Source organism: Xenia sp. Carnegie-2017, unplaced genomic scaffold (genome assembly GCF_021976095.1).
Source record: "Xenia sp. Carnegie-2017 unplaced genomic scaffold, XeniaSp_v1 HiC_scaffold_20, whole genome shotgun sequence".
NCBI classification, from domain to species: domain Eukaryota; kingdom Metazoa; phylum Cnidaria; class Anthozoa; order Malacalcyonacea; family Xeniidae; genus Xenia; species Xenia sp. Carnegie-2017.
Genome location: NW_025813483.1, coordinates 282758 through 354846, shown reverse-complemented (window position 1 = coordinate 354846; position 72089 = coordinate 282758). Strand labels below are relative to the sequence as shown.

The 72089-nt window shown below is 34.5% G+C and overlaps 3 protein-coding genes, 1 long non-coding RNA gene and 1 pseudogene across 4 annotated transcripts in view; 2 read left to right on the top strand and 3 right to left on the bottom strand.

Moving 5' to 3' along the window:
* The window catches only part of LOC124443187, a 15426-nt pseudogene extending 4664 nt beyond the window's left edge, over window positions 1-10762 (top strand).
* Window positions 10763-30543: 19781 nt separating this feature from the next.
* LOC124443186 (WD repeat-containing protein 3-like) lies at window positions 30544-37598 on the top strand. The gene is made up of 15 exons (XM_046993723.1): window positions 30544-30818; window positions 30910-30986; window positions 31571-31633; window positions 32416-32485; window positions 32590-32639; window positions 34126-34194; window positions 34267-34345; window positions 34493-34684; window positions 35106-35174; window positions 35812-35909; window positions 35994-36024; window positions 36345-36421; window positions 36775-36814; window positions 37052-37164; window positions 37505-37598. Exons 1-15 carry the CDS (start codon window positions 30642-30644, stop codon window positions 37596-37598), a joined length of 1299 nt encoding a protein of 432 aa, XP_046849679.1. The 5' UTR covers window positions 30544-30641.
* Window positions 37599-42611: 5013 nt separating this feature from the next.
* Window positions 42612-46899, bottom strand: LOC124443185 (craniofacial development protein 2-like). Its single transcript, XM_046993721.1, has 2 exons — window positions 46860-46899; window positions 42612-43921 (listed from the first exon to the last, which is right to left on the bottom strand). The coding sequence occupies exons 1-2, from the start codon at window positions 46897-46899 to the stop codon at window positions 42612-42614; spliced, it is 1350 nt and encodes a 449-aa protein (XP_046849677.1).
* Window positions 46900-55518: 8619 nt separating this feature from the next.
* LOC124442315 lies at window positions 55519-56718 on the bottom strand. The gene is made up of 2 exons (XR_006947211.1): window positions 56638-56718; window positions 55519-56175 (listed from the first exon to the last, which is right to left on the bottom strand). It is a non-coding gene; the product is annotated as an uncharacterized LOC124442315 (long non-coding RNA).
* An 11915-nt stretch (window positions 56719-68633) lies between these two features.
* LOC124441898 overlaps window positions 68634-72089 on the bottom strand; it is a 3676-nt gene continuing 220 nt past the window's right edge. Inside the window, exon 1 of the mRNA XM_046992373.1 lies at window positions 68634-72089. This exon is cut by the window's right edge and continues 220 nt beyond it. Coding sequence (XP_046848329.1) covers window positions 68811-72089 — 3279 coding nt within the window. The 3' untranslated portion in view covers window positions 68634-68810.

Genomic DNA, 72089 nt, shown 5'->3' with positions numbered 1-72089 from the left:
GTACATACGTACTTGGTTCATTCACTTGTCTTGCTTTCCCGCCATTATAAAATACAAATAATTTTTTTATTCTTGTTAGGTCATTTGACTTTGCATTGAATTCAAATAATGATCTAAAGGTATCTCATTATTTTTGTCCGCGATTTTATTTTATATTTGAGAAGTATGGATGTGTTAAATTGATGTTTCTGTATAATTCCAAGTGTTGTTGAATAGTCATTTTGAACGATGAGAAAGTCTTTCGTCATTTTTATCATCTTATTTGATTGTACATGTAAAGAATGCGTAGTATAGTGGATACTATGGAATTGGTTGCATCCACTTGAAATAAGAAGTATTTTAAATTTCTACAGATTTCATTATTACTACACAACAACAGCGTAGAGTTTCATGTCTTCAGTGAAGAAAAGAAAGATTCAACTAATATACTTTCCATAAAGACACCTGGTCATCGTAGTGATGTAAGGTATGTGGCTACGTAGATCTCAATAAATCTGGAATATGAAGACAATAAGTTAAAGTCTTAAATCTTATGTGCCTTTTGAAGCGTCATACTGTAACAGCTCACTTCATCTGATTGACCCCTTAGACCAAATGTATTTTTTTTACATAGCGATTCAATGGTTAGAAATAATTGCATTTCAGAAAATGATTAATTTTGTTGTGTTGTTGTTATTTTCGCTTAATCCGCATTTTGTAGTATTTTTCACTTCAGCATGAAATCTTGAATAAAATGGATGACGCATTTTTTATTTTATGAACTTCACCCTTGATTTAGTTGATTTTTAGCTAGCTTTGTTACTTTAGGACTTTGTCATTCAATTCTGACGATTCCTGCATCCTCTCTGGTGCAGCTGAAAGTGTTAAATTGTGGAACAGGTACAATAAACAGATTTTTAAAGTTGTGTATGTGTATTTGCTTGTAATTTCTTTAACTAGAACGTACAATGATTCATATTTTTTAAAGTTTTATCAAGTTGTACCAACAGGATAATCATTTTTCCTGTTAGGAATAACGTTGGAGTAATTTCGAATAGGGGTGGGGGAATGAAAAAAATCAAAGTTTACTAAAAAAAACATTATGCAAGAAATTAAAATAGCATCACGGAGGATGTAATATTACCGTAACAGACTTACGTACTCTACGCTATCATTGTTTGTGGGTCGAAAGAGTGACTGTGTCTATGTCAACCTGTGATGATATTTCTAACAAATTTGTAGATCGACTCAGAAATGCATCAGAACAATGTCTTCTGGTTATTGTCTAATTTCGTTTTTTGTCCCTGGTGACAGACACATTGTTGTTGGTACTAAGGTATTCAGGATTAGTGAATGTGACTTGATAAAGTAGTAAGCTATTGTAGGGTCATGTGACAGACACTTTGTTGTTATTACTAAGGTATACAACATTAGTGAATATGACTTTATAAAGTTGTGAGTTAATGTAAGGTCATGTGACAGAAACGTGGTTGTTGGTACTAAGGTATTCAGCATTAGTGAATATGACTTTTAAAGTAGTGAGACAATGTAAGGTCATGTGACAGACACGTTGTTGTTGGTACTAAGGTATTCAGCATTAGTGAATATGACTTTATAAAGTAGTGAGACAATGTAAGGTCATGTGACAGACACGTTGTTGGTACTATGGTATTCAGGATTAATGAATGAGACTTTATAAAGTAGTGAGACAATGTAAGGTCATGTGACAGACACGTTGTTATTGGTACTAAGGTATTCAGGATTGATGAATGTGACTTTATAAAGTAGTGAGCCAATGTAAGGTCATGTGACAGACACGTTGTTGGTACTAAGGTATTCAGCATTAGTGAATATGACTTTATAAAGTAGTGAGACAATGTAAGGTCATGTGACAGACACGTTGTTGGTACTAAGGTATACAACAATAGTGAAGATGACTTTATAAAGTAGTGAGACAATGTAAGGTCATGTGACAGACACGTTGTTGGTACTAAGGTATTCAGCATTAGTGAATATGACTTTATAAAGTAGTGAGACAATGTAAGGTCATGTGACAGACACGTTGTTGGTACTAAGGTATACAACAATAGTGAAGATGACTTTATAAAGTAGGGAGCCAATGTAAGGTCATGTGACAGACACGTTGTTGGTACTAAGGTATTCAGCATTAGTGAATATGACTTTATAAAGTAGTGAGACAATGTAAGATCATGTGACAGACACGTTGTTGTTGGTACTAAGGTATACAACAATAGTGAAGATGACTTTATAAAGTAGTGAGACAATGTAAGATGTTGACCCTCTAAATTTCCTTTACAGGCTGGCAAACTCCAAATATTTGACGTTTTGTCTGGTTCATTGCTTGAAAATGTGGACGCACACGATGGTGCTATTTGGTCGTTGTGTTTAGCTCCCGATAATGTAAGGAACTTTACTTCATTTTAAAAACATATTTTTGGTGTGGTCGTTGGAAAGTAACATTTTTTACAAAATTTGTGGACTGCCATAGCCTTCTTTTGTGCTTTCTTTCGATTATTTCTCTAACAGAAATAGCAGAGATCTTTTTGTTGGCAAACTTAAGTTATTCTGCTGCTTGTCATTTTGTAACTCCTTGAAGAGACAAGTGACGTATGCTTCCTTCTCTCCCCACGTCCTCATATATTCTTTCAGTGAATTGTTCAGAGGGAGCTCAAGACTGCGCACATCTAGAAATGATGATTTTATCAATTTCTAGACGCTATTCGCCTCAGGAAGTGGTGACAAGAATGTAAAATTTTGGGAATTTGATTTGATTACGGATGAGAACTATTCAACGACCAGGTATTAAATAATTTGCATGTAAAGCAACGTTTGCATTCAACGTGATTTTTCTCACTTTTTATCATTGTAAGACGAAAAATGTCCATTGTCTGTCGGAGAAAAAACAACTTAATGTACTAATTCTGTTGAAGCTTGTGTTGTAAAGTTTTTTCTCTTGTTTTTCTTGTGCATTTTATGATGTTTGTAAAGAAAAGTGGTTAAATGTGACCATCCACTTTTTGTTTGTTCAATCTTTGTTGAAGCTTGTGTTCTAAAGTTTTTTCTCTTGTTTTTCTTGTGCATTTCATGATGTTTGTAAAGAAATGTGGTTAAATGTGACCATCCGTTTTTTGTTTGTTCAATCCTCAGTTTAACATTTTCTAATTGTATGATTCAATATTGTCTAATTGGATTTTGTATTTCATTGTACAATTGAGTGATTCATGTTGTATTATTTTGTTTAGTCAAAGATTAAGTATTTGTCATGCACGAACATTAAAGATGAATGATGACGTAATGTGTATAAAGTTCAGGTTAGTTGTTGATATATTCGTCTGGGGGGGGAGGGTATACGTACTTATGATCTTTCATTTAATCACGAGCCTACCTTCGTTGCAGTCCAAATCAAAAGTTTATTGCCGTGGCTTTGCTTGATTTTACAATGAAAATTTTCTTCACTGATACATTGAAGGTAAGTTGTTAAATATTTTTATACGTAGTTGATGATATTGGATAGCAGTTGATGATATTGGATAGCCGTTGATGGTATTGGATAGCAGTTGATGATATTGGATAGCAGTTGATGATATTGGATAGCAGTTGATGATATTGGATAGCAGTTGATGATATTGCATAGCCGTTGATGGTATTGGATAGCAGTTGATGATATTGGATAGCAGTTGATGATATTGGATAGCAGTTGATGATATTGGATAGCAGCTGATGATATTGGATAGCAGTTGATGATATTGGATAGCAGTTGATGATATTGGATAGCAGCTGATGGTATTGGATAGCAGTTGATGGTATTGGATAGCAGTTAATAGTGTTTGATAGCAGTTGATGTTGGATAGCAGTAGTTAGAATATTTTCATTTGTTGCTGTAGATCACTCTAAAGATGACTCCTTGTACGAAATTCTCCCATTTGTTTTTCTATGAATCACGATAAAAATGCACTTTGAGTTAGAACTGTTTCCTTTTCCTACAAAAAAATTCATTAAAAAAATCCACTCTTGTAAAAAGAAGGCGATATTTTTGACTTTAAGCTAGTTACGTAACATTGGATTAATCTATGCTTTCCATAAACGTTATAATTTGATTTACAGAAGTTTTAAAAATTGAACTGAATAAACATTTTCCTGTCCATTTATCCTAATTACTTTTGTATTCATTTTTAAATGTGGTTACTTTTCCCACGTCGTTATTTAGTTCTTCCTATCCCTCTATGGTCATAAATTACCTGTTGTTACCATGGATATATCAACGGTACGTTTTATTCATATGACGTGTGTTTCGAAGTATCAACGTTTGACTGTCGTTTTTGATAGTAGTGGATTGTGTTTGTGAGAAGAATCCTTAGCTTACGTCACATCCGTTTTAGCTGTCGCTTAAATTATACTGTTTTTTTCAAGCTTACAGGAACGGCTTTCAACTCTGTTTTGATATCATGTTTTATAATATGTTTTTTATTTTTGGTCGAAAGAACTTTACCACATAAAATAGAAGAAAAATACGTATACACAAAAGATACATTACCAAGCTGTAAATAAGTCATTTCGCAATAGCTTTTCGAATTAGATATTTTTGAAATTAAATTTTAAAGTGAATCAATTTTAAATAATGCAATAATAATTTATGCTACAGTTCAAAAGAATGTAAATTTTGCTGGGTAAGCTTTTCTTCAATGTTGCTTTAAACCCAAACGAGGAATTTTCAGTTTGTGACGTAAACTAAGGAATTATAAAATCAGAGATGTTTATGAGAATGTAATGAAAATTGATTTGAAACTTTGAAAAAGACGTACATAATGTCAACTACGTATGACCGTGTAAATTTTTACCAATCCTCTGTTGTGAAAGTGTAGAGCGTGTAGCGGTCCATCTCTTGACCACTTTGTATTAGTGAACGCTTTTCAATGGCGTCTTTATTTATTTTTGAAACTTTTCTCTGTCTTTGGATTCGTATTTTTGTCATCCTTGATTCATTTTTTACAGGATAACGTTCTCCTCGTTTCTGGTGGCGTTGACAAGAACATTAAGATTTGGGGTTTGGATTTTGGTGATTGTCGAAAATCAATATTCGCCCATGATGACAGGTACGTACAATGTAATTTTAAATGACAGGTACACAATTTTATGATAGTAATATATGATAGCCTAAAACAGTTGATTATATCCCTACTATACACTCGTATCCTATGTACATCTTCATTTTACCCTGTAAACCCTCTTACCCTGGTTACATCATTGTTTCGTCATCACCATACCTTGTACGTCTATAACATACTAGTAAACCATGTCCTCAATTGTTTTATACGTAAATTTCCTGCTTATTTTTTACCCGCATGTTATCAACATTACACCTAGCAATACCTACATGTACTTTCATTTTATACCTTATATTTTCATGTTATCAACATTACACCTAGCAATACCTACATGTATATTCGCTATTTATATTATAACGGCTTTCATCTTCTTTTAGTGTCATGGCCGTGCAGTTCGTGCCAAAAACTCATTATTTCTTCAGTGCAAGTAAAGATAAAACGATAAAATATTGGGACGCTGACAGATTTCTTCATGTTACGACCTTAGAAGGTCATCATTCAGAAATATGGAGTCTTGCAATCAGCCATGACGGCGAGTGTGTTGTAAGTGTCAAGTATGGAAGGTTTTAGATAATGTCGGGTTTGTTGTAAGTGTCAAGTATGGAAGGTTTTAGATAATGTCGAGTTTGTTGTAAGTTTCAAGTATGGAAGGTTTTAGATAATGTCGAGTTTGTTGTAAGTTTCAAGTATGGAAGGTTTTAGATAATGTCGAGTTTGTTGTAAGTGTCAAGTATGGAAGGTTTTAGATAATGTCGAGTTTGTTGTAAGTTTCAAGTATGGAAGGTTTTAGATAATGTCGAGTTTGTTGTAAGTGTCAAGTATGGAAGGTTTTAGATAATGTCGAGTTTGTTGTAAGTTTCAAGTATGGAAGGTTTTAGATAATGTCGAGTTTGTTGTAAGTGTCAAGTATGGAAGGTTTTAGATAATGTCGAGTTTGTTGTAAGTGTCAAGTATGGAAGGTTTTAGATAATGTCGAGTTTGTTGTAAGTGTCAAGTATGGAAGGTTTTAGATAATGTCGAGTTTGTTGTAAGTGTCAAGTATGGAAGGTTTTAGATAATATCGAGTTTGTTGTAAGTGTCAAGTATGGAAGGTTTTAGATAATGTCGAGTTTGTTGTAAGTGTCAAGTATGGAAGGTTTTAGATAATGGCGAGTTTGTTGTAAGTGTCAAGTATGGAAGGTTTTAGATAATGTCGAGTTTGTTGTAAGTATCAAGTATGGAAGGTTTTAGATAATGGCGAGTTTGTTGTAAGTGTCAAGTATGGAAGATTTTAGATAATGTCGAGTTTGTTGTAAGTGTCAAACACTTAATCTTAACACTCCAGTTCCACAAGCATTGTATTTTATCTTATAGATCAGTGGGTCACATGATAAATCGTTAAGACTCTGGGAACGAACGGACAAACCGTTGTTTGTCGAAGAGGAGAGAGAAATGGTACTATACATAGATCTGTTGCTGGAGCTGCAAAAATATGCATATAGTACCTGAACTTTCATTGTTTATTTTAAGTTTTCTATTTAGGAGAGGGAAGCAGCTTACGAAGAAAGCGCCGTAACAGGAGTTGAAACAATTGTAAGATTCTTTTTACTATGTAACATGAGATATGTGTTCCATCTTGAGCCCAACTACTCTGTATTTGTTGTATACTTTCACTATGGAAAATATCTTGTGGAAGTTGCATTTATTGCACTAAATAAATTCATTTATTTAAACCATGATGTTGTTTAGATTCCAGGTGAACAAGACACAGAAGCTGTTAAAGCTGGCAAGAAAACTATCGAGACGATCAAAGGAGTTAGTTTTGTTGTTGTATTAGCATTGCAAGTTAATTTTATTTGTTTTGTGCCCAGTCCCCCCTGCAGTACCTGAAAGATACCTCAAAATCATACATATATATCGAAAACTGTAGTACACCAAAGACATGTGAAGACTGTGCATATCTGAAGCCATGTGTTTAAGCTGACATTGAGACGGAGTACTTGGAGGATATTATAGTAGAATATAGATACTTGGACGATAATACAGTATGATTGGGATGCTTGGAGGATATTATAGTAGAATATAGATGCTTGGAGGATATTACAGTATGCTTGGGATACTTGGAGGATATTACAGTATAATATATGATATACGCCTGGAGTTTACTATGTTGATGTTTGTTCTTTTCATTAGGCTGAAAGAATCATGGAGGCCGTTGAATTGTATAAGGAAGAAAGACAGAAAGAACTTGAACAAAAAGCGAGTCAAGTGACAAAAGACAAAACGGTTGGTTTGTTATTTCTTGCTCTGCACATCTACAAAATGTTTATGTTATACGTATAGACAATCTTAAATCTTAAATGCAAGGTTTGTTATTTCTTGCTCTGCACACCTACAAAATGTTTATGTTCTATGTATAGACAATCTTAAATCTTAAATGAAAGGTTTGTTATTTCTTTCCCTACACATCTACAAAATGTTTATGTTATACGTATAGACAATCTTAAATCTTAAATGAAAGGTTTGTTATTTCTTGCTCTGCACATCTACAAAATGTTTATATTATACGTATAGACAATCTTAAATCTTAAATGAAAGTTTTGTTATTTCTTGCTCTGTACATCTACAAAATGTTTATGTTATACGTATAGATAATCTTAAATCTTAAATGAACAATCTTAAATAACCATGACCGGCAACATCACAAAACTTTTCTAGACGAAACACCCTAATTGGGGCAACGCCCTACACTGTTATTAAACTCTACATGTGAAACCACCGCCAATATTTTCTTACTCTCTAATTTGGAACACGCCCTGCATCGTTGTTTAACTCTACCAATGAAACCACCAGTAATATTTTCTTACTCTCTAAATGGGGCAACGCCCTACACTGTTATTTAACCTTGCCTGTGAAACCACCGCCAATATTTTCATACTGTTTAATTGGGACCACGCCCTGCATCGTTATTTAGACCTACCCATGTAACCACCAATAATATTTTCTTACTCTCTAATTGGGAAAATGCCCTACACTGTTATTAAACTCTACCAATAAAACCACCATTATTTTCATACTGTCTAATTGGGACCACGCTCTGCACTGACCTACCCATGAAACTACTACCAATATTTCCTCACTCTCTAATTGGAACCACGCTCTTCACCCTTCACTATTGTTTGATTTATACAGAAAATCCCAATTTCGTTTATTACACAAGTTCTTTTTGTTCTCACATACATTTTCTTTTCTTTGAACAGCTTCCAAAGCGCGTCATTCATCCGATTCTTGCTGCCTTTGGTAATGTCAGTGTAAGTTTACTATATTTTCAATGTTTCCATTTAAGAACAGCATGAAGGCCACGTGATACAAGGTGAAAGTCACGTGCATGTTGAACATGATTAATGTAAATATTAATGTAATGGTAAGATTGCAAGATTTACATACGTACGTACGTAGATAAGGGGAAAATGGATGAAATGGCTTTACATTTATAATAACTCTAGAAAAAATGAGAGTTAAATGTTAAATACACAGGATTTGTAATAATGAAATAAAATATTTTGAGCACGAAGATGGAGGCCATAAATATTGTTGTTCTACGATTGAATGCCTGTCTATGTCAACCTCCTTTTCCCGGACCATATACTAACGACGTTTGTAAAATATTTTTCTTTTCACAGCCTGTACAGTATGTACTTCTAGTGGTGAAAAAGTAAAGTCAAGGTAAGGTTGAAGTATTAAAAGAGCAGCAAATTATCCCGTGAAGAAACGTTGTTTGTACTAGAAGTTAATTTAGAGCATTTTAAAGATAAAGTATGGCAAAGTGTCTCGTTGAAGTTACTAAAGGAATTAATTCTTAAGTGTTATTAGAATACAGTAGAGGTATCTAATGAAGCAAGTGTTTTTCTACAAAACACTTAAATTATTTACTTTCAGTGAACTTGAAGAATCATTGCTTGTGTTACCGTTTGACTATGTTATTGATGTACTGAAACTTCTTCTTGAGTGGATTAAGGTAAAGTGAAATGTATTTTGACTCCTGTGTCCTTACTTCACATGGTACAGGTTTCGTTTTCAAATTTTGCTCATCCCAGATGTACTTGATTGTTTAGAATGGTTGGGAAACAGAGTTAAGTTGTCGATGTCTGTTCTTTCTGCTGCGGTAAGATTAAGACGTAATTTTGTTTTTGGTTTCGATCGATATTTTTTTCAATACGTCTGTCTTTAAATCATTCCCTAAGAATATCATCACGTTCCTTCAGTATTGCTGAACATTTGATACAATTGGTGAGATACCTATGTACAGTGCTGGATATTTTTCATTTTTTTCGTATTTTGTTACGATAGAATACATCACAACAAGATCATATCCACTCCTGAACTACTGCCAGTAATAGACTCTATCAGATCACATTGTCGTAGCCGAGTTCGCGAAATGAAGGTAGGAAGTTGTACGTTCAATAAACCGCAAATATCGCCAAATTTCTCTCGTAATTTTATCCTGCGCTATATGACCGATAATTTATTCGTGTTAAATTTTGTCAACACTTTAATGACTGTAAGCTTAACACGAAAAAGTCATCAATTTTGATTGGTTAAGAGCAACTAAGGCTTTCTTTCACATTACAGTGCCAATGTTAATACAGAGTTTGGCTTTGTATTAAAAAGGTTCATAGAATATTCTTTTGTGTATTAACAACAGAAAAAAGTATGTATTTAGAAACAAAAATATCGTTTGAACTAAACCTTTACAAATCATCTGAACTGAACAAATGACTTTTCAAATCATTTAAACTAAAGAAATATTTTTTCAAATCATCTGAAGTGAACAATAAATTTTCAAATCATTTGAACTGAACAAATGACTTTTCAAATCATTTGAACTGAACAAATGACTTTACAAATCATCTGAACTTTCATAAATGACTTTACTAATCATTTGAACTGAACAAATGACTTTTCAAATCGTATGAACTAAACAAATGGCTCTACAAATCAAATGAATTGAACAAAGTTTCTTGAATTTTTACATCGACGACGATAAAACTATGGCACACTGTAATGATTGCTTTATCTTTAGGATACTGTTGGATTCAATTTGGCGGGACTACAGTTTATTCAAAGACAGCTTGAAAATCGTGACGTCACATTCTTTGGCGAAACACGCGAGAGACTGGGACAAATACGAAAAAGAAGAAGACGATTTTGAGGAAATTTCGATGAAGGTTGTTTTGCAGTTTAATACTCTGACAACTAAAACGACTGTCTCCCAAAGTACACAATGGCTGAGGTTTGATGACATTTGTGAACTTCCAGATTTGGTCAGAAGGGATAAAAATATTGATTCAAGTCAAATTTGTTGATTACGAATCTTTGTCGTGGGAATTTGAGATTGACGTTGAAGGAAGCGATTGTGTTTTTGTGGAGTTGTCTTTTACGGTTGCTGAGACTGGGACGAGAGGATTAAAATGGGATCATAGTGTCGGTCTAAGGAAACTGGGAAGGTTGAAATGGAACTGGGAGCGAAGTGATTATAATGGACCGGGAAATATAAGACTGAAATTCAACAAAAACCACAAGTGAATGGGTTATAATGTATCCTAATGGATATAAGAGAATAGAGGTGTAAATTTAATGTCTAATGTTGTAGATTAAATGTCTTTGACTTTCGTTGACGTGATGAAGAAATATTAAGTTGAGGAGAGAAGTCTATTTTTTATCGTATTCATCTGTTAGCAAATAGTGGAGTGTGCATCGGAAAATTATAAAAAACATGATCAATGGAAAATGATCTACTGTTGATTGCTGTACATAACTATCCTCAAAGATCCCTAACCCAAATTGTATCCTTAGAGGTACAAGTAAAGTCTCCATGTGCCCCTTTGAAATATGATGCAACAATAAAATGTAACTTTTGCAATCAGCCGACTTTTAAAATTCACATGATTCAGCATTAGTTGATCCTGGAGAAAGCTTAAACGCTACAAAAAGGAATTTCATACTTTGTATTTTTATAATTAATTATTGGGCTAGCCAGACATTGACAGTCAAACGAGACTTTCACTTATATGACGTTGAAATGCGTTTTTTGCGCAACAGATTCTAGCTTGCAGTTACATAAATAATTTACTGCAAAGTGATCTAAAAAAAGTCAAATTTAAATTAAGAATGATATCACCACATTCACCATCAACACGTTAAGTCAATACCTGCATCGAAAGAGAAAATAGAATTGAAATCGGTTTTACATTTAGTCGGATATTTCCCAGTTATAAAAAAGAAGAGTGTCACAAAAATTAAGGGAGTAATTGCAACTATAAACAGGAAGAAATAATGAATCGATTAACAATTATCAAGCAATTCGCCATCTACAATACTTATAAACAAAAAATGTATTTTATGAGTTACCAAAATGAATACAGAAAAAACTGCATCTTTATATGGCAAAGTAGTCTTCTGGTCATTTCAGCGTTCAACAAAAGGGATGTAAAATTGTCATGGTTCCACTAAGATATGGATTTACTCTCATGAAAATGACCCAACAAACATTCCACTCATTTTAAGGAGCTTTACAACTTCAGACTAGATAGATTGCAAACGTACTAATCTCATATACACTGTAAAAAGTGACAGAACATTGTATTTTATTAAATATTCATTATAATCCATTAGACGGTCGAAAAAGCCTATAAATCTGTAGGAACCTATTTACTTAGTATAAGGGACACTGAGTGGGAACCTAGCACTTGAGGGAAATTATTAAATATGAAAGCGCTGGCTGAAAAAATAGAATATAGTTAGAGATTTAGTTTAGTGACCTTATTCAACTGGGTACTAATTACAATTGTTGACGCACCTAGAAACTGACCAATCAAAACAAAACACTTCAACTCAACTTTTGCCATAGATCAAAATTAACACATGTACAGTTTGAGAAGTTGTGATTTAAATCAGTTTCTCAGCTCGTACACTATGGTTATTCGGCAAAATTTGAATATCTCGTTGAAATCAAGTTCGGGTATGTCTTTTGAAGTTTCTTTTAACAGAGAACTTTATCTTTGATCGTAGTGTTAAATGTTTACGGTATTTTGATCTTTATTCATGCAAAATATAAAGTCCAAATTTGTCTTTCCTTAAAGTTTCCTTTTTGGTAACTAATATTTGTTGTTCTAAGCTTGATTTTAGACTTGAACTTATTTCTTTACAACAACAAATGATCATCAAACGCCTTCGAGATACATTGAACAAACCATGGTGGTTTATATTCAAAACGATAGTGGACACGTATAACTTAGTCATTCTTCACAATGAAGATGGATTTAGCTTTTCTAATAGTTCCCGTGAGGCTAAGCTACATACAATAACGAACAATTTGTGCTATGCAGCTGAAGATTCTGTAATTTTGGTTGAAATTTTACTTCCTTTGATATGCTTGAACACTGAATAAACTTCATAGTAAGTACCTTTTTTCTTCCTTAACATTTTTGTCAGAATTTTTGCGAAAAGTATACATTGTACACTGCATATATTAACTGTGATTGTGCTATTCCTTTTATAAACCCTCTGAACAATAATTAAGAATTGACAATATATTCACTGACAAATTTTAAAGTTCGCGAACGTTTTTGTCATGACAAACTTCGAAAGCAAACACGAAATACTTCACAAGCACAAATGTGTCCCTTAAGCTCGATAAAGAATCAACGTTTTATTTTTAAAAAAAACATTTTGGGCATCTATGTGATTTTACATGCTGGGCATCTGATCAATGTTGCAATTGGCAAAGATACGTCATTCTTCGATAAATTGGTTTTCGAAAGGGTTTCGTCCTCTGTCGTTAAAATTGACAAGGGATTCGCCGAAAACTGTGAGTGTAAATTTGTATTTACGTAGTATAGCCTGCTAACAGGCATTATTTTTAATACATTTTGGGCAAAAAAGCCACTACAAATCCTGGTGTGCAGTATCTTCCACTGTAAGGCTATTTTTTAATGCATAGAAATTTATAAATACACTTTTCTGTAAAATTTGCACATGCATTTTTAAAAATGGTCTTGTTGAAGAGGTTATAAAAATTTTCTTTCAACTAGGACAACTAATTTGTTTTTTTGGTTTGACATGCATGATTCATTTTTGTACTTTAGTAAGTGTAAACTTTGTATAAACGTGGTTATTGGTCAACTGCGTCTGTTCTATCAGGTTTACCTTTAAAAACATCTGTGTGAATATACTGCTTTAAGGAGCGCGTATTGTCGTAGCCGGTAATTGCCTCACAGAGAAATAGACAGGATCATGATAGCTTAGAATCGGAAATGTAAGTGAAGTTTGGCCAAACGAAGGCCTTCTACTTGGGGTTAATGGGTACAGATGGTACCTTAGCGTAGAGGATGCAAATTGCATCTGTTAGAAGACATTAGAGGACTGGATCAAACGAGCAAGACCTTTTGAAAACCAACAAAGATTGGGGTTATTGTGGAAAACTATCTCTCCCTAAAACGGTAAAAGCATGCAGTCGTTGTAGTTGGCCAATTTCATGAACAGCTTTCTACAGTGACTATTAAGGCACTCCAGCATGGATCCCCAATAATGTATGAGTAGTTCAACCCACAACGGTTGGAGGTCACCCGTGGTTGCTACATACACTAGGTTAGGTTAAGTTAATGGCATGATGGGTTACCTCCTTCATGGGGCATTTCTTTTCAGGCGGAATTCCGGTGTCATGCGCAGGTAGAAACTTTAGAAAGGTTATACATGCGCTGTAGTTGCTGCGAGTAGTTACATGCTACTCTCAAATAACGAGTGTAGGGTTAGTACCTTTAAAAATTTAAAGGAGGACTCCACTAATACAGAAATGACTTTGGAAGGAAATTTCAATCTAAATTTCAGTCGTTTATACGTCGACAAATTGAAGCTTTAGAATAGTATCAAGTTTGTTAAGACATTTCCAGTTTAAATGTAAAAAGGGTTATGTTGCTTTCTTTTAAAGATAACTTCATTCCTGCGGAATTTTAATGCTGCAAGCCACAGCGCAAGTGAGCATAAAAATGAACGATTAGTACAAGTCTAAGTATGCGGAATATCTTCATAAAAACATACAAGCTAAGAAACTTATAGTTTGAATGAAAGTGCATTGTTTTGTTCTTTTTAAATGGTTATTATGAAGATAAACCGCAGACGATATCGCGTAATTTACTCAATAGTTACACAAAGGTTTCTATGTTCACCAGTCGTGATTCTATGAAAGTCATTTATGTGTTATTGTCAAAGTAAAACATAACATATTAATGCCAGCGGTATTTTGGTTGTTTGATTTTGTAACCAAATCCAACGTGGGCTTCTTCAAGTGGTTTCTGTCGAAATAGCATTTTCATTTGAATTGTATTTATTTGAAATACATAAAAAATTTGCTGCTAAAAACATTTTTGTTTCTATAAAGCATTGAATGAAACGCACTGAATGAAACGGTGCAAAATAGGGACGTTTAGGTGGCGTTAGGTGCAACTCATTTTAATGTGGATTAGATGAGCAAATCACACGTTTTAAGAAATTCCCTCCAGTCAAACAATTTTCTCGTTCAAAGTAGAAAATTGTCCGGTTCGGTGATCGATTTAATTAGGCCCGGCTCAAACGTCGCATTTTACATGCGCCGAATCAAATGCGAGAATTATGTGCATGTAAAATGCGACGTTTGAATCAATTAAATTCGACGGATTTTAATTTAATGCGACTTTAGTCGCATATTCGACTGAGTTAGTCGAATATTCGACGGAAATTCGATGTTGATTCAAACGTCGCATTTTACATGAGCCGAATTTAATGCATAATTTATTTTAAGATATTTCTAAGCAAAAATAAATTATTTCCATGCTAAATGCCATGCACAAAGTTGTAAAAACATGGCGGCGGCGAGTGATGGTAATGGCCCTTGTATTTCGTGCACAAGTTTAACAAAATACACTTGTTTAAAGTGCAAAAAATTTATATGTACAAGGAAAGTTTCCTCGAGATACATGAAATGTTTTTTTGAATCAGAATAAATACTCCAAACTTACTTCCACCAGCCGGAATTTCTATCTTGTCTTCGACATGATCGATAAGGAGGGCTACGTATGAAGGCTTTTTTTTGACCAATTAACGGTAGAAAAACATGGGAAATTTGCAGAAGCTGCCGTCTCGTTTCTAATAGTTTATTTGCTGTAACATGCATCAATATTTGTCTTTTCCTATTAACACGAATCATATTTGAAATGCATAAACTCAACATTTTTCTGTTCGCCATTTTAGGAAATTAGTACAAGAAAATGAATAAACTATGAAAAAGTGGAAGCATAACTATAATAAATGCGACTATTAAATTCGACGTCTGAATCAAACTACGCATAAAACTATTTTAATCGACTAAAACTCAGATTTGATTCGGCGCGTGTAAAATGCGACGTTTGAACCGGGCCTTACGTGTAGTTAAACTGAAATATGTCAGCTTCGGTTCGTTATTTGTACGTTTAAAATGACGAATGATTACAATATCTAAAATACCTTTGAAAATACTAACAAAGTGTTAGGCTTGGAAGGGTATATGAAAATTTCGCGTTTTTTTTGCTTTTGGCTTTTTGTTTTTGGTTTCTTGGCTCGTTGAAAAAGGAAGTAAAGTTTATTGTTTATACGGGTCCCCTGGCGTGCGGAACTTCGGCTAAAATCCCTACGGGTCCCGGTTTTTTCCTGTTCAGTATTCTCCAAGTCCTTACGACTTCGCTCTTGGTTTATACCGTTCAAGTTTTTCCGCTGGAATTTTTTATTTCGGTTAGGTCTTCAAAAAGAAAACAGTGACCTTAGTGTGGAACTAAATTGGTGCTTCATGTGTGTTATATATAAAATCATCCGAACTTAAAATTCAATAAGAGGGAGTAAAAAAACACTTAATAAAGTTTACTATCATTTCGTCGGTCACAGAGCTATATAGTCATTTCTATTCGGTCATTTACAGTAGTTAAGAAGACTTAAAACATTGATGCAATGTATATATTTAACATTTGAAAAGCATAATTTTCATAAAATTTTAGGGGCTAAAATTACAGCTTTTTTAACTATTGTTAGTTAAGACATCAAATCGCACGCTTTTGTAAGGAGCAATATAGTGGTTGCACTAATATTTATTACGTAAAATTTTTCACTAAAAATTCTTTTAAATAAGCGCATCAGAACTGAATTTTACTAGAAAATCGATTATAACGCTCTGTCCTTCGTTTTATTTCCCATTATGATGAAGCATCTAAATAAATCAAATGCTAAATCATTAAGAATATTGCAAATGTGTTTAAAACTCTCTGAATTATTTATACAACTAAGAAAAGTGGTATGAACATCTTTAAAGAAGGGTACAATTTGGTCTTTGGGTCCGATTCCCAATGCACTGGTTTTATAATAAAACTTAGTAAACACTCCATATTTGGAGATCAAATGTTTCAATGGATACAATCTTAATTCTTTACCATTTTGTGAACGAGGAAATCATCTTGATATTTGAAACTGTGTATTTTTATAAGATAATTCATGGTTTTATATAACTTTAAAATAATTATGCTCCCTGCAGTGTTTAATTCATTGATAAATGCATATATATGGTCCTTTTGGAATTTTCATTTCCATAACGTTAGTTTGCTGTTTAGTTACGTCTAATAATAAAAGGTGCATCATTTCTTCTTTTAATTCATGACATTCAAAATGCATGGTTTTAGGAATTTCTTTCTTTTTTAATTTTTCGAAATTTTTTTCGACGACCGCGTTTTTTGTAACTATGAAGAAGTGAAAATATTATTTTCTCTCCATATGATGATAGATATATTATACTGTATATAAACTTTATTAAAATTTGGTGCTCCAAAAACATGCACAATTGATTTTCAAAACAATCCTTTAGTGTTAAAGTACTTAGAATTACGACTTGTCCCAAAATGCTATCTTCATTTCCCTCAAGTGCTAGGTTCCCATTCAGTGTCCTTTATAGTAAGTAAATAGGTTCCTACAGAATTATAAGTTTTTTCGACCGTCTCAGGGATTATAATGCAAACTTATTAAAATACAAATTTCTGTCAGCATATGACTTAGTAGTATTTCTTAAATCTATGTACGAGCTATATTCCAATGTAAGCTTGTTGACAGTCAAATATTCCCATTAGATCTTCCCTTCTAATTAAAGGTTTACAATGATGCAATCGCTAATCCTTCAATGATAACGAAGAATACTTCATCAATACTGAATTTATAATGTAATTATATTAATTGCCTACTTTTAAGAGTATTAGTGATGAAATGTCCTAAAAACCAAGGGAGGCTTATGAGCATATCCGTAAGCGCAATCATAAGTCTTCGTAATTTAAAAAAATAACATTTCAAGAAAGTTATCGTTATGTAATATAATAATGTACTTAATATCTTCGCTTCAAATTGCAAGAACTAAACGTATGACTGTACAAACTTTATGAACTTAACAAAGTTTATTGAATTTTTACATCGACACCGATAAAACTATTGCACACATGTGATGATTGCTTTATCTTTAGGATACTGTTGGATTCAATTTGGCGGGAGTACAGTTTGTTCAAAGACAGCTTGAAAATCGTGACGTCACATTCTTTTGCGAAACACGCGAGACAAAGAGGCAAAAACGAAAAAAGAAGGCAATTTTTGTACTCTCCTGTTATACTGTAAACCAAACCCAGATTGTTGTACGTTGTCGCAATATTAACATTGTCAGGCCAAAATTCTTTCGTTTGAATTTCCATCGATTGTATGCAAAAGTGTATGGCTTTTTTGTAGTCTCCTATTTTACTGTAAACCAAACCCAGATTGTTGTACGATGTTGCGATATTAACATGATCAGGTCCAAATGCTTTCGTTTTAATTTCCATCGCTCGTTCGTAAAAATTTTTGCTTTCTCGTACTCTCCCATCTATTGGTAAACCAAACCAAGATTGCAGTACGTTGTCGCATTATTAACATGGTCAGGTCCAAAGGCTTTCGTTTGAATTTCCCTTCCTAGTTCGTAAAAATCTTTTGCCTTCTCGTACTCTCCTGTATTTTTGTAAACCAAACCCAGATTGCAGTACGTTGTCATAATATTAACATGGTCAGGACCAAATGCTTTCGTTTCAATTTCCATCGCTCGTTCGTAAAAATCTTTTGCTTTTTCGTACTCTCCCATATCATTGTAAACCGAACCAAGATTGCAGTAAGTTGTCGTAATATTAACATGGTCAGGTCTAAATGTTTTGTTTCTATTTCCATCGCTTGTTAGTAAAAAACGTTTGCTTTTTCGTACTCTCCCATATGTTTGTAATCCAAACCCAGATTGCAGTAAGTTGTCGTAATATTAACACGGTCAGGTCTAAATGTTTTTGTTTTTATTTCCATCGCTCGTTCGTAAAAGTCTTTTGCTTTCTCGTACTCTCCCATATTTTTGTAAACCAAACCCAGATGCAGTACGTTGTCGTAATATTAACATGGTCAGCTCCAAATGCTATTTTTTCAATCTCCATCGCTCGTTCGTAAAAATCTTTTGCTTTTTCGTAGTCTCCCATATCATCGTAAAACGAACCCAGATGGCAGTACATTGTTGCAATGTTAACATGGTCAGGTCCAAATGCTATTGTTTTAATTTCCATCGCTCGTTCGTAAAAGTCTTTTGCTCTGTCGTACTCTCCCATATTTTTGTAAACCGAACCCAGATTGCAGTACGTTGTCGCAATATTAACATGGTCACGTCCAAATGCTTTTGCTTCAATTTCCATTGCTCGTTCGTAAAAGTCTTTTGCTTTCTCGTACTCTCCCGTATTTTCGTAAATTGAACCCAGATTGCTGTACGTTGTCGCAATATTAACATGGTCAGCTCCAAATGCTATTTTTTCAATCTCCATCGCTCGTTCGTAAAATCTTTTGCTTTTGGTACTCTCCCATATTTTTGTAAACCGAACCCAGATTGCAGTACGTTGTCGCAATATTATCATGGTTAGGTCCAAATGCTTTCGTTTTAATTTCCATTGCTCGTTCGTAAAAATCTTTTGCTTTTTCGTAGTCTCCCATATCATCGTAAAACGAACCCAGGTGGCAGTACATTGTTGCAATATTAACATGGTCAGATCCAAATGCTATTGTTCTAATTTCCATCGCTCGTTCGTAAAAATCTTTTGCTTTCTCGTACTCTCCCATATTTTTGTAAACCGAACCCAGATTGCAGTACGTTGTCGCAATATTAACATGGTCACGTCCAAATGCTTTTGCTTCAATTTCCATTGCTCGTTCGTAAAAGTCTTTTGCTTTCTCGTACTCTCCCGTATTTTCGTAAATTGAACCCAGATTGCTGTACGTTGTCGCAATATTAACATGGTCAGCTCCAAATGCTATTTTTTCAATCTCCATCGCTCGTTCGTAAAAATCTTTTGCTTTTTGGTACTCTCCCATATTTTTGTAAACCGAACCCAGATGGCAGTACGTTGTCGCAATATTATCATGGTTAGGTCCAAATGCTATTGTTTTAATTTCCATCGCTCGTTCGTAAAAGTCTTTTGCTCTGTACTCTCCATATTTTGTAAACCAGACCCAGATTGCAGTACGTTGTCGCAATATTAACATGGTCACGTCAAATGCTTTTGCTTCAATTTCCATTGCTCGTTCGTAAAAGTCTTTTGCTTTCTCGTACTCTCCCGTATTTTCGTAAATGAACAGATTGCTGTACGTTGTCGCAATATTAACATGGTCAGCTCCAAATGCTATTTTTTCAATCTCCATCGCTCGTTCGTAAAAATCTTTTGCTTTTTGGTACTCTCCCATAATTTTGTAAACCGAACCCAGATTGCAGTACGTTGTCGCAATATTATCATGGTTAGGTCCAAATGCTTTCGTTTTAATTTCCATTGCTCGTTCGTAAAAATCTTTTGCTTTTTCGTAGTCTCCCATATCATCGTAAAACGAACCCAGGTGGCAGTACATTGTTGCAATATTAACATGGTCAGATCCAAATGCTATTGTTCTAATTTCCATCGCTCGTTCGTAAAATCTTTTGCTTTCTCGTACTCTCCCATATTTTGTAAACCGAACCCAGATTGCAGTACGTTGTCGCAATATTAACATGGTCACGTCCAAATGCTTTTTATTCAATTTCCATTGCTCGTTCGTAAAAGTCTTTTGCTTTCTCGTACTCTCCCGTATTTTCGTAAATTGAACCCAGATTGCTGTACGTTGTCGCAATATTAACATGGTCAGCTCCAAATGCTATTTTTTCAATCTCCATCGCTCGTTCGTAAAAATCTTTTGCTTTTTGGTACTCTCCCATATTTTTGTAAACCGAACCCAGATTGCAGTACGTTGTCGCAATATTATCATGGTTAGGTCCAAATGCTTTCGTTTTAATTTCCATTGCTCGTTCGTAAAAATCTTTTGCCTTCTCGTACTCTCCCATATTTTTGTAAACCGAACCCAGATTGCAGTACGTTGTCGCAATATTAACATGGTCAGCTCCAAATGCTATTTTTCAATCTCCATCGCTCGTTCGTAAAAATCTTTTGCTTTTTCACACTCTCCCATTTGTTTGTAAACGAAACCCAGATTGCAGTACGTTGTCGCAATATTAACATGGTCAGGTACAAATGCTTTCGTTTCAATTCTAATTGCTCGTTCGTAAAATCTTTTGCTTTTCATACTTTCCCATTTGTTTGTAAAGCAAACCCAGTTTGCAGTACGTTGTCGCAATATTAACATGGTCAGCTCCAAATGCTTTCGTTTCAATTTCCTTTGCTCGTTCGTAAAAATCTTTTGCTTTTTCATACTCTCCCATATTTTTGTAAACCGAACCCAGATTGCAGTACGTTGTCGCAATATTAACATGGTCAGGTCCAAATGCTTTCGTTTTAATTTCCATTGCTCGTTCGTAAAAATCTTTTGCTTTTTCGTACTCTCCCATATCATCGTAAAACAAACCCAGTTGGCAGTATATTGTTGCAATATTAACATGGTCAGATCCAAATGCTATTGTTTTAATTTCCATCGCTCGTTCGTAAAAATCTTTTGCTTTCTCGTACTCTCCCATACTTTTGTAAACCAAACCCAGATTGCAGTACGTTGTCGCAATATTAACATGGTCAGGTCCAAATTCTTTCGTTTCAATTTTCATTACTCGTTCGTAAAAATCTTTTGCTTTTTGGTACTCTCCCATATTTTTGTAAACCGAACCCAGATGGCAGTACATTGTTGCAATATTAACATGATCAGGTCCAAATGCTATTGTTTTAATTTCCATCGCTCGTTCGTAAAAATCTCTTGCTTTCTCGTACTCTCCCATATTTTTGTAAACCGAACCCAGATTGCAGTAAGTTGTCGCAATATTAATATGGTCCCGTCCAAATGCTTTTGTTTCAATTTCCATCGCTCGTTCGTAAAAGTCTTTCGCCTTCTCGTACTCTCCCATATTTTTGTAAACCAAACCAAGATTGCAGTACGTTGTCGATATATTAACATGGTCAGCTCCAAATGCTATTTTTTCAATCTCTATTGCTCGTTCGTAAAAATCTTTTGCTTTTTCGTACTTTCCCATTTGTTTGTAAACGAAAGCCAGATTGCAGTACGTTGTCGCAATATTAACATGGTCAGGTCCAAATGCTTTCGTTTCAATTCTAATTGCCCGTTCGTAAAAATCTTTTGCTTTTTCGTACTCTCCCATTTGTTTGTAAAGCAAACCCAGATTGCTGTACGTTGTCGCAATATTAACATGGTCAGGTCCAAATGCTTTCGTTTCAATTCTAATTGCTCGTTCGTAAAAATCTTTTGCTTTCTCGTACTCCGCATATTTTGTAAACCGAACCCAGATTGCAGTACGTTGTCGCAATATCAACATGGTCAGGTCCAAATGCTTTTATTCTAATTTCCATTGCTCGTTCGTAAAATCTTTGCTTTTCGTACTCTCCCATATCATCGTAAAACGAACCCAGATGGCAGTACATTGTTGCAATATTAACATGGTTAGGTCCAAATGCTATTGTTTTAATTTCCATTGCTCGTTCGTAAAAATCTTTTGCTTTCTCGTACTCTCCCATATTTTTGTAAAGCAAACCCAGATTGCAGTACGTTGTCGCAATATTAACATGGTCAGGTCCAAATGCTTTCGTTTCAATTTCCTTTGCTCGTTCGTAAAAATCTTTTGCTTTTTCGTACTCTCCCATATCATCGTAAACCGAACCCAGATTGCAGTACGTTGTCGCAATATTTACATGGTCAGGTCCAAATGCTTTCATTTCTATTTCCATTGCTCGTTTGTGAAAATCTTTTGCTTTGTCGTACTCTCCCATATATTGGTAAACCAAACCCAGATTGCAGTACGTTGTCGCAATATTAACATGGTCAGGTCCAAATGCTTTCGTTTGAATTTCCCTTCCTAGTTCATAAAAATCTTTTGCCTTCTCGTACTCTCCTATATTTTTGTATACCAAACCCAGATTGCAGTACGTTGTCGCAATATTAACATGGTCAGGTCCAAATTCTTTCGTTTCAATTTCCATCGCTCGTTCATAAAAATCTTTTGCTTTTTTGTACTCTCCCATATCATCGTAAAAAGAACACAGATTGTTGTAAGTTGTTGCAATTTTAACATGGTCAGCTCCAAATGCTTTTGTTTGAATTTTCATCGCTCGTTCATAAATATCTTTTTCTTTTTCGTACTTTCCCATTTTACTGTAAACTGAACCTAGATTATTGTACGTTGTCGCAATATTAACATGGTTATATCCAAATGCTTTCGTTTCAATTTCCATTGCTTGTTTGTAAAAATCTTTTGCTTTTTCGCACTCTCCCATATATTCGTAAACCGAACCCAGATTGCAGTACGTTGTCGCAATATTAACATGGTTATAAACATGGTCAGGTCCATGTGCTTTTTTGTAAATTTCTATTATTCGTTCATAAAAATCTTTTGCTTTTTCGTACTCTCCCATATCTCTGTGAACCAAACCCAGATCATAGTAAGTTGTTGCAATTTTAACATGGTCAGGTCCTAATGCTTTCGCTTGAATTTTCATCGCTCGTTCATAAGAATCTTTTGCTTTTTTGTATTCTCCATTCTTCCAGAGCAACCCACCCAGCTCGTTGTACGAATATGAAACATTTACATGATTGAAACCTAACGCTCTAGTTTGAATTGTTATTATTTCCTCAAGTACATTGATGGCCTGTGTATAGTTGCGAAATTTTTTTAATACATTTACAAAGTAATTGGCAATTTTCAAGTTTTTGTCATCAAGTTTTTGTTTTCTATAGAAAAAAAATAACGATTTCTTGTTTATTAACTTATTTTGAAAGTGCTTAAATGACGAATTGTTTAGGAATTTAATAAGATGTGGAATTATTTTGATTTGATCTTCTCTGTCTTTAAAATGATAGAGTGCCCAAGCGACTTGACACGCAAGTAGAGACCTCTTAGTCGAATTATTTTCTTTTTGTTTACTGTAAGAGGTCTGCCAAGATTGATAATTTATGATGGCTTCATGTACAACGCGATGCAGGCGGATGTTGTTGTTTTCCGATTGAAGAATTAACGAACAATGCTTTAATTGAAGGCATATATCTTCTGCAGATATATGTGGATCAGTGCTTTTAATAAATTGTATGATAATATCTTGTGGTAACGGATCGAATGATATTATCGAGAAAAGACTAAAAATTTTTCCCAATAATATGGATTCTTGAGTACTTTTTTGTACTGCCAACTCAACAGTTTTTAATGAAGTTGATTTTCCTCCAGAATATGCTGTATTGATCTTTTGTAATGTGGCATCCATGCTCTGTCGCTCTCCTTCATTCAACTTATCGAAATATTGTTCCCACGTGAATTCCAGATTTGCACTTTTTACACTACCTACGTAGTAAGCAGCACTTGCCAGGACCAATGGTTGACGATCTAATTTTTCTGACAAATTTATTAAAAACTCTTCATCATGATTATGAACATCGGTATAGACAGATAGAAGCTGACGACATTCTTTATCATTCATACCATGGCTAATTGAAATGTGTTTATTTAGATTTCCATCTGGTGGTATAGCATGTGTGTTTTGGACAGTTACTATAATTTGTCCATTTTTCCATTTATGATCACCAACTTGAGGTAATAATGGATAAATTTTATGAAGTTCAACCACGTTATCTACAACAATCCACCATATTTTCCAAGATTTCAGTTTTTGTGTCAGCAATACATGAAAATGTTTGATTCTGTCTTCGCTGCTTTTTACCTTTTTTAAAATATTTTCAATAAAATGTTCATGGATGTTCAAACGTTGACAAAGCTCATTATAAGTTTTGAAGAGAGAGTCAGTATCTTTTCCTTCGAGTGTCATCACAAATGTAGTTATATTTTCCCAGTCAACAGAGTTAAACATTTCGTCGCAAATTTGTCTGGCTAATTGAGATTTACCACTGCCAGGATTACCAGAAATATAGTAATATGTCAGTTCATTATTGTTAGTACTGCAAATTATTGAGATCTGCTGTGATTTGATTAAGTAATGTTGTACGTTTAACAATGCCATGATTGGGTTTACAAGGAAGTACTTGAAAAGATTTAAATTTGTTTCGTTCAATTTTTATTTCATTAATTTCATTGAATGAAAATCCTAGATCTTGAAACGAATTTTCAATATCACAAACCATTTTGTCAAATTCGGTATCAGATACTCTTCCAAAATTATTATGAATAAATTTGTTTCTAACAATACGAAGTGCATCAACTGCAGAACTAACTTTTGTGTTAACTTTTGTTCCTATTGAGTTGGAAAACAATATTGCTGCAAATAGTGTTGTACAATCCCATTTACTGGTGTCACCATCTTGAAAAGTTTGCAGAATATGTTTGTCATGAGGTTTCTTTTTGTTTTTCAATATTGAACAACTTCTGACCACTAATGTTTGTATTTTCCCATTCTCCAAGAGATTTTTTGTAATGTTTGTCCCATTCTTGGATAAACAAATCTGCAAGTTTCTTTTTAACGACATTTGTAAGTATTTCTTGTATAAAATAGTTATTCCTTTTTTCTTTTGATTCCATCTATGGATCATAAAATGATCATAAGTTGAGCACTAATTATTTATAAATAGAATTTATGGACAACTGAAATAGTTGATGATTGAGTTGGTGAATTTCCAATTGTACATGAAATTTCTTAATCAAGGTGGCAGCAGAAACGTAGAAAAATATTTTCATGCATTTAGGTATTTATTATGACATTTAAGCAAGTTATTGAAAACCTTTATAAGAACATAATTTTAAGTGTAGCCAAAAGCAATGCAAGCAGTTGGTCTATAGGTGTGTTTTCAAACCGATCTAAGCTCTACCAATTAAATCAATCAATTTAAGGGAATTTGCAGATCAATCAAACTTATGTTAGAGGAAAAATTAAAACGTTTTTTTAATTTGCCTGTTCCGCATCATTGCATGCAGTAAGTTTTTATAAAAAAAAAACAAAACGAAAGTGTTTGCGCTGGCTTATGCCAAGTTTGGAGAAGTTGTGAGTTCTCCCAAAGGTCTCCATAGTGCAAACCGTAAATTTGTAAAAATCTTTTATAAATTAACTATCTACATGCCATGCAGGTCATTTTATTACTCTACAGGTGTTATCATTAATAAATTTACTTTGTGTAACTCATCATAATAAGACACACGTTCAGTTTAATATTACGAAATATGTGTAATATAAGAATAACGTAATATTAAAGAAAACATGACCAGTTTATCCACAACACTATCAATACACGAACATCAACTGAGTTGCATCATCCTAATCATTCCTGAATGCGTTTCAACAAAGACTTTTTATGTAAAGCTGACACAGACTGCGTATAGTCGGTATAAAATAATTACGAATATTTGTTGCAATTAATCATTCCATATAGTTATCTAAAGCAAAACCTTATCGATAATGCAGTTGCACTATACACTATATGAGTGTAAAAATTTTGCTTATCTTAAAAAAAATCAATATAATAATAGTATTTTGCATTGATTTATATTTACTTGTGCCAAAGGTCTTTAAAACCTGGCTTGTTTTCCGTTGACGATGCAGAATAGGCATCTTCAACATGAGATTTGAATGAGACGTGACAAATGAATAAAAAAGGAAATATTTTTCACCTTCCATACATTCAGCTAACTCCAAAGACTATAATTCATGCACTAAACTCAGAACATTTAAAACTGTGTAACGAGTGACATGTTATTAATCTTATAGCTTTGCTATATGAATATAATTTAAGATAAACTATTGAAATAAATCGGATAAGATCAGAAGTTTCCATTACTAAATCGTTGCGAACTCAAATTTATTGTAAAATCCCATTAGAATCAACAAATTTTATCCATATAAAACATATACGTAACGCGGAAATGACTTTATCGCAAAGTTTCCTTGACATAAAGAACTAATTGATAAATGAACATAAAATATTAAATCCCAAACTTAAAATACATTATTATAATGACAGGTAAACTTTAAAATCAACATACCTTCACAAATTCAGAAAGATTTAAGACGCAATCAACTACATGATGCCTTTGCTTTTGCTTGATAATAAAGAAATTGGAATGTTCACTAAATGTTCAAGTTAAATCACCTGCTGTTTTTATTGTAAAAAATTGAATTCTTTTCATAGCAGCGAAACGATAAAATTGGCAATGCAAATTTTATAGCCAAAAGCTGACTTTGCGACACTATATGCATGTAGATAAAACTTGGTATCAAGCCATTTTGCTCAATGGCTATAAAATGATAAAGTAAATTAGCTAGCTTATAGACAATGACCATTAAGATGAAGATAACTGGAACACTACCTTTGAAGCCAAAATTTGCGATAATCTGGACACGCGTGTAATGTTAGGGTAAATAAGATAACGTTCCATTGAGAGATTTTGAGCTTATTTGTCATGCCTTTAAAGAGATATTTCGTGATTTTACTATGATAAAATCTTTATCAATCAAAATCATAAAAATGCTGAAAAAAGAGCTCAAAACAAGATTTAATATTAAAGTTAAGTTAAAATTATTGGAGTTAGGAATATAGGATTGTTGAATTAGTTTGTGGTTAGAAGCAGAGTTTGTGAAGGTTATAGGAATTTGGTTATGCGGTAGAACAATTAAGATGTTGTGATCAAAAATAAGTTTGTAGGAATTTAAAATCAAGTTGTGAAGCTTGAATTACAGTTATGACTTTGTATTGTAAAGATATCTAATATAAAGAATAGGACAGTGTGGCTTAAATAGCAAGTAAGAGAAGATTTTCATGGTGATGGTCATAGTGATCGTCTACTAGTGTTAGTCTAAGTTGTGGTGTTAGTCTTCGTCTTTTATTTATCTTAATAAAAGTTTCTGTTTTAAGGTTGTAGTGGTAGTGCTGCTGTTATTAGAGTTACTCTTTGTGTAGTGTTAGTTTTAGTGATAGTGATAGTGTTGGTGTTAGAGTAAGTGATGGTCTTTGTTTTAGACTTAGTTCATCTGTTCTAATTTATTTTATACTTGTTTTGATAAAAATGAATGGAGGGAGGGGCAGAGAGTAGTGGCGGATCCAGACTACATAAAACAAAAATACTGCAGCCCATTTTGCGTAAATTTACATTTCTAAACACCTTAGAGGCTAATCCATTGGTAAAATTATATTCTTTAAAAATTAAAAACCAATAGTGTTTTTCTAAATGTAATTTGAATTTATAATTGAGGAGCTATAATTTATATTGATCTACACTGTATCCATTAGTCGGGGGGGGGGGTAGTACATTGATGATTCTACTGTATTTTTAACAACAATGATTCATGGGAGTGGAGAGAAGTATATTGTCTTCGCCTGTCTTCTTCTTTCCTTTTTTCCCTTTTCCGTGTCTCTTCTCTACTTTCCTTGACTTTCCTTTCCGCTTTTCTGTAGGTTTTCTTGTACGAAAGGATCATTATTAAATTGGTAGAAACAACCGTGTAGCTAGCACTGTTGCGTTTATCAAGTATAAAACTATAAATACTGTATTTCTAGTTACTCTTGTATATAGTTTAATAATGTGCAAGGATCATCGATTGTTGTAGATGAAAAATTATTTTATTCATTTGTTTTAGACCCTGGACAACAAATTTAAAACAGATGAACTTGGTTTGGCAGAAATGAAATGGACGTCAAAATCAAATAATTTACAAAGAAGCTAAAGAAATCAAGCTATAAAATGGACGAAAGATATAATAAGAATTGTTGATTTGAAAGTTTATGTAAACAAACGAGGGGAGATAGGAACAGACAGAGGAAATTTATAAGAAATGAAACTTTTCTGCAAATATTAACACTGCACGGGTATAAAATGATTAAATTAATGTATAAAAAATCTATTAGAATGGTCCTTGTTTTTTATTTTTTAATACTAAATATAACCATTTTAATTCGTTTATATTAAATAGATCTGCGAAAATATTTGAAAGTTCATTTGAACTTTTCTCGCTCTAAGAACTCCGAGTTTTTGTTCCTGACGACGTTTTAAAATTATTAATTGAAAATGTAAAGGATTTTTTCTTTATGCTTATCGCGCCCATAAAGAGACGAAGAAAGAAAATATTGAACTTACCAGGGAAAGTTTGAACGCTTAGTCTCTCTTCGCTTGAGTGGTTTCTACAAGAATGAATTTAATCGAGTAAAAACATTATAACAGAAAAGTTTTAAAGAAAACGCCCAATAATTATTTGGTAGACAAAAATTTCAGGAAATTTATTGGCATGTTAGTAACCTGTCCTGATATCTTGCCTCGTATGTTGGTATTTGAGTGTTTAGATTTTCCTGACGATTTATCTAAAAAATTTGTGTTAGAGCGAGCTAATTACTCCATAATCGGTACTAGTACATACAAAGTGCGGTATTTGAAGTTAAATGAAGATATGATCTTCGCACTTTGCTGGACAATTTAAGCAATCGTCTCAGGACCTGAAAAAATCAGGTGACTCAACGGGATTCGAACCCATGACCTCTGCGGTGCCGGTGCAGTGCTCTGACCTACTGAGCTATGAAGTCACACAGTGGTGATCAGGTCAATATTGTTGGGCTGATGTTTTCTCGTGAAAGGAATGTCGTATGAATGTTTTATGAAGTGCGGCCAACAATATTGACCTGCTCACCACTGTGTGACTTCATAGCTCAGTAGGTCAGTAAACCGCAGAGGTCATGTTCGAATCCAGTTGATTTTTCAGCAAAGTGCGATCATCTTCATTTAACTAGTACATACAGTTGGTCGTTGCCATAACCATAAACATAAAGAGTTGATGCAGTAGACTACGCACTAAAGGAGTGAGGTCTGCAATTTTTGCTTATAAATGCGCTTAGCACTTTTCAATCATATATTTTTGACAAGCTGTTTGTCTTCTTAAGCTTGTTTTGACAATTACATATGAAAGTCATAAACACTTTGTTACGCCACTCGTTTATATTCTTGACAATGTTAGAAATGTTTTTATTTTCTTTTTAACTTTGTATCTGCATATTTGTGCATAAAAATGCCCTAATAATTATGACAGATATTATTATCCGTGGATTGAGGTAGAAGACATACTTGAAAATGAAACTTCCAGCAGTGTAACTAAATCAAGAGCGACAGAGGAGAAACAAAGACGCCTGGTTATAGATAGCTTGATAAAATTGAAATTAGTTGAAGTACCCATCGTACATTCGAGAGTTTTGGACGTTGACTCGTGGACCAATGAAAACACGAATAATTCAAAACATGTTGACGACGATAAAAGCTCTAACGTGGACAAGGTTCCAATACAAAAACAACCATTAATATCACCGTTTGTTTTAAAGATAAGTTCGAAAGAAATATCAATGAATCACAAATACAATTTTGAATTTTGTTGGTTCACGTGATATATAGTAGTGGAAACTGTTCGTGATGTTGCTGAAGATATGTAAATATAACTACCAGCGTCTTTCCTTTAGGAAGAGGAATCTGTGTTCGAAAGTGAACAGGAAGCAGTCACCACAAGAGATTTGCTCGAAGATTCAAAGTTCACTGTAATGTCATTATATACTTTCACCATTAGTTTATATTTGATTAAAACTAGTTTTTCCATTTGATAAACTGTAAAATTCGTTTCCAAAAAAGATTTTTGTGCGTCTGCTATAAAACGATGTTTACCTATAATCATTAAAAATTTAGACAGATCGTGAAACTACAAGTTTTTTAGGCGTTCTCTACACAAATTTTCTTTATTTTAATATATTTAAACATCTTACAATGTCAAATTTCCCGTATAACATCGATTTTTCAAATCAGCGCACCAATATTGGCCAAAAGAAGCTGGTAGTGATCTGATCTAACAAATTCCCCTCTGTAGGACATACCATTAGACGATACTATTGGACGACACCCCCCTTTCTCCGCCTCGTCTATAATGGAGGAAATCTGACGCCATAAATCCCTACGTGGATATCGGGTGGAAGACAATTTGTTGTAGTTCAAGATGAATTTCCAATATTTAGGACTCTTCTTTTTCCTTTAAAATGGTCTTAACAAAATCTTATCTGCGTTACGTCGAAGCTGGAATCTTTGGCGTAGTGGGAAGTGCTAGAGCTAATGTGTGTCTTGTTCAAAGTGGCGAGAAAAGACGTGAAATTTGCCGCGCGATTGTTCCCGCACTAGAAAATGTATATATTTGGGACGCTAGACTTGGCGAAAAAGTAGTTGAACAGAATTGTTGAAACCTTTAAACAATGCTAGATTTCCACTATTTAAAAATTGTTTTTATGATATGCTTATCTAAATGTCTAGGTGAATGTCTTACAAGGTAACAAGAGCGAAGTGACTTGTCTCTGCCTCAGTCCTGACTCTGAACATCTTGCTGTTGGGTGAGTAAAACAACTTATCTAATTAAATAATATAGCATTTCATTATGTCTTGTAAATGATGCCCGATATTTACTTCATTGTGGCTAATCAACACTTTCAACAGTAAAAGGTATGGTTGTAAGAAACACAAGGTCAGGCAGGGGAAGAGGCTCAACCTCCCTGCTTATAAAAGCCAGATTCTGGGCCTCCTAACTTATAAAAGCCAGATCCTACCTTTCCCCTTGTATTATGAAAGAGCTTAATATCCAGGAAAAAAATGTCAGTCAACCTGTACAGTATGTAATATTAACAAAAATGAAAATCATTGGTGTACATTCCCCACATGTCCCAAACTATTTTAATTTCTACATCTTTGTTAGACTTGATATCCCTTTCACCACAGGTAATAAAATTTGCCTATATAAAATAGTTTTCCTTGCTTTTGAAAACTGAACAGCTTTTGATCTTAATGTACATAATAAATTTGCAGCTGCTTACAGGGGAAGAATGTAAAGCTTAACCTGCATGCATGCACCTCCACCTGCATACATCCACCTCCACCTGCATACATCCACCTCCACCTGCAGTTTATTTTTAAATTTTAGGTATGGCGATGGTGTCATCAGAATTTGGAATATAAATAATGGTACATCCTCAGTGACATTTAGGTACATTTCCTGTCATGGAATATATTTTTCAATTTGGTCTGTGCTCAACCATTTGTTAACCATTGGTACTTCTGATTTCCAATTACAAAACGGTCCAAAACTCATTTCAAAAAATTTTTAGGTAAACAAACAGTTAATATACCTCAGCACGCTATTATAATATATGTGCTAGGCACATCAACCAAAAATTTTCCAACTTCAAGACCCACAATGCATGCAACAAGGTATAAGAGGTATCCTGGAGAGGGTTACAACTTGTACAGATGTTGATGATGGTGCATTTTGCCCTATTTAACCTTTTGTTTGCCATTGCAACTTCTGTGTTCCATTCACAAAACAGTTCAAAACTCAATTGAGAAAATTTGCCAGTAAACAATTTACTACTTGAAGACAATTTACATGCTCTCAACCAAAGGAATGTGGAAAGTTTTCAAATTTCAGTATAAAAAATCAATGAAAGATAAATAAACCTTGAATGCCTTGTAAATTTGCACAGCAACTTCTGAAACTATGAGAATAGTAAATACAACCAGTGTCATCCCTAAAAATATATAATTGAGCAGTGATGTAGTCAATGTCGCACTAATGCATTACTGTGGAGTGAAGTGTAGACTTGTGTTTTAGTTTAAAATTATTAATTTTTGTGGATCGATGTGTATCAGTACTAATGTTTTCAAAGACGCCAAAGCAAACATCTTCATTCGGCAATTTCCATTCTTGCCATATCTGGAATTAAAGATTAAAAAATTATTTCATCTTTTGTTTTATTGAATTTCTTCTAGTGGTCACAAGACAGCAGTTACAGCTCTTAACTATGATTATACTGGTGTCAAATTGGTGTCTGGATCAAAGGTATTCTTTAATTGTTTTTATGATACTAAATCAATTGCTATAAATTGTGAATGGTAGTTTATAAAATAAACAATTCATTTGTGTTGTTTTCGCCACTACTATAGGATACAGATGTCATTGTTTGGGATATAATTAATGACTCAGGAATGTTCAGGTATGATTATGATCATTTAATGTTATATGACAAGTTTTAAAATATACAAGTTTCAACAACTTATGATGACATCTTCAGTATAATAAAGAGTATTATGTATGTGATGAATATAAATAAGAGTAATATGATACAGTGATACAATTTATTTAATTATGAGTAGATTATATATAAATATTACAATGAAATATTGATTTAAATAAATGATGAGTGTATTTATATGAAGGTGTCATGAGATGTAGAAACATGGTTGCTTTAAAAACTTGTGGTATTCATTAAATGTGCATTATCAATACTGCTTTTACGCAGTTATGATTATGTTGATATTCCAAAGTAAGGTATTTCTCTTTACATGTTTTTTATGTTATTGACTTTCTAAAAGTGTTGGGGGTATATGGTACCAACTGAGAGTGGGGAATATGATTTACTAACTGAGGGTGGGGAGTATGCCTTACAAACCAAGAGTGGGGAGTATGACTTACTAAATAAAAGTGGGAGTATGACTTACAAACTGAGAGTGGGGAGTATGACTTACTAAATAAAAGTTGGAGTATGACTTACAAACTGAGAGTGGGAGTATGACTTACTAAATAAAAGTAGGGTATGACTTACAAACTGAGAGGAGGGATGACTTACTAAATAAAAGTGGGAGTATGACTTACAAACTGAGAGTGGGGAGTATGACTTACTAAATAAAAGTAGGAGTATGACTTACAAACTGAGAGTGGGAGTATGACTACTAAATAAAAGTGGGAGTATGACTTACTAACTGAGAGTGGGGTGACTTACTAACTGAGAGTGGGAGACTTACTGTGGAGTGACACTAAATAAAAGTGGGAGTATGCACTAGCTGAAAGTGGAAGTATGACTTACTAAATAAAAGTTGGAGTATGACACTAACTGAAGTGGGAGTATGACTTACGAATAAAGTGGGAGTATGAACAAACTGGTGGGGAGTAGGACTTACTAAATAAAAGTGGGATTATGACTTACAAACTGAAAGTGGTATGACTTACTAAATAAAAGTGGGAGTATGACTTATAAACTGAGAGTGAGGAGTATGACTTACTAAATAAAAGTGGGAGTATGACTTACAGACTGAGAGTGAGGGTATGACACTAAATAAAAGGGTATGACTTACAGACTGAGAGTAAGGAGTATGACTTACTAAATAAAAGTCGGAATATGACTTACAAACTGAGAGTGGGGAGTATGACTTACTAAATAAAAGTCAGGTATCGCTTTCTAAATACTTATGAACTGAGTGTAGAGGTATGACTTACTGACTTACAGTGGAATATTTAAACTGAGGTCTTGCCACCTACATGCATACTGTACGTATGTTGTAAAGCTTAGAAACTACGTATCATATGACCGAAATGTTGAAGTTAGCGACTTCTTTTTTTATATAGCAATGTTTGTTAAGAAAGAGATAAATGATGTTTATGTATGTATGACGACAATGTTCTTAAATTTGTTATTTCTTCAGACTTAAAGGTCATAAAGGAATGGTGACTTGTTGTCGGTTTCTTCATTTTCAAAATGTTCTTATAACTAGGTAAATGTAGAAGATCTATTTTCATCTTAAATGGCTTTGCTAGTTTATATTTAATGGTTTTGTCTTTCCTAGTTCCAAAGACACTTTCGTGAAGTTTTGGGATCTTGATTCACAGCATTGTTTTCTTACCTTGGTTGGTCATAAAACAGAGGTGAATGGAACCTATGAATTTGTTCTTATGATAGGATGTAGGAGTTGTCTACCCTTCACTCTCCGTAAAAGAATAAGGATGAATACTTGGCTAGAAACAGGGATTTAGGAACAGTAATAAAGTCACTGTAATCTACATTTTTTTAAGGTTTGGGGCTTTGTCGTCGTCAAGAATGAAACAAGGTTAATTACTGGTTCTGCAGACAGTGAATTAAGAGTTTGGAAAATTCAGTACAAGGATGATAGAACAGAAAGACGCGAAGAAACGAGAAAACGAAAGACAGCAACGCAATCTAGCGAGGATGGTAAAGGAGAAATAGAGGTACATAAGAGGTGTTTGGTGGTCATTTCTCTGCGTTTTCTTGCATGATGCATGAGGGATAATAGTGGATGGTACTTAAATTCAGAAAACCAAAGGGAAAATAAGCGTTTTTAAGATGTTACAATGAGGTAGTATTAGGATTGTTGGTGGATATTTGTGGGTATATTAGGAACGTTGATGGATATTTGTGAGGTAAATTAGGACTATGGGTGAATATTTGTGAGGTATGCAGTATAAGGAATGTTGGTTGATATTTGTGCATAGGATTGTTGTCGATTTTTGTGAATATTACTATGTTAAGTTAAACTAATAAAATTTCTAATAAACTTTTTGTTTATAATTTGGATCTGCATTAGACCTGTCACCACTGCATCAAGCATTTAGTCCAAAATTCATTAAACATTTAGTTCTAGTAACTCGGTTTCTTCTATCGCAAAAGCTTCGTACAATGATTGGCATGGTCAACTCGCGTAGTATTGATCTTTCACGAACTTATATTGGTTGTCATGTACGTACGTTATGTAGAGTTTTTATGTGGGATTTGGATTGTAAAAATTATGGAGATGATGAACATTATGTGGCTACTGCTCAGCTTTATGTTACAACCTAGTATCAACTATAAATGGCTTTTCTGATTGGATTAATGAAACAGTAATGATAAACATTAACTTTTCGTTCTTTATAATTCTATAGCTTATTGTATTTCATTGTACTATTTAAAACCTTAGACAATAGCAACGCACAGCTTTCTAAGAAGTGGGTTTAGTAGTGAGTTATGGAAAACAAAATATTTAATTTACATATCAATTTTGCTGCGGTCGCCGAGAGTCGTGTTGACATCTTGAGGGAATATTCATTATAAAAGCAACTGTCTGAGTAATTTTCGTGCAAATGTTACAAACCCAGCAGAAATTCTTGCAGTAGCAAATATTGCTCAGTTTTCAATGGAAAAACTCCATTCTAATGTGGACCATAGGTTGTCATTATTCATTTCTTCATAACCAAGTTGAGAATGTAGTATTTTACGTATGTCAAAAATATTCATGGTTATGAATGAATTTTACAAAATATAATCAGTACTTCTTATTTCAACAGAGAACTAAAGAAAAGATGTGGTTATGTGAAGATAATTTTTATTTGTTTAGGGTGCTAATTCTACGTTAGAAATGTTTCGTCTTGCATCAGAAACCGAAATAAAAAAACGCTTGGCAAAAAGACGAAAAAAGATTTTAAAGAAGCAAAGGTTGTTGACTTTGAAATTTTAAAACTATATTCAAGCTTTTTTATTCTCATACATGTGATATTTTTTACCATTTTTTATTCCTAGATCACAAGGATTGGAAGCCGACGAGCTGACGGTTAGATAATTTTTGTTACGTGAAATTTGTGTGCAAAGAATTTTGACGAATCAAAATATACGTAATTTTCTGCTAAGACATCACAATCTTGCCTCGTTTCTGTAACATTGTGATATTTCTCTTTATTTGTGAATAGTTCTTGTATATATTAAGTCAAAATCCTGGAGCATATTTGGTTTTGTTGCTCGAAATGAAATAGATTTTGAAAACGTAGAAACAGAAAGTGGAGATCATATATCGTTGTTCCAACATTTTAAATGTGCTTGCGCACTATTTGTCTTATTTTTGAAACATATTTTAACATTACTTTATTTTATCAGGTTTCTGAAAACGTCTTAGCCACCGTCGAAGACGAGATTATAAAATTACCCGATGTTAAAGCGACCTCAAAGATAAGGTAAAATGATGTATGGAGTACAAACATTGTAATTCGCTTGTGGAAAATCAAGCGTTTTGTGTGAGAAAGTGGATTTTTCTTCACGTGCTTTTCTTAAAGGGATGTTTTTTCTTAAATATAATTAATCAATGTTGGTTTCTAATACTTTCATACATGCAATATTTTTAAGCAGTTTTACAATGTGAATTTTAAAAATTGCTTGTTCAAAATGGCTGAATAAAAAAGTTATTTTTAAACGATATTTATGATGCAAAAGTCGTTTCTAGTCCTCCTCGTACATACGTACTTGGTTCATTCACTTGTCTTGCTTTCCCGCCATTATAAAATACAAACAATTTTTTTATTCTTGTTAGGTCATTTGACTTTGCATTGAATTCAAATAATGATCTAAAGGTATCTCATTATTTTTGTCCGCGATTTTATTTTATATTTGAGAAGTATGGATGTGTTAAATTGATGTTTCTGTATATTTCCAAGTGTTGTTGAATAGTCATTTTGGACGATGAGAAAGAGTCTTTCGTCATTTTTTATCATCTTATTTGATTGTACATATAAAGAATGCGTAGTATACTGGATACTATGGAATTAGTTGCATCCACTTGAAATAAGAAGTTTTTTAAATTTCTACAGATTTCATTATTACTACACAACAACAGCGTAGAGTTTCATGTCTTCAGTGAAGAAAAGAAAGATTCAACTAATATACTTTCCATAAAGACACCTGGTCATCGTAGTGATGTAAGGTATGTGGCTACGTAGATCTCAATAAATCTGGAATATGAAGACAATAAGTTAAAGTCTTAAATCTCATGTGCCTTTTGCAGCGTCATACTGTAACAGTTCACTTCATCTGATTGACCCCTTAGACCAAATGTATTTTTTTTTTACATAGCGATTCAATGGCTAGAAATAATTGCATTTCAGAAAATGATTAATTTTGTTGTGTTGTTGTTATTTTCGCTTCATCCGCATTTTGTAGTATTTTTCACTTTAGCATGAAATCTTGAATAAAATGGATGGCGCATTTTATTTTTATGACTTCACCCTTGATTTAGTTGATTTTAGCTAGCTTTGTTACTTTAGGACTTTGTCATTCAATTCTGACGATTCCTGCATCCTCTCTGGTGCAGCTGAAAGATTAAATTGTGGAACAGGGTACAATAAAACAGATTTTTAAAGTTGTGTATGTGTATTTGGCATAATTTCTTTAACTAAAATACAATGATTCATATTTTGAAGTTTTATCAAGTTGTACCAACAGGATAATCATTTTTCATATTAGGAATAAGGTTGGAGTAATTTCGAATAGGGTGGAGGAATGAAAAAATCTAAAGTTGTAAATAAAAACTTATCAAGAAATTCTATAATATTTATCTTAGTAAATTATGTAATTGTTTTTGAACAAAAGCACGCCCCTCGTAGAAATCAATCCCAGTTGACAAAGCCAGCGTGTCAAAATAAAGATTTTCATTCATTCATTCATTCATTCATTATATGTAGCTCAACCTCAGGTGAACGATTAGCAAAAGCCAAATCCGTTTTCATTGAAAGAACGATCAAGTTATACGTGACCACCATCTTTGTGAATATAATTATATAAACCACCATTGCTTGTTCAACGTATCTCGATCACGTTTGGTGACCATTTGTCGTTGAACAGAAATAAGGGTCTAAATTCAAGCATGGAACAACAAATATTAGTTACTAAAACGAAAACTTTACAGAAAAAATAAATTTAGATTTCACATTTTTCATGAAGTCACAGTGCCATTCCTATTTTACACTTCGATCAAAGATAAAGTTCTCTGTTAAAAGAAACTTCAAAGACCTACCCAAGCTTGGTTTATAAGAGATATTCGAATGATACTTCTCAAATGTTTCAAAATTTTCAAAATAATCTTTGTGCACAAGCTGATGAACTGATTCCGATGACAAATCTCATTAGTACGTAATGCGTACAACTGTTTAGTAAAATCATGTGTTAATCTTAAAGTATGGCAAAAATTGAGTTAACGTGTTGTGTTTTGATTGGTCAATCTCTTGGTGCATCATTAGTTGTAATTGGTGTCCACGTAATAAAAGTCACTAAGCACATCTTATATTATAGTCTATTTATCAGCCAACGCTTTCATAATTACAAATAGAATTGCAAAAGAGTTTCAATGAATACCTCCTACATGTTTAGTACAAGAAATTTAAGATTTGGTAGCTCCTTTGCTCACGTGGTATATAGTAATGGGAATTGTTCATGATGTTGCTGAAGATATGTAAAAATAGCTACCTGCGTCTATCCTTTAGGACAAGAAATCTGATTTCGAAAGTGAAGACGAAGCAATCACCACAAGAGTTTTGCAAGAAGACTAAAAGTTTACTCAACAGAGTCGTAACTAGAACGTTAATTTGGGGGGTGTATATCCATATATTCATTTGTGCCCTGCTGATTTATTTTGAAATTCAGTTCACTTTCAAAAGAAAGGCACAGCGGAAAGTATGGTAGGGTATAACGGAATAATGTATATGCAACCCCCAATTAACGTTCTAGTTGCTTGTTATTATAGTTTGTTTGTACAGATGGAGTATTGTGAGAAGAACTCTTTAAGGAAGTTTATTGATGAAAGATTGTACAAGGACCATATAACAGAGAATTTTGCTGATTCTCAATGCGATTGTAGAAGGATTAGTTCACGTTTCATTCACATGTAGAACCTTTCAATTATTGTACACGTTGTCTGTATGAATGTGTGACTAAACATAAAAATTAGGTACGATTTTCTTTAGATCAATAAAGACATACAATTTGCTTTTTTGTCGAAATTTTGCCAGTAAGGTATGATTCATCGTGATATAAAACCAGTCAACATATTTCATGACTTGAACAATACGGTCGTGTGAAGATCAGTGACTATGGTTCATCGACCACGCGCATCTCTACACGAAGCGTTCTGCAACCGGCAAAACTGATAGCGCTCGTGATATTGTTGATTTTAATAAACCAGAGCATGTTGTATTTTATGTTTTCAGCCGTCTTTAAAATGAACAGATGAAGAAATCGTGAGATAGGAGTTTTGATGATATAATATCAAAGTTATTAGTTGTCCATATATATTCGTTGTTTCCTTTTATTAGAACTGAAGAACTTGAGGATCAACTATCCAGCTACCATATAAAGATCAACTGACAACGGCTCCAACTTCCGAAATACAAAACATTGAAATTCCGGTCGATATATTACTTCGTTTTCGTGTCAAATCTCGGAGGTTTGCAAACGACCTCGACTTCTCGGAGATTGAAATCAAACCCGTTCATACTAGCAAAACTATTTTTCATTTTAATTTTTGCTTCAATGTAAGTAATTTTTTTTCCTGAGATCATAGATCTTCGTCACATTTCTTCAGTTGTTAGAAAATCAGTGAAGAAATTAAGACTGCGACCGGAAGAGGAACAAAATAGCCGCATCGAAAAGTCGATTGAAAAGTAAAGTATACAAGCAAATAAGCACCAGCAAGTCAAGATACCATGATATTTTTTTGATACCAGTGCATTTGTAATGTGATAGTTGTTAAGGATTCATTTGCAAGGTTTATTTATATTGAGCTACAGGGAGTTGCAGTGTGCTAATGAAGATCTGGAGGTTTTCATTAAAGAGTAAAATACGAAGAAATGTAATTTTCAAGCAATGCTAAAGAAACACCATCGCGTTGTTACTGGCCAGTCAAAAAAACAAGAGAGAGAGAGAGAGAGAGTTCTAAATTTAATTTGTAAAGGCGAAGCCACTGTAAACTGAAAAATAACAGCCACAAAAAAGTCATCATTTTTTCCAAAAACTGCAAAGCACATAAATAAGCGTACGACTAAATCTCACAAAGTGGAAAGAAAAGCTATTGCCAATTAACTATCTTATGCAGATTTCATTTTAGGAACTTTTATCATAAAGTTGTCAAACGGAGGTTGATTCGTTTCAAAATAACTTTCAAACACCAGTGACGGGCGCTGACAGGAAAATTTAACTGGGACTGGACATTTGAAGCTGGACTGCAAACCAGATGCATGCAATGGATTTCTGTTACTGTTCAGCTTTTCAAACTCGAACTAAACGGCGTTAATGGTAATTAAGAATCCATGATATGAAGTCAGGCCATCAAAACGTGCCGCCAATTGCATGTCACGTGACTGTATTTCTGTTTCCGCAAATTCACTCCAACACTGATAAATGGTATCGAGAAAGATTTCTTTGCGAAACCTAATTCCAAATTATGAAATCGAATTTGTAGTCAATGAACTTAATGCATTCTCACGATTCTTACGACATCTAGATCATAATCATCAACATTTATAAACACATCCTGTCCCAAGTGCAGGATGACCATTTTTATAATGATAGCCGAGGTTACATTGTATATAATATTGCTGCCGTCGAAGACGATCTGCAAAGTCCATTTAGTTCACTGACTGCGCGCTCGTGACTTAACATGCCAATGCTTGCGCAGGTCCTGTTGCAGTGTTGGCAACGAAATTCTCCCGAGTCTGCGACAGTGGAGGCGTTCCTGGTAGCGTGACGTCTTGATCGTTTTACAGCGTTGCCCGCCTCGCCCTCCTTTATTGAGACCTTTACGTGACTTGTCTCTCCAGTCGTATCGATCCGCCGCTTCGAGTTGCCAATTATCTATTGAAATTTGACATGTTTTCAAAGTGTATTTGAGAGAGTCTTTCCAACGCAGGAGCGGACGACCAGTACGTCTCTTTCCTTCAGCGAGCTCTCCAAAGAGTAGCTGTTTGGGTAATCGATTGTTTGCCATGCGAGCAACATGACCAGCCCACCTTAGCTGCATTTTGGCGAGGGTAATCTCAATGTCCATGGAGTTGGCTCTCGTCAGAACTTCGTCATTCGTTACTCTTTGTTGATAGGAAATGCGGAGGATTGCGCGTAGGTGACGTTGTTGTAGCTGACGGAGACGTGTGACGTGTCTACGGTATAACGTCAAGATTCGGCACCATACAAGAGAGTCGACAGTACCACTGCATTATACACGGCGATCTTTGTAGTAACTTTAATGTCATGCGAAGACCACAGACGTTTCCACAGCCTGCCGAATGACGAACTGGCACACTGTATGCGGTTGTCAAGTTCTTTGTCAATGGAGCAGTCGCTGGTGACAGTACTGCCAAGATACTTGAAGGATTGAACGTTTGTGAGCGGAGTGTCATTGACAGTGATCGGGGATGTTATCGGTGAGTACGAGAGAGACATGACTTCTGTTTTCTTTGTGTTGATGATAACGCCAAAGGATTTGGTAGCAGCCTCGAAGCTATCCATCATGCACTGAAGGGATTCCTCCGAGTTGGCAACAAAAACGCAATCATCTGCATATTGAAATTCTCTCATCAGTGTCCGCGTGCATTTGGTGCTGGATTGGAGGCGACGAAGGTTGTAGAGCGAGCCATCCATCCTGGATCGTATGTATATGCCTTCTTCAGGTACGTTTTCAAAGGCATATGAAGAGAGCAGTCGCAAAGAGGGAAAGAGGGTGGGAGCAAGTATACAACCTTGCTTCACTCCATTGTTGTATTGAATGTCACGAGTCAACTCGCCGCCTACCGAGATCTTGACGCACATGTTGGTATGTAATAACTTTAAGATATTGACAAATTTTGGTGGGCAGCCCATTTTTGCGACGATGGTCCACAGTGCCTCACGGTTCACAAGATCAAACGCTTTGGTAAAGTCAACAAAAGTCATGTATAGCTTTTGGTTCTGTTCTCTCGATTTCTCCATGAGCTGTCGAAGGGCGAATATCATATCAGTCGTTCCACGATTTCGGCGGAATCCACACTGGGTTTCTGGCAGTACTGCTTCGGCAATAGGATCGCGCATTCTGTTTAGCAACACTAGAGCGATTATTTTCCCGGCTACAGCCAACAGACTGATGCCTCGATAATTGTTGGTGTTATGGCGATCATTCTTCTTGAAGATGGTGATAATGTTTGCATCACGGAGTTCAGCAGGAATGGTCTCATCGGACCAGATCTTTTCAGTTATGCCATGCAGATGTTTTGCAACCAAGGGTCCTCCGCACACAAATAATTCTGGTGGAATTCCATCAGGGCCCGCACTTTTGTTGCACTTGATATGTTTGATGGCATTTTCAACTTCTTCGAGAGTGGGCACATCACCAAGAGTGTCAATCATGGGTCATTGAGGGAGGTTGTTGATGACATCCTCATCATAGATGCTGGTCTCGCTTAGAAGCTGTGTGAAGTGCTCAGTCCACCGTTCTCGGATGTCGTCGGATGTCGTAAGGAGCTTGGTACCGTCCGAGTTGAGCAACGGGACAACGGAGCTCTTTTTTGGCCCGTAAATGACGTTCAGCGACCGAAACAATTCTTTCGCATTTCCAGTGTCAGCATATCTTTGGGTCTCTTCTGCGCGTTCTTGCCACCATTTGTCTTTCATAACTCGGAGTCTGTTCGCTATGGTCCTCTTTATTTCCTTTAGTCTGTCACCGATTTCATTCATTCTTGCTTTCATCAGTTCGGCAATTTCTACGTCATTCTCATCAAACCAGTCCTTATGAGAATGCTTTTGGTAGCCAAGGACAGTCTCAGCTGAGTTAAGAAGAACCGTCTTCAGACTATCCCACTCTGGAGCAGCGATATTCTGTAGCTGTTCGTCGATGCAGGTTCTGAGGGATGTTGCGACTTCTTCTGATTTGAGTTTCGAGACGCAGAATTTCTTCGGAATTTTCTGAGCTTTTCTGGGTGCAGGTTTGCTGATCTTAAGACACACCTTTGAAATAAGAAGTCTATGGTCCGTCCAACAATCAGCACCTCGCATGACTCTAGTGACATGGAAGTCTGATATGTCTTTTGACTTTGTAATGATGTAGTCAATTTGGTGCCAGTGACCAGAGCGAGCGTGCTTCCATGTTGTCTTTAATTTGTTTGGTAGTTGGAAGTACGAGTTGGTGATGGTCAGGTTGTTTTCAGCGCACATTGTTAAGAGAAGATTACCATTGCTATTTACATTGCCGATGCCATGGTGACCGAGAACGGATGGCCAGGTGTGGAAATCATTGCCAACTCTAGCGTTGAAATCGCCAAGGACGATGCATTTGTCGTGGGCTGGAATAGTGCGAATGATGGCTGACAAATCTTCATAAAATGCATCTTTCATGATGTCAGAATGCTGCATAGTAGGAGCATACACGCTGATGAGATGGAGCGAACGTTGCTTATTCAACAGCAAACGAAGTGACATGATGCGGTCCGAATGTCCAACTGGAAGCTCAGATAATCGGATGGAGGACTTGATAGCAAAGCAAACTCCTGATTCGTGTTTCTCTGAAGAATGTTTGCCTTTCCAGTAGAAAGTGTATCCACCCGCTGCCTCTGTGAGTGATCCCGAATCGTGGAGTCTTGTCTCGCTTAGAGCAGCAACGTCAATATTATAACGATGTAGCTCACGGGCTACAAGAGCGGTAGAACGCTCAGGACGAATGTTTCCTGGATTGTCATTTAGGGTTCTTACGTTCCAGGCCGCAAGTTTTCGAATTTCATTGTTATTTCGACCGCTTTGAGTGAGTACCCCCCAGCCGCGGTGTGCTGAGCAGGCGAGTGATGAGAGTGCGATTTACTCCACCTTTTCTAGGAGCTTCCCCGGATTGGGGGAGGGTGCGCATCCCTAAAAAGGGCATCCTCGTCGCTTGATGAAATACCGAAGGATATTATCTCTCATTCTATCCAGCGATTGTTAGAATCCAAGCCGCCAGCAATCGAATTTCGCACTAGAGGCTGCCAGCCTACTAAGCCTGCCCCCGTCATGAGTCATCCGTATTGATGGACTTTTGATAGACTTTTGATTGCAGACTGCATGCACAGTGAGAAGAGCATGGTTGTGCAGGCCATGTTCTATTGGCTTGGCCACGCGGTTCCATCTTCAGTGGCACAAATGATCGCGACGACTGTGAAACTACGCGGTTGCAGGGAGAGGCCGTCGACACAGTTAATCCGTGAGCGCCCTTTGCTGGCGTTTTTCCCGTTACGCCGAAAACCATTTACCATGACTGGGGACTATTTAATCCATAGCTGGGCGAACCTTGTCAGACCGCAGGGCGTGTCCACACGTAGGTGGGCCTGGCCTGTCGTGACTGCGGGGGGTTTGTCCTCCGGAGGTTTCTGTCAGGGTTACCTCACCCTTAGCCTTTGGGCAGTCAAACCCTAACCGCAAGGCAGCGGATTCCAGTTAATTTAAGGGCGCCGGAAGCTCGCCCCTCGCCAGAGCCCCGTTAGCCAAACACAGGCTGCACCACGAGTAGGTGGGGTTGACTTGACTGACAGAAGCTTTATTATCGCTTGGACATTTGCGGCACTTTTAATGCGCGTCCGTATGAGTCCTTACAACCCAGTATATACACTTTGTATAAATATTATATATAATAACATTAAATATTATATATATATATATATATATATATATCAAATTATTATTTTAATAGATTTAACGAAAATTAGAGTCTTAATTTTTAGTTCTCCAAATATGAATTAACAATTAACAAAATAGCTGCATCCGAATGTCGATTGAAACGTAAAGTATGCAAGCAAATAAGTTCCAGCAAGTGCAGATACCATGATATTTTTTTGATACCAGTGCATTTGAAATGTGATAGTTGTCAACGATTCATTTGCAAGGTTTATTTATATACTAACAGCAATCTTGGTATGTGTTTTATAACGCATCTTTTTATAAGTATGTAGCTACATTTGTTATATTGGTGCTGTGTATGTTGAATGTGATTGGCTCATTCGTAGTTACATGTTTACTTAATGAGGAAGCAATATAGCTATGGAGACAAAAACTTAAAAACCAACATTTCTTGAGCTTATAAAGCGATGAAATTCAGCTTTTAATAGGAAAAAAAGATTCAGAAAACACTCTGAAGTAAACAAAAATTCTATCATCATCGTCATGACATCTTGCATTGAAATTTCTCGAGACAGAGATATCTTTCCTGGAAACATTGGGACTGACTCGAGGAAAACAAAACTATTTTATAGACAAAATAGGGTCAGTACATAAGAGACGAACGTAATTTTTAACATTTAAAGCATTAAATATTTATTGGTTTTAAAAGGAAATCTTGAGTGACGCTGACTGAAGAAATGAGTAGCCTCTTCTCTACCCCCCTCCCCCTATTAGCATTCTACTAATGGCCCTGACTACATGGAAAATTTGGTTATTTGACTTTAAAATAGCATAATGTTATTTGACTCTAAATGTAGCATTATGCATGCTACATTTTTGTTTTGTTTAATGACATTCCAACTATTAAGCTTTTATTTAACTCTTTTTAAAGAAGCCCGTAAACCGTCATAACCAGTCGAGAGTATTGTACAACAAAAATAAATAAAGTTTATTCGAAGAAAGTGAATTCATCATTCAAAAAACATGTCGTGTATATTGAAGAACACAGCTTCTACAGAGTTAAGTTAATCATGAGAGTTTTTCATCAATTGTTAAAATCACAGGATTCAACTTGCCGTTGGCCAAAATTAGGATGATGTTTTCACTGATGACTTTCAATGTCTCAATTACTGCAGCACATTTTTTGGCGTATTTTTACATTTACAAAAACCTTAGACGCAAATCCATTGGTTAGATTATATTCTTTAGAAATAAAAAACCAATAGTGTTTTTCTGAATGTATTTTGAAAAAAAAAATTGAGGAGCTTTAATTTATTTTGACGTACATTAGATCCGCCACTGTTTCCTCGTGTTTTAGATGTGCAATTATCACTAATGGTAAAATAGAGATATTGTCGTGATGACAAATTTAAAAATTGTCTTGAAAAGAGAAAATACTAGAGCAAATACTAGAGCAAATACTCGTGTTTTCGATGTGCAATTATCATTAATGGTAAAATAGAGATATTGTCGTGGTGACAAATTTAAAAATTGTCTTGAAAAGAGAAAATATTAGAGCAAATACTAGAGCAAATACTCGTGTTTTCGATGTGCAATTATCACTAATGGTAAAATAGAGATATTTTCGTGGTGACAAATTTAATAATTGTTTTGAAAAGAGCAAATACCATGGTGAAATTGTGAATGGTAAAATACTAACGTAAGTAATTTACGATTCACCATTGTATTGGCTCTTTTCAAGACAAATTTCAAATTATCGTAATTTGAAAAAAAAGCGTCAATGATATAACAGTTGCTGTTCTGAAAGCTTTTGAATGCATGCTTCCAGTCACTTTTATTAACAAGCATGTTGAGATTTCGTAGAAATTCAGTTTGAAAAAACAGGAAATATAGTGCTCAATCTAGCTACCAAAAGTATTTTTAACTTCGAAAGAGACAGTCATCATGGAATACAATAATACACTCGCGTTGTTGAACACATGAAAGGTGACTGGGACTGAATCATTAAAAAGTAATTACCTTTTGATATGTGTAATAATGTAACACAACCAAGTCCCATCGTATTGTGCATCTTAAATATCTTTTCTGGAAAGCCACCACTCGATGGAATAACAAAAGACAACAAAAAGTTGCCAGCCCTGATTTGTGATCCTGGAACATATAGTTGACTGTGCCATTGAGTCTCTTCATTACAGGATGGACATTGGGATGTAATTGAGATGTTACTTCCATTTGCTTTGCAGTTGACTTCTGGGTTCTCATGTTTGCGCTTGAAACAAAACCTAAACAATAGTAATAGGCGAGAAAGGAACAGAATATACTTTTGCTCCGCTCGAAGATTACTTCCCGCCAAACTGATTCTACACAAAATAAGGAAATATATAAAAACATACAACATTTGCAAATACTGATAATAACCAACCATTCATGATCATCAGTTTTAGTTTCTGTTTCGGTTTCATATCTTGATCCAAAGTCTTCAGGTTCCTAAGATTCTGCTTCATATTCCTCATCATTTGATTCATCTTTATTACTATCCATTTACGTTTCGTAAGATGGTGCAGGGTTGAAATCTGTTTTGTGATTTTTGTTTGTTGTCTTTACTCCTCTCCATCGTGATTCCAGCAATTTTACTAAAAATGTATAAGGTAATTGAATGTTTCAGAGATAAGTGTAAATGTAAAGTCATATTCAAATTTGCGATCCTTACTTCTTACTCTTTTTCCGGAATGTTTTAGCTTTAACATTTCATCTTTTCACTATTTTTTGCAAGTTCTCAACTATATTTAATAGCATTCGCTTTTCTTCCACCCACTTAGCACAATGAATGCAATTGTCATTCTCTGATGCCATATCACTGGAATGGATCTGAATAGCGTCATCTCTCCTCATTTTAAGAATGTGATGTGTTGCTGACACTCTATTTTGGGAAAGACAAAGCATCTTGTATTACCTGTAAATATGAAATGTTAAAAGTTGGCATAAATTGAATGTCTTTGATTCAAAAGTATATAATAAATATTAATTTAGAAATTATTCCAGTTAATAATACTATTACATAGCCTACAAGCCTAATTTTGTTTATGTCTCTAATAACGAAAACATATTTGAATCAATAGAAACAGTACCTACCATTCTTTTATCTCTGCGTGATATAGTATCCTCTTTTGCCTTCGATGGCAAATGCACCATCGGAAAATGAACACGCCAAATTCATCGCGCTTTACCGTCTTAAACAGGACGCATCCAGGATTTTTTTGTTGTTAGTACAAATGACCAAATGCCGGAGGCGTTCACTATCTTGGGGGTCCGGAGGCATACTCTCGCGAAAAAGTTTGATACACTGATGCTTAACATGTAATTTATGGCGTTTAAGCTGTCGTCTAAACCTATTGTTTGTTGTGATCATATCTCGACTAAGGTCATATTTATAACGTTTTTTAAAGTCCCGTTGAATGGACGCTAGATTTATCGTTTCTTTGAAGAGTTAGTTAAAGAGAAGCAACGTTAGACCATCAAATTTTAGTTTTATTGCCTGGACTGTAGGATAAAATGTTAATTGCGGGAAGGAGTGTATTTTCATATATTTGACTATGCCTGACTGATTTCTTTGGAAAACAAAATCACTTTCAAAAGTAATTACTCGCGCACAATTGAATATATGTCCCCCCATTAACGTCGTGGCTAGGGCCCTCATCATAGCTTATCAGCATGCTTAAGACTCACTGTAGAAATGAACTTTTCGTTCACCTAAGTATCTAAAATAAACCAGGTCTTTACATTCCCAGCCTTAAAAATATCTTTATGATTGGCCTGTATAGGAAATTGTAAACATCATGATTATCACTGAAGACACTCATTATATACCTTGAAAGACCAAAAAATTGTAATAATTCCATGCAAAAGTAGAAGGTGATGAACAGATCTTAACTAAGCACTATGTGAAAAATAATGTATTTTATTAAAATAAGTTCAATAGTGCTCACAGTACATTCATGCAACCAGTTATTATGAAACTGTTTATCTTTAGCCCATATAGAGAATTTACCATGTTTGTCATGTATAAGAAGAGTAATGACTTTCTCAATTTCAGAATTTATAATTTTAAAGAGTAACAGGTAACAGCAGGTAACATCAAATTCGTGGTAATACATAGAATTAGATGACGAGGGACATGGTTAGAACATTTATAAATGTCATGGCTTTTTGATGACAGAAAGAATAAAAATCTTGGTATCAAAATAAACTTTTTATTACTGGTTATATTTAAAGAACTTGAATGAATATGCCTTTAGGGATTTTAGCCGAAGTTCCGCACTCTGGGGACCCATATAAACAATAAACTTTACTTACTTTTGCAACGATTCAAAAAGCCAAGAACAAAAAAAAACGCAAAATTTTCATATAAACTTTAAAGCCTAACAATTTGTTAGTATTCTCAAAGGTATTTTAATTTTTGAAGTTTTTCGCCATTTTGAATATATACAAAAACAAACCGAAGTTGCCATGTTTCGGTTTAACTACATAAATCGATCACCGAAATGGACAATTTTCTACTTTGAACGAGAAAATTGTTCTACTGGAGGGAATTTCTTAAAACGTATGCTTTGCTTATCTAATCCATATCCAAATAAGTCGAACCCAGCGCCACTTAAGCGTCCCTATTTACCACCGTTTAATTCAGTGCTTTTACGCGCCCGGTGTCACTAACGCCTAAAATTAGAGCAAGCGCTTGCTGCATGACATGGATTAGATAAAAATACTTCAAGACATTTACTTTGAAGTTTACTTTATTAGCAAATATGCTATTGTATTTCGAACAAATACAGTTTAAATGAAAATGCAATATCAATAGAAATCACTTGAAGAAACACACGTTTGTGTTTAATTTTGACAATAATCACATATATGACTTTAGTAGGAACACAATTGGTGAACATGGAAACCGTCGTGTAACTATTGAGTAAAATATGTGACAACGTCTGCGGTTTGTCTTCATAAAAGCCATTAAAAGAGAACAAAACAATGCACTTTCATTTAAACTATGTTTCTTTTATAGTTTTTATGAAGACATTCCACATACCTAGACCTGGTGTACTAATCGTTTATTTTTAACGCTGGTTTACGCTGTGGCTTGCAGCATTGAAATTCCCTAGAATGAAGTCATCTTTAAAAGAAAACAACATATCATTTTTACATTTACAGTGATTGCCACGCCGCTCCTAAAACTGTAAATGTCTTAACAAACTGAATACTTTTCTAAAGCTTCAATTTGTTGAAGAATAAATAACTAAAATTAAGATTGAAATTTGCTTCCAATTTTATAAATTTTAGCCATCTCTTAAAAGTTAGAATTCATCCTTTAAATTTTTAAAGGTACTAACCCTACACATAATATCTGAGCTTAGCATCTACCCGCAGCAATTACAGCGAATGCCTAAACTATCTGAACTTCCTACCTGCGCATGAAACCGGCATTCCACCCTGAAAAGGAATGCCCCTTGAAGGAGGTAACCCATCATGCCCTTAACTTAACCTAACCTAGTTCTTGTTGCACCTACGGGTGACCTCCAACTGGGTTCAGTTGAACTACACATGAATTATAGGGGATCCAGGAGTACCTTAAAAGTCACCGTAGAAAGCCGTTCATGAAATTGGCTAACTACAACGACTGCATGCTTTTACCCTACTAGGGGAGAGATTTTTTCTTTTCACCAGAACCACCATCTTTGCTTTGTTTTCATATAGTCTTGCTCGCTTGATCCAGTCTTCTAAAGTCTTCTTACAGATGCAATTCGCATCCTCTACGCTAAGGTACCATTTGTACCCACTAACCCCAAGTAGAAGTTGCCTTCCTTTGGCCAAACTTCACTTGCACTTCCGATATAAGCTGTTATGATCATCCTGTTTATCACTCTGCGAGGCAAAAATCGCTGCTACCATGCGTGGCTCGTTATATCAGCATATTCACAAGAGGTTATAAAAAGTAAACAGAATAGAACAGACGCAATTGACAAATAACAGCGCGTTGACATAAATATTACACTTATTAAAGAACAAATTTTACCAAACCAAAAGTAATAACGAATTATATTATATTAAACCAAATCACAAACGAATTGTTTGAATCAAAAAGAAAATTTTACAACCTCTTGAACAAGACTATTTTTGAATATGCACGTGAGAACTTCAACAGGAAAATGCATTTATTAGTTTGTTTGCATTAAAAAATAGTCTTACAGTGGAATATACTGCACACCAGGATTTTTTTGAGTATCACCAGAATTGTATTAAAGACTTGGCCTGTTAAAAGGCTTTACTACGTATTTACAAAGTAACACTCACGGTTTTCGGCGAATCTCTGGCCAGGCATCCTTTAACGACAGACGACGAACGACGAACTTTTATCAATTGTAAGAGATCAGATGTTCAAAATGTAAAACCACGTGGATGCCCGAAATTTTTTTTAAAAAATTTAGAACAACGATGGTTCATTCATCGTTTCCAATTTTCCGGCTACCTGACGAACATCCCCCGTTTTATGTCAATGACGGCAAGCACAGAAGCAAGATTGGCCATTTCTTACAACTGCACATGTCGCAAACGGCATAAAATCAAAAATCTCAACAGTCAGTCGGCAAATTAGGATTTTTGTTTACAACTTTCGAAAAAAGAAATACCATTTTTTTATACCGAAAAATTTTCATTTCAATTAATTTTAAAATTTATGAGTGGCGAGGTTTCGAGACTTGTCTTTGTGATTACAAGGCATTGACCATAATAACAGTAGGACAAAAACCAAGGAAACACGTTTCAAAAATCCATAGTCCAGTAAAATAGTGGCTCCCTCTATGAACACTGTGTAGAGCTGATGGAGTCGTTCCTCTCGATTGTATTGTATTTTTGGTTTGGTAGTTTCTCATTTATAGCTAAACCATGGACAAAGCGTTCGCCAACTTTAATACCCACCAGAGAATATAGTGTCCATTCTCAAACATTATTTATAGGGTTTCTAGAAGAATAGCGTAGTCAAAGTTAATAATTTCTTTAAATAAATGCAGTTAATAAATGCAGTGAAACTTTTGGCAAAAATTATGATAAAAATATTAAGGAAGAAAAGACAATTTACTTACTATGAACAATTTATTCAGTTTCAAAGCAGCTCAAAGGAAGTAGAATTTCAACAAAAATTACAGAATCTAATGCTGCATAACACAAACGTTTTGTTATTATGTGTAGCTCAGCCTGAAGGGAATGGTTGAAAAAGCCAAATACATCTCCATCGTGAAAATTAGTCAACTTCTTTATTTATACTTGTCCACCATCGTCTTGAATATAAGCCATCATCATTTGTTCAATGTATCTCGATCACGTTTAGTGATCATTTGTCGATGAATACAAGTAAGTTGAATTTCAACCAAAAGTACAGAATCTACTGCTGCATAGGAAAAACTTCTTGTTATTATGTGTAGCTCAAAATCAAGGTAATGGTTGACAAAAGCCATTTCGTCTCAATCGGGAAAAATTATCAACTTCGTTATAATAAACGTGTCCACAATCGCGTGGTGAATATATAAGATTAAGTCTAAAATCAAGCAGAGAACAAACATCAGTTATAAAAAAGGAAATTTTATGGAAAAACTCAAGTTTCGTATTTTTTAAGGATAAGAAAACAATGCCGTTCATACACACTTTGACTAACTAGAGATAAATTCCTCAGTTACAAGAAGTTCCAAAGACAAATTTACCTGAGTGTGGCTTCAAAAAATTTTAAAAGATATGCGTATCACAGTCGACGAACTGTTGCAACTTCTACCAAACACTCATCTTCCACGTACTGTTGTAATAATTCAAATAACAAGTTCTCAAATGGGTAAATCTTCAAGTATGGCAAAGCTGCCCAACGTGTTGCATTTTGATCGGCCAGTTTTTAGGTGTGTTATCATTTGTAATTGATACCCAGAATAAAAGTCATTAGCATTTCATATTTTATTGCATTTATTAGCCAAAATTTTGAAATTTATAATTAGTTCTAAATGACGATTTCAATGAGTACGTCCTGTATGGTTCGTACAAGGAATTTAAGGTGTAACAGATAATTGTTAACCACGTCATCTTTCTATAAGGTTTCTCAAAACAACTGCGCATGTTTGAAATCCACCGACGTTTAGAATTTTTAGGATTCAGCAATAATTGATCTCCAAGAGACCGCAAGTCCTGTTAAAAACAATACTGCGTGAGGGTCTTGTCAATGATGTTTACGCCTCCTTGGGAGTTCTATATTGCTGATTCATGCAAATGTTAAATGTCCGCTGATTTGAAAGATGATCAATTATGTTGAGTGGCCCTCTACTTGCTGTAATTGCAAATGAATTTACGATCAGAGGCGTAACTAGAACGTTCATTGATAAGAAATTTATTTAAAAACCACCGTGAAAGTAGCAAGCTTTTATATCTACCAACTGGACAAGTCTAATTTGTATCTATAAATTTAGCAAACAAAAAAATAATCTTGATTGCTTGCTTATTTTTTCATCTTTCGTATTGAGATTTTTTTTAGTTATGCTCGAGAATAACGAAACTTAGTAATTTGGTAAAAAACTTGATGTTGCTTTATTATATTTAAAATAGTTACGCGGCATGCGTACAGCTGGGTTTACACAAGGGTCAAAAAGATCACATTGTTTTAAAGAATTCGAGCTTTGCACAAATGACATGCTCAGGAACAGAACTCATCATTTAATTTTAAAATATTACAGTTATTTGTTTTGTATAAGGACATTGTTGCAGACGTTATGCATGTCACATTACGGTGGTATTTACTATTTCAATAAACAAGGCTAAAAGAAATGGGACTAGTCACTGAGGTCAATGCTACATAATTTTCAAACCTAATGTTAATGCTTAGACATTGATTACATAAAGATAATTATTCCAATTATGTAGATTAAAGTGCATGCATGGAGCAAAAGGAGGTGCTTGGAGTAAGGAGCTTGAGCTTTCCACCTTTTTTCAAAGATAAAATTTTTGCTAACATTCATATATTTTAGCTTAACTTGATGCAAAGTAAGACGCAGTATGTATCCTAGCTATAAGTCGTAGCCCCCCTCCCCTCCAGGTTTGAATTTTCGGGACGTTTTTGAAGTGTAGGTGATCATTACACATATTCAAGAATTATGTGTAATGATTCATTCAACATTTTTAAAATCAATAAGAAAAATATTCAGACCTTACTAATGTAGTTATGAAATACTTCACTTTTTCAATGAAGTTAGTCGTTTTCTCAAATAATCCCGTTAAATACACTTTATCAATCATTTTATGTACTATATTTGATATTGGAACTATGTACACGTATAAGAATTGGGAAAAGATGTTCAACTAAGTTTTAAAAAGCACGCAGCAAGCTTCTAGTCTTCCAGTACAAATGCCAAAAGAAGTCAGTCCGATAGAGTATTCAACCCCAATAATTGTTCTACTTTTGCTCCTGTTTCTAGAAGTGTAATGGAATGTAAATGATCTTGAAAAATCACCATGAAGATAAAAACTTCGTAAAACTTTATAATCTTGAGTTTTTTTCAACAAATTAAAACAGAAATAAAAATTTCAAAGAAACTGAACTCCCAAGTTCAAATAAACTTTTTTCTGAACAATAAGATGTTTTAAAAAGTCTTTTTTAAAAACGTGTCCTGATTATTAAACAAGCGTTGACAATAATGTTTCTATAGAGGTAATGTTAATCGTGAGAGTTTTTCATTAAGGGTTGAATTCACAACATTCAACTTGCATTTGGCCAATTAGAATAGTGTTTTCACGGAGGTTTTTCCAAGTGGCAAGTTTTCATCTTTAATTTCATGTAAGAAACTTCCTCTTTTTTAATTTTACCACATTCTATCATATGATAAATCCCATTCATCAAATCATATTTAGTCATAGCAGTGTTCATTTCATCTTCAAAAATGTTTTTCGACTTAATACGATGAAACTCTTTCTCGCAAACACGCCCTAACAATTGATGCCCGTTTAGTATAGACTGAGAATTAACAGTAAACTCGTGTCTTTCTCAACCAGCTGATTTCAACCAATCAATAAGCGATTTATAATACACGGTTAAACAATCATCGTAAAATGGCAAAATCTGAGATATCATTTTAATATTTTTAATAATATCTTCAAAATTGATGTCATCAGAAAAACTTAAACACTCAAAAACCAACATTCGGGGCAAAATTCCTTGACAGGCTACTAACAAGTCAAGGAATTTCTTAAAATTTCTATCTACCAAATAATTATTGGGCGTATTTTTGAAACTTTTCTGTAATGATGTTTTTACTTGATGAAATTCATTCTTGTAGAAACCACTCAAGCTACGAAGGACTAATAGTTCAATACTTTCTCTAGTAAGTTCAACATTAACTCTCTTTAGCTCTATATGTGCATGATAAGCCTAAAGATACACGGTTAAACAATCAAGAAATTTCCTAAAATCTCTATTTACCAAATAACTATCGGGCGTTTTTTTGAAACTTTTCTGTAATGATAATTTTACTCGATGAAATTCATTCTTGTAGAAACAACTAAAGCTACGAAGGACTAATAGTTCAATACTTTCTCTAGTAAGTAATTGCGGTTCAATACTTTCACTAGCAATTGCGGTGAAGATAAAATACAGCAGAAATTTACATATATTATGAAAAAATCATGTCTTAATGCATCATAACTTACCATATCAAGAAAATATACACAGAGTTTTATTTACTAGCAATATCAAACTATCTGCAACTTATGTTGCAATAGTGTAATATGGATTTCAAAATAGCAAATACCATGGTGAATCGTAAAAATAATGACTGTCGAAAGGCTCACTTTATACGTGTTCACACGATCCGTTTTTTGGGATCCGACAAAATCGGATCAGAAAAATCGATCGTGTAAACGGGCCTTCAGATACAATTGTAAATCAGAGCATAAACGTAGTATACATTGTATATACGAAACGTCATACGTAGCGTTTCGCATTTTTATATAGTTATATGGATTTTTATACCGCATGTTAATAGAAAACATAACATAAACATCTTTCATAGCGATCTTGTTATTTTAATACAAAGTGATGAGGGAGGCCTGGTTCCGACACGCCAGTCTTAGTTTATGGCGCTCATCCCATAGAAACATCTTTAAAAACACCCTCGTGCGAAGACAAATGAGTACGTCAGACGGTGCTCGGGGACAAGTAAGGATTACAGGGCAAATAAGTGTGCTCCACCTGATCAGTCATTCCACATATGAAGCTTGTGTCATCGTAGCCATTTTGTTCAAAGTTGGGCTTGTATTGCTATAAGTGGCAACAAAATGATAAATGGTCGTATGATGTAGCTAGTGATCATTTAAGAAATAAAATGCAAACCGAGGAGACCTTTGGGAGAACTCGAGAGCAGATCAGTGCAAGCCCGAGACCGAAGGTCGAGAGTTACACCTGCGCAAGAGTTCTCACAAACGTCTCCGAGGTTTGCATAAGCCAGTGCAAACACGAAAAACATCTTTTATTTGTTTTATAAAATAACAATAATGCGAAAAAGACAAACATTTTAATTTTTTCTCTAAATTGTATTCATGATCGATTTGCAAATTCTCTTTGACTGATTGATAGTTTAGATTGATTTGATTGGTTGAGCTCAGATATGTTTTGCACTGACGAATGCAGACTCAGCTCTAGACCAATCAGCGCACGCGTTTCATTGTGTTTATTTTATAAAGAAAAATGACGCGCGAAAACTCCACAATATTTCTGACTTACCTTCATTTTACCATCCAACCAGTCTTCGACACTTGTATGCGATTTGAATTGCGGTAATTTATGATGGAAATGAACACTTCTCTTAGGGGGTGTTTACATGAATCCGGAATGAGTCACAACTCGAGTTCATTCCTAGTTTCATTCCGGATCGAAATTTACTTTTTTTCTCATGTAAACGCGATTTGAGTTTCATTCTGAAATGATATTGTGATTAAAGACAAATCACGCGTGTGCCATGGGTATTGTCTTCTGGCAAATTGAAGCTCGTAAATAAATAAAGAGGCTAAATGGGTTAAAATGAGTGCGAAGAAAATCAACAATTAGTTTCATGTAAACACGGATTGACATCACGTTTCGATCGGGATTAAAAGTCATTCCGGATTCATGTAAACACCCCCTTAGGGTGGCCGGGAAGACGGAATTCTTCTGAAACAAAAAATTTCATAGGTTGAATTGAGCTCGTTATGAAGCCTTAAATGTATCATGTTCGACGATGAAAACAAGTGTTTCGACCAGCAAAGCAAAAAATTTTTCGCACTCAAGTTTATAATACTCCCGTCGAAAAACAGCCAATGGGAAAATAAAATAGTCACGTGACTTCACCTATATTTGAATCGTGTGAAGGAGATCTCGGTCCTTTCTTCAGCGCAGGTTTCAACGGTCGAGTGGGAGACGTGGGTCATATGGGAGAAGACAAGTTCTCTTCCGTCTTGGCAGTTTTATTATAATTCTCATCAACAATTTCACTATTATCATCGCTCTGTTCCATGTTGGACTCCTGCAATGTTTGATCTGATTGACTATCAGACTAAGAAATAAAAAAAATCATAAGTACTGAAGATTAACGTTCTTCTTTGCACGCTGCCTCCCCTTCCCTAATTCATAAGTACTGAAGATTAACGTTCTTCTTTGCACGCTGCCTCCCCTTCCCTAATTCATAAGTACTGAAGATTAACGTTCTTCTTTGCACTGCCTCCCTTCCCTAATTCATAAGTACTGAAGATTGACGTTCTTCTTTGCACGCGGTCTCCCCTTCCTTAATTCATAAGTACTGAAGATTAACGTTCTTCTTTGCACGCTGCTTCCCTAATTCATAAGTACTGAAGATTGACGTTCTTCTTTGCACGCTGCCTCCCCTTACTTAATTCATAAGTACTGAAGATTTCTTCATTGCACGCTGCCTCCCTTCCATTCACGCTTCCCCTTCCTCCATTACTGAAGATTAACATTCTTCTTTGCACTGCCTCCCCCTAATTCATAAGTACTGAAGATTAACGTTCTTCTTTGCACGCGGTCTCCCCTTCCTTAATTCATAAGTACTGAAGATTGACATTCTTCTTTGCACGCTGCCTCCCTTCCCTAATTCATAAGTATTGAAGATTAACGTTCTTCTTTGCACGCTGCCTCCCTTCCCTAATTCATAAGTACTGAAGATTAACGTTTTTCTTTGCACGGCCTCCCTTCCTAATTCATAAGTACTGAAGATTGACGTTTTTCTTTGCACGCTGCCTCCCCCTTCCCTAATTCATAAGTACTGAAGATTAACATTCTTCTTTGCGCTGCCTCCCTTCCCTAATTCATAAGTACTGAAGATTAACGTTCTTCTTTGCACGCTGCCTCCCCTTCCTTAATTCATAAGTACTGAAGATTAACGTTCTTCTTTGCACGCTGCCTCCCTTCCTAATTCATAATTACTGAAGATGAACGTCCTTCTTTGCACGCTGCCTCCCCTTCCCTAATTCATAATTACTGAAGATTAACGTTCTTCTTTGCACGCTGCCTCCCCTTCCCTAATTCATAATTACTGAAGATTAACGTTCTTCTTTGCACGCTCATTTTCCACGTACTGTTGTAATAATTCAAATAACAAGTTCTCAAATGGATAAATCTTCAAGTATGGCAAAGCTGCCCAACGTGTGGCATTTTGATTGGCCAATTTTTAGGTGTGTCATAATTTGTAATTGATACCCAGAATAAAAGTCATTAGCATTTCATATTTTATTGCATTTATTAGCCAAAATTTTGAAATTTATAATTAGTTCTAAATGATGATTTTATTTAGATTAAAGTGCATGCATGGCGCAAAAGGAGGTGCTTGGAGTAAGGAGCTTGAGCTTTCCACCTTTTTTCAACGATAAAATTTTTGCTAACATTCATATATTTTAGCTTAACTTGATGCAAAGTGAGACGCAGTATGTAACGACTGATACTTCCAATATCAAATATAGTACATAAAATGGTTGATTAAAGTGTATTTAACGGGATTATTTGAGAAAACGACTAACTTCATTGAAAAAGTGAAGTATTTCAGAAGTACATTAGTAAGGTCAAACTCCAATAACTGTTTTAACCAGAGCACTAACCCAACAATTCAAAGGAACCGTTATTTACAGCTAGAAAGAGACACTATGCATTTTGGGAGACTACTCGTCAGGTGTCAAAGTCTGCTAAATGAGAACCTACAAATCATGCTATATTTATAATGTTACAAAAGGTCAATGTCATCCCTATTTTTTGAAATGACACTTAAAACAGAGACAGATTAAAAACGTAATCCTTTTGTCGGCAAAGGACAGGATTAGTCAATTTAATTAATACCGACTCCATGACGCGTAGCTACAATTACGAGCGACATCTTTTAATAATTTTAAAGTTTGCATCAGAATAAGCATTCGCACAGCGAGTGTTGGTTAAAAGATGTTTTCCAATCGCTGAATCACACAGAATCGGATTTTCACTTTTACACCCACGTTTTGGTAGTTGTCGTAAAGGAACAGTTTTATTCCTGACAGAAGAATACCATTCACCATGGTATTTGCTATTTTGAAATCCATCTTTAAGTTCGTCACCACGACAAAGTCTCTGTTTCAATAGTGTAATAATAACAACAGCATGACGTTGGCATTTTTTTAGCAGCATGAATTATGTATGTGTAATAACTAGATAATAGACATACAGAAAAAAGCACTTTTCGAAATTAAATTGTCAAGTTATTAATTATACTAAAATTATTATAGAACTAATGGATAATATTTACTATCAAGATAAATTAAAAAAACAACAAGATTCTAAGCAAGAAATTTCATCTCACAACGTATGAGAGTTACAATAGCCTGTCCTTAGTTTATCTCACCCGTGAAAAGATCCAAAAAAGACTTTCATTGATTCAACGAATTTTTGTCATTCCTATGTAATTTATGCACACTCACAATTATACCACTCTTTTGTCAAACTAATTAAATAGCACGCCCCTTTTTTCAGAAGAAGTAAGTCGCCTTCCTATTGTTAAGAACTCAAGCTATGCCCTACATATGTTACTGTTCATTCTACAATCTACAAATTTTGACTTTTGTTCTCAGGACTGGAAGCAAAGTTGTAGTTCTTCGTCTTTCAGACCTTTTTGTTTGGTCAACAATTCAATCATCACAACTTATAAAAAACACAACTGGAATCTTACACACTGTAAAAACTTCCTTCAACCATAGGCGTACTGGAGGGGGAGGAAGTAAATATTTTCCACTCACATTGTAGAATCTTCATATTTTCCTTCCACTAACTTTAGAATATGCACAAACTTTCGATCTTCAAACTTTCTTAAGGGGGCAGGGTAAGGGTTAGGTTAGGCATTAGAGAAAAGCCTAGCAACAACTTAATTATGTCAAAATAATTCATTAATATGCTATTACTTGAGTAATTGTAAGCATGAATAATATATATACATACTATATTTACATAATTTGAATTGCGCTCTCGCTATCTATTTGTCACGTACACAGCTATGAGACTATATTTTATTATTTCTTATAGTCATCAGACAGAGGCATTTGGCGGTATATAACCGTATTTCTAATTGTCTCAGATACATGGTCGTATATCGATCACAGTGGTTAAGTGGTAAAGAAGGACTGTGTAATGAAAAAATTCTTCGTTACTGCAGCACACCATGACGTAAAATAAACACAGCTGTACAAAGTGGAATAAATTGCTTAAGATTGGTAGTATATATAATCGTCGTCATTGAGAAAGAACAGTTCAAATTCAAAGTGGCATCGTTGTATTTAAAAAAATGGTTGCGTTCATTTTTGTCATTTTTCTTGTAATTGCTGCTTGCAATGCAACAAATAAGGCATGCTAACGTTCTGAAAGTATTTTCATGAAGATAAAAGAGAACGGTATGTGCACAGTATGAAAAACTCCAAACCTCTTAAGGTTTAACGCAGATGTAATGAACACGTTTTTATTTCAATTTTAGCCCATCAACTTGTTGAGTTTTCATTTTTTTTGTTTACCCGAATCAAACTGAAAAATAACTCTATTTTACAAAATAGAAGAACAAAAGGTATTTAGCTACTATCTTGGGCTTTTTGTTTCCGTTAGACATTTAAGTTCACGCGTGTTTGCAAACGAACAACAACCATACGTCTTGAAATCAAATTTGCCAGCCATGCCTAGCTAACTTAAAATACGAATTCGTTTTAAAGAGTGTATAAAAAAAAGTGAACAATTTGGTAAAAGTCACTAAAGTTATTAGCGCTCAAGATTTGCAAGCCACTTTTGGTGGAAAAAGTTAGTAAGAATTTTGTTGGTTTATGCAATGGTAAGATTGTCGCAAAAAATAGAAATTCTTAGGATGAGAATTGTGTTACCAAGAAGACTTTTCGAAATAGCTAGCGCAGGAAAATGACGCAGCGAAAAAGCAATTGGAGCACATAAGGTTTAAATATGGCACATGTTGTCCTGACTAACAAATTTTAGAGAATTTTGTTGATGCGTAACGCGAACGTTTAGCTTTTAAATTGCGGATTATTTTGAATTATTTGTTTGTAAATGCCATTTAGTAATAATAATTTGTACAGGGTTCGGCCAAATTTCGTGGAAGCTCGTACTTTCTAAAAACATGAGCGATATTTTAACTTTAAGTGTTCCAATTGCTTTTTAGCTTTGTCATTGTTCTGTGCAAGCTGTGTGCTTTTTAATAACACAATTCTCACAAAATGATCAATTGAAATTCCAACTATGTATTCCATCAAAGGTTTCTGCAGATCTTGTGCGCAGATAATATAAGCGACGTTTTCTTATTTGTTTTTTCTTTCATACACCTTGTGTATTACATTTAGGGGTCTATAAATGACATGATGCAGTCAATTAAATTGTCGACAGGGAATTCTATCTATCTATCTATCTATCTATGTCTCTGTCTATCTATCTAGCGCCGCATTTGAGTAACTTCGGTGCTGCGCTTGTAGAACTTTACAGTTATTAAACGTTAAAGTTTACGACAACAATTTTATGCGTATGAGATATCATTTTTATCTAGTTATAAAATGTTATACAATATTTCTTTTCGTTGTTTTCTTGCAGCAAAAAATGTTGAAATACTACGATTGCCGGTACACTTTTAACTTTGACACTAATAAATTTTTACAATACTTAGCTAGTATTTCGTGAGTGTCAAGTTAACAACATGCCTATAGCTGTATAGTTCTTGTATGGTTGACAGTTGGTAAGTACAGAACTATGACGAATTTTAAGCAAAAACTAATTTAAATTCAACTCATGTGTATTTGGATATGTATAACAAATACAAATCATGAATATCCAAAATTCTCTAGCGTATTTCAATGTTGACAGCAGGGAGCGTTGGCTACAAGAGCACATTGAAGGGTACATACATAGTAATAAAAACTTCAAAAAAGATCGGCATCAATTTCTTTCAAACCTTTTCTTGCAAAATAGAGTATTTTAGACCTGCATGTCATCCGTGATAGTTATGAAATAAAAGACGTCTGCTGTGTTTGCACAAATTTATGCAAACCAAAGAGACCTTTCGAAGAACTCAAGAGTTGATCATAGCCTAAGGTCAAGGGTTGCACCTGCAGCGACTGTTGTCCAATCCCCGCACACGTTTTATTGTGTTTATTTTATAATTTATTATAAAGGCGATGCTCTACAACCAAAAGATATTATTTCAAGTGCTGTTGTCCACAATATCATTGAATGCTCCATGAATTGACTAAACCAGCAACAATGTGTCGGTTTCAACTACTTTGATGAAAACAAAAAGCATGAGAAGAACTGCCAAACAAGCAATGCAACAATAAAAAGCGGTTTAAAAAAGAAGCCTCCGTGGGATATTGGATTTTTTATCAAACCTTGGTAATAATTGTGTAAACTTGAAAATATTACTTAACACTCTTGTATGTCGAAATATATATTCTAAGTCTACTTGAACTGTCTCGATATGCATGTATGAAGATCGAAAGACAAAAAACTAAAACAACTTCAATCAATGATTATACAAGTTTTCTTCTTAAGATTGCCTGATTTGTTTTCGTAAAAGCATTAAGTCGTGAACATTTTATAAAAATTAAAGACTAAGTGTGTACTCCATTGTTTTTTCACCGCCATAGTAACATACCTTTTATTATAAATTGTAGAAAGATTCAATGTCTGACTCGGCTATTCTCAAAAGTAATAATAATTGGATATTACAAATCACAAAATGGCTTCCTTCCTACCTGAAAGTCGAAAAGACGTTTCGATGTTACCAAGCAACAAAAAATGGATGAAATCGAGCATATTTCACAGTTGCTGTGAATACAAGAGACCAACATTGGTCATAGTAAAAGTGGAAAGCTATGTGTTTGGTGGATTTGCATCAGAATCATGGGGAGGTAAGCTACAACGACTAACATGAATGTACTTCTATACTTGATTATCAAAAACATTTCGAACCAATAAATGAGTTTACGATTATTTTGCTCTTTGGTCGAGCTAATAGTGTGATTTTTAGCTCCATTTCAGCTTTTCTCGTAACATTTTTCAAATTATTTTTCAAAAATTTTAATGCGTAAATTTCTAATTCGTTTTGTTATTTAAAGGAAATCAGCCTTTGGACTCTGCATTTATTGCTATTGTGTAAATAAAATTTGTAAACTTGCACCCTCAAAGTCAATGTCTTCCTCTTTCAACTGATGTTTTTCATTACTGAAAAACCAATCAGTTGAATGAATGAAGAAAAAGGATTTAGCTATAAATATATAAGCGGAAAAAATAAAAACAGTTCCCAGATAAATAGTTAGGAGTTTAAACCAATGATCATTTACGTTTTAGTAAATAGATAACATAAGTATAAATGTCAAACAAAAAATGCTGCAGTTTCTTGACAATAATTTTTGGGGAAAAATATTGCAGATCTCTAAATAATGAGCAGCATAAGTTTCATAGCAGAGTTCCGAGGGTCGTCATTTCCATTCTTCTATGTTCACGATATTCGCTAGGGTTATAACTTGTGCAAAGACAAAACAGGAAAAATTGTTGCGAAATAAGGAAAAGAAAAAACAGATAAAATTGTAACAGGTGATGATCATGAAAACATTTCAAAAAAGTTCAAAATGTCCCAATCACACCCATCTGCCTTAGGGAAGCAAGAATGAATTATTCTTGTTGATCAACGCAACATTACAGTAAAGTCCAAATTCTAAACTCAGGCTTACCTTTAATAGTCCTAGTAAAAATCGATGAATAAAAAAATTTCGAGACCATATTTATAAAAAACATCATAGGACACACCCAAGAAAATTTGCACTATGACTTAATCGTTTATTGCAAAACTATAATATTTAAAAGATTCATTGCACAAAATGATTCAAAAGTCTATTGTGATGTCGTACAAATTTACATAAATTTTGATGCAGCTTCGAAGCTCTAACTTCAAGTCATTTGTTAGCACCGGAATATTCCATGCATAATATTTGGGAAAGTATTGCCCAAAAGAAAAAGTTGTAATATAGTTTCTCTATCGTCTTTAGCTGTTGTATAAGAATATACAGGGAAATTGCAGATTTCTCTGACCTTTTTTTTTTACTACCGATGACGTCATGAAACACGACATTCGCAGAACTCGTTTTAAATGTAAATTATGGGCTGGCCCTATATCAAAATTTTGTGTTACTAGGCATAGTAAGAATGTGAGAAAGTTTCATACTTGTATCATCAAAGTGAAGGGTTAGGTGTTTTTTTGTCGTTAACAGCTGGACTATGACACGTGAGCCAATTTTCACATTCATGTAATTATATAATTAAAGACATGTTGGATACATTCTGTTTGTATTTGATAATACAATGCTACTAGTGATCGCTATATAGCACACCTTGCAGAAGATAATAATCAAGTGAAATGCCTAATAAACATTTATGGCATTAAGCTGTCCTTAACTGCAATTTTCACTCTGATAATTTTTGCTTAATCTTTGGCAGAAAAAAGAGTTTTTTCTCAAAAGGTGAATTTGCTGGCACTGATGTGGAGATGGGTAAAGGGTTACAATAAACTTGCATGGTTGGAAGTCTGAGCCTTTCTATATCTATGAACTGTCACTTGTAGTACCAAAATTTCTAACTTAACTCATTACATAGAGGTTTGAATGGGGGTCTCTAGGGGGGTCTATGCCTGACAACTTGGTAGAAATTTTTAAAGACTATATCTTTTTTTGAATAGCATTATTGTAAAATAAACTTTACGTTCCTAGAAATGCTAATGAGCCATATATTTGGCATGATAATGAGCCTAAATATTTGGCAAAACATTCAAGTATTGTTTACTTCATTTTTTTTTGAAAAAGAACGTAAGCAAAATGTGTTGTTTTTACGCGAAAACTATGCCCACAAAATACATTTTGTAATGCTCTAAAACGCTGAAAATGGCATTTTTAAGGCTCTGAAATCCAAAATTTCTCAGGGGAGAATGCCTCAGACCCACCAGGTGCGGAGCGCCTCCGACGTTTTATGACTGATGTTTGAAAAATCCAAGATCCGCCCCTAAATGTAAACTCAAGTTAACGTTCAAACCACTGATATATATAAAGACTGGATAACGTAACCAAATTCTGGTGCCTTTATCTAGTATATTCTTTGCTATCCTGTATATTCTTTGCAATCAACTTCCTTGTATAGTCTTGTAAAATATCATCGCTCATTTACAAGTCACCACCAAAATAACATGTAAGTGTGTAATAAAAATTTGATTACAGATAAATTAGTGAAATAGCTGTCGAAGCAGGTTTCATTGTCAATAACAGTTTTTAACATTTCTACTAGTATAACTGAAAGCACAATGGTCTTCATGGATCATCAGTAGGGTTTTATTGTTACTTTACGATTGTCACAAGTTAACATTTAAATCACACGTCGTAATACCCGACTTTATAATGCTGAATTTCATTCTATATAAGTGATAACAGAAAATAAAATTTATTTTAAGAAAATGAATTCCCTTATTCAAAGACACTTGTGTCTATCAACGAGATAATGAAACATGACTTTTTTAAATAAAAAGTTGTCGTGTATACTAAATTATCCTTAACGGCAGTTTTACAACGGACTTATGTACGTGATGACAGTTTTTGTGGGTAGCCGCTGCGCATGCTCACTTAACCACTGTGCTACACTGAAAAAGTGTCCATCTGTCTGTCTGTCTGTCTGTCCGTCGTAATCCTCGGAGATAGTCGGATATACGAACGATGGCGAACAATACCGTTTTGTGCGTTCATTGCTTTGTCGGAAAAGCATCGTGAGTTTTATTCATTCGAAATAAAAACAATAACAAAGAATCCAAGCGCATATAAATATAATATGAATGTAATAACACATTTCGTATGCGTGAACTGTGAAGCGTCTGGCCGCGTACAAAGATCAAGCAGAAGTTATTTGCAGTAAGCACAGAATCGTCGGTGGCATAATCCTAAGAAAATGTCGTTATTTTGAGAAATATTAATTAAAAACATTACGGCCCAAAAATTGACTTGTATATTTGTACGTCATCTATTCAGGTGGAACTAAACATGAGCTCCGATTTATGGGATGTACAAACGAACAGTTCACTGTTCACGAAACTTCATAAAAACTAATAAATAAAAATTAAATTATTATTCAAATGCAGGCTAGCAAGCAATCACAAATATCAATTATATCTCGTTCCAGCGACCATTATTAGCAACTTGTACTTAGTAAGATGTATTATATGGTCCAATTCGGTATTATTTACTTTGCTTATACATTTTTTGCTTTACTCATACAGACCTACAGTACTCTGTTGGTGAATTTAATCAATCACTGAAAGGAAAATATTGTTATTTTGAGAAATATTATCCTTGTCTTGTATAGGTTGTACGATATTGCTGTTGTCATCTATTCAAAGGAACTAAACATGAGATCGATCAATGGGATGTAAAAACGAACAATTTTTCTTCACAAAACTTCATAAAAGCATAATAAATAAAAGTCGAGATATTATTCAAATGCTTCGTCACAAGCGACCACAAATAACAATTACATTTTGTTCCAGCGACCGGTGTTAGCGACTTGTAACCAGTAAAATGTACTTTCTGGTACATATATAGTCCAATTCGGTATTGTTTACATAGCTTCTACATAGTTCGCTTTACTCATACAGACTCACGGTACACAGTGAAGTTAAACGCTTAAAGCAAATGAATTTATTTTCCTTTCGAATATTGTACAAAACACAATATTATATCTATGGATTTACAGTTTTTGTTACTTTACATCAAGTGAAATATGATACGTGTCAAACTATGAATAAGAAATACAAAGGACTTGTGACCATTTACAAAGCACAACGCAAAGCGTTCACTTTCAAATGTAATCTAATACATGTCATAAGCGTGTTGTGTTTATGGGAATGACGTTCTATTAACGATATCTTAAACATGTCAGAAAACTTTTTTGAAACACAATTATAGCAAAAATGCTTTTCGGAGAAAAACTTTTAAAATTCGCGAGAAATCTAAATGAAGTTACTTTCCTTGATACGAGGTTTAAGCACAGTCACCTGACATGAAATCTAAGCTAGAGCGTTCGAAAAATGCAGAAAAGGTTAAACAATTAACTAGTCATATAAAAATATACTTGAAAAGCTAACGACATGTACGCATTGCGTGCCTATTTTTCATCATTTGTTAAAGTCACAACATTCAACTTGCTATTTGGCAATCGGGATTGTGTGATTACCAAGACGTTTTTATACTGGAAGGTTCGAGCTCGAATGATCAACTGGAACAAGTATGTTTGGTCACAGTTCTTCGTTTTCGTCTTTCTGTGTTTTACTTGACCAAATCAACAGCAGACGAAGATTTTTCTACTGGTCAGTGAAATGATATAAATAAAGTTCATATGCGATATTTTTTATAATTTCGTAAAAGCACTATTGCCAATACACATTTAATATACACGACAACTTTTTTGAAAATAGACATGTTTCGACAGGTCAGGGTTAGTTTTGTTAATGTGGAGTGCTTCTTTGATTTTAAGGGTGAATGAGGTGTCGGCAGTGTCGATGATTTTGAAACAAGAGGGTGAATAGTTGGTTTTGCATGAGTGAGATTTAAGAAGGTGTCGGTAGATGTGAGAGTTTTTGTCTGTTGTGGTATATTCCCTGATTCTGGTGGATAAATACAGATATTAACATTCGACTAATTTTCACATCATTCAAAATCAAAAACCTTTTTTCATTTAAAGACCCGATCCCAGATTCAATTAAATCTATGGTGGTATATGAATTCAATTGCGCGGGATGTAATTCCCGATACATTGTGAAACTTCGCGCCATTTATCCACCAGAATCAGGATCATACCACACAGACAAAAACTCTCACATCTACCGACACCTTCTTAAATCTCACTCATGCAAAACCAACTATTCACCCTCTTGTTTCAAAATTATCGACACTGCCGACACCTTATTCACCCTTAAAATCAAAGAAGCACTCCACATTAACAAAACTAACCCTGACCTCAATGTTCAAGTTTTTAAATTCAATACAATATTTAGTTTATAATACGCTCGGACGCTCCTCATTATATTATCTTATTTCCTTTTTATTGTTCTAATTTATGTATCATATTACTTTTATGTAAACCCTGTATCACCTATTATTTCATTCATACTGAAGATGGCATCATGAGATGTCGAAACATGTCTATTTTCAAAAAAGTTGTCGTGTATATTAAATGTGTATTGGCGATATTTTTTACTTCTTTGTAGACACCATCAATAATTGTCTATTTATTACATAAAAAACTTCATGGTTTGAGTGATGCGTATTTATCAGGAAATATCAACATTTTTTTGTAAGTTATATTGATCAATGATTAATTCATTCAGGAACATTAACTTTAAAAAATTGAATTTTGCGTTCATTGAATTCTCCACCTGATATTACAGCGACAGTTCCTGTTTCGGAATGCATATATATCACAGGAGGGACATTACGATCTTCGTGTATTTCAATCCACGCGCATTTTTCACCACTCTTTAAATCTAGAGCTGTTATAAAGCCATAGTCATTTTTTCCAATGCAGTAAGATTTATAAACAAATAAGACGTCGCTTATGCTATCTCCCAAATATGACAAAACAGCGCTCACATTCCCAGTCGAATGCACATCAATAAGACAGACAGCATTACGTATTGTTTCATAACTTAAAAATAGGACCGCTTGTTTACTATCATTTGTAAAATTGCAATTGTAGCGGAAATCTTCTACAGATACTTTAGGGTAAGAATTTTCGGGTATTTCTGGTATTTCTGCAGTGTGCCAAGCTTCAAGGTAAAGTTCGTCGTCTGTGTTTCTCCATTTCCATATTGTAAACTTTGTTTTGTTGACACTTAAAATAACGGAATTATCAGGTGATACAGCTACTTTGCAATCAAAACTATCGATAGGAAGACACTTGTTATATCGTATTTCACCGTTGGCAATTCTAACAACTTGAACGACATTTTCTTGATCAATGCAAACTAAGACGTCACCAAATGTTAAAAATTCTTTTGGTTTGAATCCAATGTATACATGTTTAACCTTTTTATCACCAAAACAATTAGATGACATTGATATTTTCCAAAAATATTCAGAACCATCCCACATCCACAGTAAACCATTCGACCACCAACATCCTAAAGCATTCTTCATTTTCGTGGATATATTTTGAACAATGGAAGAACGCTCAATGTGCCAAAGAACAATTTTGACGGGACCAGAACGAACGAAGGCGACCAACAACGATCCATCCGGTGAAAAGCAACAGCAACTTTTGAAAGGAAACCTCTTAGGATTCCTCTCAGGACGTCTCCAAAGATGTTTCGAAAGCAAATGTCTCCAAAAATCAAGACTGAAAATATCAAATCTGCTGGAGGTATTAGTGTTGCTGGAGACGGTCGAATAATCTGTTTGAGTAGTCGGGAATAAATCTTCAAACCAAACAAGTTTTCCTTGTTTCAATAAATTCTTTGCCAATAATCTTTTCTCGTCACTAAAATTTATTCTATTTGCAATAAATTGTAAAAAATATGATATGGGTGTAAACGATATACAGCCTATACCAGAACTGACAAGGCGTGATAATTCCTGAAGTAAATCTTCACTCAAGAAACCTCGTCTTTCTTTTACAATTACACGCCACTGGCTAGTAACTGACAAAATATTTATCTCATGTTGATTCCTTGTATAAAATAAGTCCGACTTACTCCGTAAGAATCTAAATATTTTCAACATGGATATCGCGAAAACAATTTTGACATCTGCTGCCCAACTAAAGTCAACATTTTTGCCACATTCTATCATATGATATATCCCATTCTCCAAAGCATATTCAGTCGTAGCAGTGTTCATTTTATCTTCAAAAATGTTTATCGACTTAATGTGATGAAACTCTTTCTCACAAGCACGCCACAATAACTGATGCCCGTTTACTATGGACTGAGAATCAACTGTAAACTCATGTCCTTTATAACCATCTGATTTCAACCAATCAATAAGAGACTTGTGATACACGGTTACACGATCATCGTAAGCTGGTAATATTTGAGATATCATTTCAATGATTTTATTGCTATCTTCAAACTTGATATCATCAGGTAAGCCTAAACACTTGAAAACAAACGACTGGGGCAGAAAATATCGACAGGCCACCAGCACTTCAAGAAACTTCTTAAAATTTTCATCTGCAAAAACAATATTGTGTGTCGATAAACTTATCTCTTTTAATAATGTTTTTACTCGAAGAAATTCATTCTTGTAGAAACCACTTAACCCTAGAGGAGCTAATTGTTCAATAATTTCCTGGGTCAGTTCAACATCTACCGATTTTAGCTCTTGATGCGCGTGATAAGCATAAAGAAAAGACCCTTCACATTTTTCAACTAACAATCTTAAAACGTCGTCAGAAACAGAATACTCAGTGTTCCCAGAGCGACAATAGTTAAACTGATATTTCAAATACTTGTGCAGGTCTTCTTCGTTGTTTTCATCACGAGGTTGGGTTTTTATTTCGACAGGATTCATTTCTTTCAATTCATTTTGAACAGGAAGTTCTGGACGACTAGTGATAAAAATTTTAATCCATTTAGGTAGTCGGCAAAATTCTTTCGCTATCAACTCTAGTAATTCACTTTTGCCGTTAACTTGACTTTCATCTAATGCGTCAATGACCAAAAGCATTTGTTCATGATCTTGCAACGAATGCAATGGATCATTGAGTAAAACACGAAATGCATCGGAAATCGATTTTTTGGAATGGTTTCTGTTCAAACCTTTCTTTAATTGAGATTCAAAGTCAGATATTTCATCACACATGGTACTGGCAAATGATTCAATTAACCTTAGAGGATTAGAATAATCTGATCGATTATATCTGCAGAAATGACAAGCAGCCAGTTTCTTCTTTTCAGAATACCGTCGACAAACCTCAGCAGCAAACACACTTTTACCAACACCAGGACCGGCGATCAACACCATGACATTTGAGGCATCTTCACTTTTGTCGTTAAACCAGTTGTGAAGTTTTTCAAATAACCACTGTCTTGTGCCTTGGAAGTACATCTTGTTTAGTTCTTTGATGAGACCATTAAAGTTAAACTTTGCAAGCTTCTCGAGATCTGAACTTGTTTTGTCAAGTAAAATCTCTTTTATGTCAGCTAGATCATTTTTTATCACTTTGACATCTTCGTTGCGTTCCTCAACTTTCTTAGTTGTATCAAAAGCAATATTTTTGATTTCCTCCGCCGTCTCAATCAATGTTTTATCTTTCTTATGCCAGTCTTTCAACATTTCAATGTAATTCGCCTCATCAAGACTGAGAGGAGCTTCCTTCAATTCATCTATTTCAGTTTGTCGAATACCCAAACCAACCAATGCTTTTGAAATTTCCTGCCACAAGTCCTCATATTCACTGTCATCTATATTAGTTTTGGTTATGTGACCATACACTTTGTTTCGATAATACTTTATTCTTGCAATATTGGATGAGACTGAGGTATCCGAAGCGGGAGGAAGACTATTCCATCCACCAGCTGGTGCTCTTAGAACACATATATTTCGCAATAAGACAGTCAACAATGAGATATCAAAGTTTTTAATGTCTGGTGAACCAGTTGA

Bases quoted from the DNA above. Each gene is read 5' to 3' on its own strand.
- LOC124443186 (XM_046993723.1), top strand. From the start codon at position 30,642: ATGGTCTTAACAAAATCTTATCTGCGTTACGTCGAAGCTGGAATCTTT. The intron at 30,819-30,909 runs GTAGTTGAACAG...CTAAATGTCTAG, and splicing joins ACGCTAGACTTGGCGAAAAA to GTGAATGTCTTACAAGGTAA. The intron at 36,815-37,051 runs GTATCTCATTAT...AAATTTCTACAG, and splicing joins ATTCAAATAATGATCTAAAG to ATTTCATTATTACTACACAA.
- LOC124443185 (XM_046993721.1), bottom strand. From the start codon at position 46,899: ATGGGACTTGGTTGTGTTACATTATTACACATATCAAAAG. The intron at 43,922-46,859 runs GTAATTACTTTT...ATGACAATCCAG, and splicing joins ATTATTACACATATCAAAAG to GAAACATTCGTCCTGAGCGT.